A 72,089-nucleotide genomic window follows, 5' to 3' on the forward strand; every position below is an offset into this window, starting at 1 on the left:
TCTGTGGCTCCCATCTGCCTTGTGCCCTCTTTCCAAAATGCATTCAGCCCTCCAGAGACTATATTAAACAAAACTGATGGAGTTACGGGTGGAAGAACCCAGAGCAAATACTGCCATCAAGTGTCCAACAGACCTGTTTGCAGTGCAGATCCTTCCATCTGCATCTGTGCATGGAGATGAGGGTGTTAACACACGGCATCCATTGGTGGTCGATGCTCATACACAACTCTCTCTGGTATGATGTCAAACGGTTAACAAATCTGAATGTACCAGTCAATACAAACCCATCCTCCCGGGAACAACAGAGATGCATTAGAGTCTAAAAAGCACAACCAGAATGGGAAATCATTCTCCCAATGTCTGGGCTTCTGTAGCTGTACAGCTTATTCCATTTCCTGGAACGCCTCAAAATTGAATTTAAATGTTTTCTCTTGGTTCAGTACCTAGGCATACTGACAAGAGCTTCAGGAGAAAGTACACTCAGACACGTGGGATCGTTGCCATTGATGTGGATGTCTCAGTCAATGCACTGACCACACAGCAACAGCACCCTACTACATCCAGAAGGACGTCCCAGCCCTCTGGGCACCCCGAGGGCACCGCCCACCCAAAGGCAGGAACAAGATCCTGGGCCTTATCCCTTCTTCACTCTTGTCTACTTGGGAGCTGACACCACACTGCCTGACCGCCCTCTCACTCACTGGCAACAAACCCTTTTTCCCTCTTTAATTTTTGATCTTACTGCTCAATTTCAACAAAAGTAAACTGAATGTATGTAGTTGCTGAAAATTGGTGAGTTCCAGTGAAAAAGAGAAACCCTAGCTGTATTTTATTCTTATTAATCTTGTGAGATGGCTGATAAAAGTGACAGGATATTAGATGCCTTCTCATTAAAAGTATTTACACTTCAATTTTTCACTGTTTATTTTTTAAGCAGGTAATGTACAAAGAATCCTTTGCAGTCACCAAAAAAAAAGTCTCCTCTGGTCACATTAGTTTTCACTCTCACTATGTGAACAATGTAAATAAAAGTTTTGAAAGAATTGATTTCAAACAACAATAATCAGTACAAAAAGCAGGAGCAGAAAAGTTTTCTGGTTAAACTGTCTTCAGAGAGGCTTGAAGGAGACTGATGGTGTACAGAAATTGTGCAGCTTCTTGAAGTTTAGGAAGCATGAGAGCAGGGTGTGGGAAGTTAAAAAGCAAAGAAAGAGATTAAATAAATGGTGAAATTAAAATTAAATGGTGCATTAGGAAAGCCAACTGAATTTATGAAGAATTTACAATAAATAGAGCTGTAGATTAAAGCAGAAATGGAACAACCAAGGTGAAAACATAGAAGATATTAAATAGAATACACAGCTTCAATCTTACATATGGCATAAAGATGAAGAATAAAAGCCTGAATATGAAATAGGATGATAATCAGGTAACCAATGTTTCTAAATGGAATCCACGACTCTTAACAAGAATATAATTTTATAGGCAGCAGTGGGTTAATTATTCTGTGTGTATTCATTATTAGTGTGATAGTAATTAGTGCTACTGGCTTTAGCCAGTACTGGTTTAGCTTTGGGATTCTTATATTGACAAAGAGAAGAAATCTTTACTCAGGAAGACTAAACAGGAGAGGAGTGATTTAATGTAAGTGTGGAAAAGAGGAAGATTACAGTTAATCCAAGCAGTACAGACACCACAGTAGAACAGAAGGTAGGATTGCCATGTCATCAGAGGATTTAGGCAGGGAGTTGACTGTTGCCGTGTCTCCATGGAGGACTTGCCACCACAGATGACCTCTCCATTTGGGATCTCTCACAAGCAGCAGGGGAATCTAGCACTGCCTTTCAAGTCAAACCTTGCCTCTTGGCAGGAAAACTGATATGAATGTACACTAAAGAATGCACCTGTCAGTATGCTTGGACCAGATATTTCTTTTCCATTATTTAATCAGGGTATACATATGAATGATCACGTACAAGAAATAGGAAGAATAATGCTTGCATTCACTATTCAGACCTGAGAGACGGCTCAAAAGACCAGTGCTTGCTAACATTGTCACTTTAGGATAAACAGAGACTTCCTGCTCTGACAGTCTCTGATGTGTGGCCCATCAGGAGAACACCACACATATATTGTATTTCTGCTACCAACAAATGTTACTCCTCTGCTTAAAATTACATAATTTATTAGAGCTTGTTTCCCCTTTCCAAGAAAGAAAGGGGTCAGGAAGTACAGCTAACCTTTCATGGTTTTACACATCAATCACTATGAGGACTGTAACATGATTCCCACACGGTGTGGTTTGGTGCTGCCTAACAATTAATCTTATATACAGCTGGTGCAAGACAGCTCTGCAAGGCAATTTGCTTCCAGTGGAATTTTCGAATTTACTTTAAAGCACTTAAGTGTAAAGCTTTGTAAAATGAATAATCCATCACATATAGTTAGAGCTGTCCTTAGAGGACTCGGGCTAGTCAGTCAGAAACAGATGTGCTGGGATTATTTTACTGGTTAGGCACGGCCTGAAGAGTAAGTTTTCCTGATAGAGGGTCTGACTTGGATGGTAGTTAGCAACTCCAGAGGGTGTCAATGGACAGTCTATTTAATGTGAAAGTCCACAAAGAAAGGCAAGAATCGAAAAAGAAGTAGCAAGTATTTATTCAGTGGTTAAAGGGAGATGTGATAAGCTATTTGCTTTTTTTTTTCTCCATGTGGCATTTACCATTCAACTGGCAATTGCTAGTTTTCTGCAACACAATACATTTTCTCTCATTATAGTCTACACCCGGTTCCATAATTAACTAGAACATCTTGCCCTCAGGTTGCAATTCCTTCCTGCTTTTAAACTTATTATGTACTTTTTAGTCCAATGGTAAACAAATTATTTGCCTCTTCACTACCTTTAAAGTAGATTTGACTTGTTATACACACTGACTATGCCTGACTCACTCTACTATGTTGTGTTTGGGTACACAGCAAGGGTTTGGAAATGGATCCTGGAAGGGTAGATTTTTACTTTCTTCATAGTACATTCTCACCTACTTCTAAAAAGGATCTCATTTATTCACCAGTTACAAGGATCCCATGGACCTATACAGGATGGAACACTTAGAATTTAAAGACATGTAGAGAAATTGCAACCCGTACAACGTCTGTCAAAATTCAAATGAACTATATGGGGAATAAATTCAAAGGAACTGTATGGGAATAAGAAGATTGAAATAACCAGAATGTTCTATGTAGAAGCTTTGTGCATATGTATCACCAAATTTCAAAAGTTTTTAGTTCAAGCTAGATAAACAAAGAGTAACCAATTTTTCTGCACTAACATTGTTATGCGTCATCGGTCTCTGGATCTAAGTCACATAAATCTGTTAAATCTGTTAGAGAGCATTCTGTTGTTGAGAAAGCTAGAAGAAAAATTACACTGGTGATAGGATAAAGTGAGATCGATCACCCTTTTTTTGTCGGAAGCATAATGAAAAAATGTCTTTAGGTTATGTTGTGTCAATTTTATGAACAGGTTACTCTAACATGTAGCAATATACTTTAAAAAATTCAAAAGGTCATTAGGTCAGGAAATATTTAGTTGAAAGTGTACTAATGAAACAGCATTACATTCAGCCTGCGGTACAGAAACATTATAATAAGCTTTGGATTTTCTTTCTATGCACAGTCAAACGATCTGCAAAAAGGAGACTGCAAATATAAACAGATTAGTTCCACAGGCGAAAGCAGGAACAATTTATGGTACTGTTTGTCCAAATCCACTTCTGCCTTGTTAAGTCCTTTGCCTTGACAGACAAGATGTAGTTTTGTGTCTCTTGGACCTGAAATCAACATCCCAAATTTCTTAGTGAGGAGTGGAAGAAGGCAGCTCCTTGTACTAAACTGTGCTTAGAACACATATTCTTAGGCACAATTCCAGACTGGCTGTGTTGCAAGATGAGTTTGACTGTTTCCCAGACAAACCAAACAGGTGAAATGGTCCTACTGGGAAGACACAGGGCACAAACATCTCCAGACTCCAACAATCAGTAGATTTCAGGTGGAAGAACTGGTCTGGGCAACTCTGCCGTGATGCCGGGGCAACCCAGAGCTCTCTCTATTGTTCCCTAAGCCGGGTCCTCCCTGAAAGCTATGAGGGTGATAACAGCTTTAGCTGTGTTAACAGCGGTATGTTGAGTGCCATTTAGCCACTGTTGACCTCGTCCCTTAACACTTCTCAGCTGTTACTGAAACTTCTAAATACCATTAAAAATTCGAAAGAACATTTTAAATCGTGCTTCTCCCTCCCCTGGAGGCAGCAATTTTGAAAAATGCCCTGAAGTTCAAACCGAGTGCATATGTCGTCCTTGGCTGGTGTAGTATTTCAAAAACCAGGAATCTATTTTTTATTCTGAAGCATATTTTACTTCGACTTTCGCATCTGGTCAATAAATGCAAAATATATACATACAAAAAATATTAAAAGGGTGCTAAATCATATTTAAGTATTTCAACGAAAAAACTTCTTAATATTCAGAGGGTAGGAATCTTTCTTGTAAAAGGTTTTCATGCTTCTATTTCTTTCAAATTGCACTCAGCACTCGAGCGATGACCTTTAATAGAATCATGCTGGGTGTTCCCATTGCATCAAGCAGAGAGATGCTGTATCATCTCTAGTGCACCTAGGGAAACAGTACAAGGGAGAGATTTAGCACAGTAACTTAGAATTCAACATCATTTGTCTTCAAGACTTTTTTCCTTCATACTGGTCTCATTTTGTAAGATTTGTTCTTACTGTAAACCTGTAGCATATTAATTCAAAACCTCAGTGAGTACTTGCCCTGCTTCCAAATCATCTATTCCACCAGAATTTATGTATGCAATTAAAGCAGTATTGTTTAGTGGAAGCATATGGGTAATGTATTTGCCATTCTCTCAGAGGAAGTATCAGCATAACACAAGCAAAAAACCAAAATAAAACTCAATAAAAACAGACAGACAAACGAAAAGTAAAAATTAATGAGTAAGAAATTTGTCCAAGAAGAGCTTATATTTTATAGCATTTATGTCCTTGGATAACCCTTGTTAGCTTCTCATAGATTAAAATTATTTCTAGTACTAGTACACTCAATAAAAGGTACTCAAAGTAACATGCATCCTCCACCTCTAACGGCCTTTTTTTGTGTTCTTAAGGAGCCCCTGACACTAGACATGCAGTAAATTAGAGCATAATCCTTAGCTCTGTTATTCCAAAAGTAGAAGGTTTCTGAACTGCCAGTGTGACCAGGTGATGATTTTTAAAAAGAGAAAGATAGGATCATTTGCTGGCAGTTCTGACAGTCTTGCAGATACTTCATGGTTAAATCTCTCATCAGTGATGTTGCTTTTCAAATCTAAGTAACTGGGACTGTAGGTGAAGGTACAGTTCTTCGTAAAAATGCTCAACCTTACTGCGAAGGCTTTATAAACCGTGCTGGTTGCCGTTATACAGCAGTGAATCTTTGTTGACTGCATAATGAGTGTCTCCACAGGGAGCTACGCTGAGCACAGTATATTCACAGTAAATTACCTTGGATCCCAATAACAATGAGTGATTTATCATTAAATGTAAGGAATGCAAGTACAGAATTTCTTGTGACTTTCTCTTAATTTCCCAGTCAGTGAGGACTCTCATTACTGGTTTAAGCTCCTGCTTATCATCATTCTCTTGCAGTTCCAAGCTCCAGAAACTCTATTAAAGTGCACAAAAGAAAACAATAATCATACAGAAGAATAAGTTTTGTGTTATGAGTTTTGCTTTTCTTATAGACTAACATCTAGACACTTTCAGAACTTTTGCTCAGTTTTTTTAGATTTCTGATCCAACCTCTTTTTAGCCCTTTTGAAATTCTTTATCATAAGGAAAATGTTAATTTTTACTGCTAGATCTTAAAAATCGGTACTATACTTGAGCTTATACTGCACTGGCAGGGTATCTCTATTTACTTATACAAAAAAAAGTTCAAGAAGTAGGTAAGTAGCATTGTTTGGATTGTAATAGCAACAAATAAATACACAACAAGCAGAAGAAAAAAACAAACCACCAGCTTGTCACATTCTCACCTCACTTTTAAACAGGTAGTAATAATTTATGTTAGTTTATACCAGATTGTTTTGTTTTAGGAAGAATTCTCTCTGACCTGGACACACATTCATAGACCAAGTGCTAGTTACAAAAATGATTTCCTGTGATTTTTTGCACTGATGGGGTAATGCTTTCATGGAGAACCAAATTTGTCAAACAGGAGTGTAGTTCACTATGCAGATGGTGCAGGACTCCCCATTGTAAACGTTGCAATGGCATCTTCTCTGGATCAGATCAGACTCCTGAATTGTGTAATTGGGATAAATTTTTACAACTTTAGTGATCCTACTAGATTCTAGTCCTATAAGAAAGTAACTGTCCTAATAAGAGCATAATAAATTGCTATGGGCTAATTTTAAGTATCTACAAAACATATTCTAATTATCTTTGCAGTAGATAAAAGTCTATTCGACCTCACTATTCCTATATATGCTGGAACAGTTTCTAGTTGTTACTCAAATTCTCTTATCTATGCACATTTTGTCCCGGAGGAGCTCCCAGGATTACTCAGTTTCCCTACGCAGGATATCCATTGACACATCTCAATGTGCACGTAACACTTATCAACTTATCTAAGTCTCGTGTGGGGGCTGTCAGCACAACGCCTGGCACCTCTGGGAATCGAGGACTTGGGGAGATCCAGTGCCAACTAGGCAGTTGCTTTGAGACAAAGCAAGCTACTAGCTCAGTGAAGTCACTTGTCACAAAAGAGTCTATTCTCTCATCTGTGCAGAAACAAGCTGGGAAGGTCCCGTGAAGTATTACAGGTACGCCCAGTGGCACACTTTTGTATACACAGTCCTTGCAAATGCCTGCCAGTTACACCACAAGTAGAATTATATCAAGAATTTGAATTTCTTCCTTATGTCACTATTATAAATTGATTTCCCAACGGGGTTGGTCACACCTGCCTTTGCAGGCAGTGCAATAAGTAATGGTACCTGTAATTCACTTTCCCGATCAGAGGTCTAGTTTTCACGACAGGAGTCATTGGCTGTCTTGTTGACTCTCTGTAGCATTTCATCGCACTGAGCAGGAATTTTGCAGAGAGGCAAAATTATTGCAAAGCAAAAATAAACACGTCTCCAGGACTCTTTGTGAACTTTACACAGGTATTTGCCACAAAGTAAAATGCAATAGCCCTCAAAGCCTTTCCTCTGAGAAGTCTTTCCCCACTAATTAATTGTTTTTGCTAAACATGCCCTTCTTTTGTTTCCGTCCTCCGAAGGGGCAAATTTAGTTCAACCGGGAATTATGAAAATGTTTCATTTCTACTGTCACAGAAAAACGAGGAAGTGAACAAAACTAGACAAACAAGGAAGAACAAATTCAAAAAGTCTCAGAGGGAGAGCTGCAAGCCAGAGTAAGAGCTGGAAATTTACTGTGCAGGAGGCTATGACTAGCAAGAACCAAAAACTGAACTCAGATCAGAACCTAGGAGAAATGGAGGCAGCACATGGCCACTCAGCCACCTCATTAACTGTCACTTTGTACAAACACTAATGATTTTTAAATACTGAGATCCAGGGCTTTGTGTCCATATTCAAACCTGGAGCCATTCTGATTTTTTAACTGTTTTTATCTTACTAGGAGCTTTTAACTGTCTGCTTTTTCCTTAAAAATGTAAGAGCCACACCTGAAAATCTGGAGGGGAAATTCCCTTTGAATAAAAATGAGTCCCAGGGTCACAATTTCCAAGAAAAATGTGTGTTGAAGGACAATTTCGCACATATAAAAAATTGTGTTTCTTCCCCCGCTTCTTCCCTTTGCCCTTTATTCTCAAGATGATGTGCAGAGTTATAGTTCATCTTTGACACTGGTATGAAAATATTTCTAGAAACTTAATAAGCCATACTAATAGGTTTGTAAAAACCTAAAAACCATGCAAACATCTGAAACTTGTTATAGACATTAAAAAATACCTTTTCATCCCATGTCTTAAAATATGGACGACAGCTTTTTCACTCAAAGAAGTCAGAAGAGAGATAAGCAGGTCTGGCTACATAAATGTTAGGATATATAGAAAAATACAAAGCAATCTCCTACTTGCCAACCATTTGTCAGTAGTAACCATGGGTTTTTTTCAACTTTCCTCTGAGGTGCAGTTTACTCAGGGCATGTATGAAAAATTGGGATTTGATTATCACAATGCTTTTAAAAATTTTGAGTGATTTGTTCTTGAGATCACAGCTGAGTAATATTAACAAAACTATACATAATGAATAGGATCAGTTAAGAATATAATTTTTTTTTATCTTTTTGGCCCCTTTATAGGTTCTAACTCTGAAGTTGCTTCTCACAGTTCAACAATGAAAAAAACCCAGAATTACTTTACTCTGTTTCAGATACTTTATTCGTTTCTTCATACTCCTGCTCATCTTCTCTATGCACCTAGCAAATTATTAAGAATTACGCTGCTACATATTTGCCTACTGTGTTTACAGTATGCCATGATGTTGGTTAATATTTTCATACTACCCAAGAAAACCTTTCTAGCTTTCATCAGTTGTGTGCCAATTTCAGAGCAAATTTAGCATTGCTGTGCTGTTACTTGAGGAACAAAGAGGTTCTGAATGCTTTACCATGTGACTAGGATTTCATAGCAGAATTATACAGGAGTGAAAAGGTTTCATTTGCTAACAAAATATTTTATTTAATTGACACAGCATTCTGTTTCTTTGCCACTCAGACCTCTGAGCAAAAACCTCAGCTGTAAGCCTCTCCTACTAACAAGATTTCTTGTTTCCTTCATCTGCATTAGGATACAAGGAAAAACTCTCTGAGAATGTGATAACATTCTTCTTCCTTAAAAAATTTCTGGGGAATGACTGAAATCACCTTTCACATGTTTTGAGAAAAGGATTTCAGAAAATACCTGGTTATATTCAAAACTTTTTTAAAAACATTAATTACAAAAGTTTATTCATTTTCTATGTTTTTGTCATATGTATGATGAAATAACAGTAGTTCACTGTGTCAAGTCTACCTAATATTGCAAAAATACCCAATGCATTAATATTAAATTTTTCTTAGTCTGTATATGAAAAGCAGTTTCTGCTTTTCCAGATTGTTGTTTTAATAGAATAAAATGCTTTTCTTCCCTAGTTTCTCAGATTCGTCAACTGAAAAAGCAGCATTCTTTCAATAAATTAATAAACTTCTATCATTAGAAATGGAAGTGAGAAGCACCCAGGAAAATTATTCCTCCAAATGAAAATAAACTTCCTCTATGTATTATTTACACTGGGAAAAATATAAATCTCATTTATATGTGAAATTCAGTGAGACAATTAGGCCTTTTGATTGGTCTTCCTCAAAATAAGACAAAGAGATTCTAGAGTTTATGCAGAAATAGTGTGATGGAACATAAAGTTTCTTACATCCAAGGCATCCAAGCTTATTATCAGTTGAAACCATACAATGCAGTATTCCTCATACACGTAACATGTCTTGGTATAAAACAACATATCTTCAAGTAAGCATTAATCTAACCAGAAACAGGAAAGGTTTGCTGTAAATCAAACATTAAATATAAATCTGACTGATCATGTCAAAGAATATCAGCGAGTTACCTAACTTTCTTGAAAAGCATGGCCATCTGTCCACTGAGAAATGGCAATATTTCATAGGTTTTTTATAGTGAGTTCAGGATCATTCTTGGATGTGCTGGTATTTTTGTTTTAAATATCCTGTGAGTTTTCTAATATAAAATATAATTCAAACGAGAAAACCACATTGAAATTATTGAGTCAATGCTATTCTGAGATTTTTTTAAATGAGAAAAACAGTTTTAAAAATTATCTAATAGGTTGCCCGAAGTTGAGGAATAATAGCAGAAAATACTTGTGTCTTGTAATTGTTAGGAAGGTAGAACTTCCTTCCAATCATGTAAATGCAGATTATAGAGATTACAGATTTTAAGATTGCATGCACTGGATTGAAAATTATTCATTGCCTTGTTTCCTCTACCTTCTTGTAGTAATAGTACATTCAAAATTGGAAGGGAGAGAGAAGCAAGAAAGGAAGGGAAAGCAGCTGAGGTATGCATAAATTAGCAGGCAATTGCATAAAAACCTGTTAAAGATAGTTGCAGTTATTTCTTGCTGAAGATTATTGAGCATAGAGAAGTAATTAGAAAAATTCCTCTACACAGGGTAAATACAATTACCAATAAACAAGTTGATTTCAAAATCTGGGTCACCAAAACTATTCTGAACACTGCAAACCTAAAAATCATTAAAAACCCTGCACTCCTTGGCAAAAAAACCCCAGCTACTCCTCCTTTTTGAGTAATAGTTATAATATTCAGAAAGCCCATATTGCAACAGTATTTATAATACTAGTAAAACAGTTGGAAGATTACTCAGAAAGATGCATCATCTTATTTTTCATGTAATTGTTCATTATTTCAAATAATATATTCAGTCATGCCAATCCATTCGGATCTTATACGTAAAACAGTGCATAGTTTTTTGCTTTTCACAGGGTGAGGCATAACTCATGACATTTTACATCTGCGTGTAAAAAGTTATGAATGTAGGCAGCTAATGAATTCATAAATATACTTTGCTGTATTTCCAAGAAACAGAACACTGTCATTTTTGCTGCTCTTAATGGCAAAATTTACATTCACACAAATCCTGTCTGACATTAGTGCCTGTAATGGTGCTAGTATTTTCAGGACTTATACAGAAGAAGCTGTATATACAAAGTCCATAGCCAACCAAAAACATGGGCAAGAGACCCAACTGATAGTTTTAAGAACATCTATTTTCAATACTGCAAATAGCAAGCCTGAAAAGTACCATAAAAACTCTTCAGCTAAAGGTGAGTAATCTGTGGACATATAACCAAAAGACTCTGTGCCATGAAATACAGATGCCAACTGAAAGTGGCTTAACTAGCACTTGTCAGAGTTTTGAATGTTGCTCACATTCTCGTTTTTTCTCCTGCTAGGTGAAGTCCTCAATTACTATGAAAATGAAGCTACAATAATATCACAAAAATAATTACTTAAGAATACCTGTAAAAAAGGATGAAAAACATGTTGGCCTCTCAAAATCTGGACGTGGAAGATTTTCTCCCACGCAAGTAGGATAGAAGGAAGGACAAAAGGAAGGACAGAAGTCATATAAGTACACACATTTGCCTTCAGGACCACTCAGAGATATAGCGGGTAAATTATGCTTCTTGGCCTGCAGGTATCCTCCATTCCTGTCTCTGCCCCAAGGGGCTGTGCTACTGGAGCGAGAAGGTGGAGCTAAGTGGGAGTAAGAGCAACCTGAGAAGGCCTGTAGCTAACTTGACTCAAGTGATACCCACCCAGTGGATGGATTAATCGGGCTGATTCTGTCCTGTGCTGCAAGTAGCTTCCAACACTTATCAAAATTCCATATCTAGCACATGGAGCTGATGGAGACCAACCGTGATCACCCAGGAGCGCACAATTTGGCCTTCCAGGTAAGTGTGGTTTCCTTTGCTTTCCAGGGAAGAGGAAGGACTTTAAAACATTGCAATATTGAATTCAGATCCCGAACAAAGCAAAAGCATTTTCTACGCTCTGCTTGCAGGTATTTTGCTACATTTTACGTACTGATACCCTGCCAAAGTACACGGCTCTTGTTAAAAGAAGCTGAGCACAATTGACTTATTCAGGAGTATGCTCTACTCAATGGTATACAGATAGCTTTGAAAAGTGCCTTGACTTGGTAGTATTTCATGGGCTGATGGATCTCACAACTCCCATCTGCTGTATGAGTTGCTGGTTTTTCCCGACGATAGGTCATTTACAGTTCTGTCAGAAATGTATAGGTCTGCATTATGCAGCAGATATGTAACTCATCAAAGCAATGTATTTCAAGAATATGAGAAAAGTAATTATATAATAATGTAATCACTGTGGGGCATATCATCCTTCTGTACACAAAGCAAGTGCAATCATCTTCTGCTCTCGAGAAGAGCACAGAGAGGATAAAGAGCCACCCAGAAAGTTCTGCGTTTTCCAGGTATGAATAACAGCCATTTAAACGCGGAAGCACAAAACCCCCCAAACAAACGCCACACACGCACAAACACACAGACACACAAACAAAAAAACGAAAAAAAAAAAAAAAAAAAAAAAGGAAAAAAAACAACCCAAAATACAAAAAAAAAAAAAAAAAAAAAAAAACCAACAGCCCACTTAGTTGCTTTTTCTTAGTGCCCAGCATCCCTGTGCTTTCATTGGAATTGAAGCAAGTACAAACAGAAACTTGCGAACCCGCAGCCAGGCTGGCTAACTGCGCTTGTTTCTGGAATAGGTCGGGGATAGTCAGAGGCTGAAGAAGGCTGTGCTAGCAAAGCAGCTCCTTGCTTCCCTTTGCAGTCTCCTTACGCTGCCCCTGATATCACCTTGCAGGATATGGGTAGCGAACGTGGGTATCTGCCGACATTATCCAAATAACACAGAAAGGTCTTTGTAGATCTAAGTATATGAACTATTACAAAACATCAGCGACATTCAACCCCTCTGTATATTTATTCATTGCGCTATACGGACAGACAAGCCCGTCGGAATATTTAAGGAATGTAGATAAGTGAGATAAGTCAAAACACAATAGCCCAGTGGTTAGGGCTTTCTCCAGGATGATCAGAGCGCCCTCAACGCCTTCTGTGCTTCGGAGCGGATAGATAAGCAATTTGAATTTGAGTCTCCCTCAGTTCAAGTGAGTGAGATAAGAGGTTGCGTCCTGCCTGTGTTTTCACACAAAATATGTGCCAAAGTTAGTTCAATCAGCTTCCCAAATCTGTGTTTACGAACTCAAAAAGGAGTGGAGTCCCTAGCTGCAAAAGCTCGGTGTTGAACTCTTTTGAATGGCATAAGCTGAAAATCAACTTTTCCTCGGAGATCGGTGGAGCACAGTACAGTGACCCGGGTTAACCTGCCTTATGCAGCTAGATTACCCTATTTTTATTTACTTTTATACTGTGTATCTCTGTTTAAATATGTTCACTCCCTAGAGAAAATGACATAGAAGGAAATAGGTAAAATTCTGTATATAAACAAATTACTTCATAGTAAAGCCACTAAAAAGTACACAATCTCATAATTTCCTACTATTTCTTGTGTTTAAAGCCTTTCTTGCACAGAGTGAACACTTTAATTTCTCCAAAATAAATGTGTCTAAATGTATTAAGCAGTGAGTATCTTACCTAAACCCCAAAATATAAAAGTTTCTCGAAAAGGTGTAATTTAAACAATTTTTTGTATCTGTGTAGATAACATTTTAAGTATCCATACCTTCAGATGCACCTTAACCACTAAATTATTAATGTACATAGGGATGAAGTAAGAGAGGGACAAAGTAAATCTGAGTTAGGCAATTTGTTTTGTAAAGTACCTAACTTAGTAAAACAGCTCTCAATGTAATACAAAGCAGCTCAAGGCTAACAAGTGATGGATGAATGATCATATCAGATCTATATTAGTCAAGAATGTGAAGCACTGTGCTTTCTGTTGCAAAGGGATCAAATAGGGTAAGTTGTAATATGGTCTGGTTTTTTTTTTGTCACACAAATGGTTAACGGGAGATAACTATGGGTTCTTCTCAATTTCTCAGTTGCTATTGACATGTAAACACACACATCCATCTGTACTGTGATAGGATTTTCACTGCATCACAGAAGCATTTCACTGCATCACTATTTTCAATGGTACTGTAGTACACCCTCAGTTAACCAATGTTAACATTTGGGTAGCATGTGCATCTGTGTAGCACAAAGTTATATTAATATCATTAATTGCATTTTTAAAAATGCCTGGTTCTGCAAAATATGAGCTACTTTTGTACAGGTCCTGCATTACTGTCTTGTGAAAATATCAGTACCTGGGAGACCCAGAAGAAACTTTGCCCCTTATTAACAGGCCAAAATGTTCTCAAAAGAGAATAGATTATAAAACCCAAATGTAGACCTCTACTGTTTAATGCTCTCCTTTTGATATTAGGAACATCTCAATTACCAAATGCCATTTGGGTGTATTACAATGAGTGAGCTTTTTCTACTGGTCTTAAGATGCATAACTATCTTTACTCATACTGCCAGTCTTTCTTACCATGCTCCTACACTTCAATAATGAAGTATTTAACTTAATAAAATCCAATGCAGTTGTTAAAACTTACATGCTAAAGTTACCTGCTTTGGTTGCTGCCTCATGTCTAGAATCAACAGATTGCTGTGCTGTTTATAATGACACATTCAGGTTGTTAATTTTTTTTTCATCTTAAAAATGTCATGTAATTTAAGGAACTCAAATCGTTATCCTCAATTCAGAAAATTTTCTTTTTAAGTATCTATGTACTAGGATAACATATTGTGTATCTATAGCTACAATAATGTCATACATAATATGTGGAAATGCTACTGTGTCTCTTGTCTTCAAGGTGGTTAACTTCTCATACATGGCACTGGCTGGCTGGAGGACCACTACACTTGCTCACAGTTTTCTGCTCAGAAAACCTGTATCACTAACAATAAACCCAAAACTGAGATTGGATTTACCAAGCTTGTCTTTAGGCCTTATTAAAGAGGCAATTTTATTTATCTAATCAGTTCTGATTATTCAGATCTCTGATAACATTAAACATCAAGTCACACTTACTCCATAAGGAATGATAAAAGCTGCATCTTAAAAGGAATGGTAGGTGGATGAATAAACTGCCCTGCAGTTACAAGCAACACAGAGGCAAACATAAAATGAATATAATGCCAAAGGAAGATAACAGCTAATAAATATTTATTGTTGCCTCCTATTCCTAGTGTTATGATACATTAAAAACTTGTACCTTCTTCTACTCTTAAAACAATTGACTTGGGGAAGAATCCCCTTTAAAACTCTGCCCTTTACTCACAGTGCATGGGGGATTGATATTGCCATAACGCATGCAGTATTTGTACTCCATTTCACTCAAACGAGCTTAAAACATACCCTAAAAAAATGCCATTTCTGTTTATTGCCATTTTCCATAGCTTCCTAGATACTCTTGTCTGTTTGGTTAATTAAGACTATAGATGCTATTAAGAATTTATATTTCATGAGCATCACTGCTATATCTACCCTTGGAAACAAAGGTGGTGTTGCACTGCATTACTTTACCAGATTCAAACAGGAAATTATGCAATCATTTTCCACACTTTCTAAGCTTGTTTTCCAGCTGGGGGGGGGGGGCGGCGGGAGTGGTTAATAAAAAAACCCTACATTTCAGGATACTATACAACTTTCCTACTCTGACAACATCATTTTTTTAAGAAAACAACAATGTGCTCAGAACTGGGGAGTCTTAACTACAGTCCTTTTCAAAAGAGCCCATGAAGATATAGCCTGCTGAATTTAAAACCAGCAGAACCTGTTTCTTATCTCCTGTTTCTACAGCTTGTTTACTGTAGCTTAGTGCATGGATAATAACATTCATCCTTTCTGCCTTGTGGACTGAGTTCTATATGACAGGTATTTATGAGTTCTGTGATTATTAGTTTAAAGAAATTCTTTCTCGATATTTAAAACGCATTTAAACTCCAGAATCATGGCACTGGCTAACAAAAGACAGTACATGAGGGAAAACCTAGATGAATGGTGTTCAGGTGTACTGAATATTTAAAGAAAAGTAAATTCTAAAGGGTAAACTAGACAGCTTCACTTCTGCTGGGCAAATACAATTAGAAATCTAATGAGATGCAACAAAATCCAACATTATAATTTGAATTATTTCCTTTTGAAGCATCCGTTTTTCACTTAAGTTCATTGAGTATCCACATTGTAATCTCCCACATAATGGAAGGACCCAGCCTTAAACCATGAACAGTTTAAGCAGCTACCTGGGTGCTTTGCTGACCAGCCTATTTCCTCCCTAACTATCATGAGTATAACACCATCTACTCCATGGGGGTGTCTGCTATTGTGAAAAGCACAATAGGAGTTATCAAGGAGGAGATGGTAGGGAAGGTCAATGAATGTAATCGCGAAACAGCTTGTCAAGAGGGAACTAAACAAATATTGAAAGAGCATTTCACTTACACTATTGAGACCACAATGTCCTTGTCATTTAATCAAATGTTTTACAAGAGGGGAATTCCAATTAGTTAAAGTAAAGCAGTTTGTGAAAGTAGAAGCACAACTTCGAAACATTTTTCGTACTATAAACTTTCAAAATAGATGGACCAATTCCGAAATTCTTCAACTGTGCACTAAAGCAAAGCGAATTTTCCCATCCAAGCTGCTCTGTGAACTTCCTGCTCTCTCATGTCACCTGGAGGTCCAGTATGTTCGGAAATTACTCTACATATTGTTAGACTGTGCTCATAACAAGACTGTGCTATCTGTAGTTCCCAAGGCTTGAACTCCCATTTTCTCTTGCACTGTTTTGTTCTCCAGATATTTAAGGGGAGCTGGAAAAGAATACTGAGTAAATGAGGTAGAAGTTTTCTGCCTGTGCTGAGTTGCTTACATAGCAATCAGCAACAGTAGGTGATAAGCACAGACTGACATTTTGTTGTGGAATTCCTTCAGCACCTTACACACTAAATAAGTAGAAAAAGGGAATAAGCAGTTTTGTCACTTGAATATTTATCTTCTTATTAGAAATTAAAAATACCTTTTTTTCCTCAAGCAGTTGGGTTAAATAATGTGTTTTCACCAAACAAAACAAACATTGTATAAGGAGGAGAATGAAGAGACAGTGCTTTTAAAATGCTGTGAAATAAGAAAATTACTCAGCTTCATGGTATTGATTCAAAGACTGCTCTAGTCAGCAGAAGTATTTCTAAAATAAACTTGTTAACAAATGTAATTAACCAGCTTCTACTGAATCAGTAATAATCCAGAAATGTGATATGATAAGTTGAAATAATGACTTTTTATGTTCACAGAGAAGGACACAAATCTATCAATCTGCAGTGGGCTACTGAGTTCTATGTGTGATGCTCTTACTGGTTTTGTTACATTACTCATATATTCATATATTTTAATTATGTTATAAATGAAAGTCTTATGTAATTATTGCACTTGAGCAGTGGATTCACCAAAGTGGCTTCTAGAGGTTGCTTCCAACAGAGATTATTCATAGACAGCAGCTTGCGTGTTAATAATTTTTCACACATTTGCTGACAAAAGTTCTAGGAAATCTCTGCTTTTTCTTCCTCAGCAACAAGTATAGAAATTTTCAGACACCATTCTCAGAACTGTGTGGGTGTATGTGTATGTGAATTGCAGAACTATACTGCTTCGACTTCACTATGCTGTCCTGTGTAGTATTTTTAATACATTATATTTCAATGCTACAATAAATGTCTGTTTCTTGTATTCGGTTGTTTGTTTGGGTTTTTTTAATTGTATGGAGTATTCATAGTTGCATAGTTGCATTTGTTGCTGACTGCAGGGGCAGCTACAGCAAACTCCAATGATGGCATGGTTAGGAGGTAAACAAGTGACAAGTATTTGTGAAAGAGAATTGCCTCTCTTAAAGGAAGGAAAAGATAGTTTTTGCTTAGAAGTGAGGAAACTGATGTATCAAGTAAACACCTTGAGTAAACGCTTGAGTAAACACCTTCTTGGGACTCCCTTCTTCTCCAGACACACAAAGTTACAGAAACACTTGACCGAAACCAGTATTTGTGAAGTGTAGAGACGAAGTATTTTTAAGGAAAAATGTTACTGACCATTGTTGTAGTTGCTTCTAAGGTCATGTTTCTGCTAAGAGGCAAAATTCAATTGATTTCTAGAAGTACTGCTTATTCCTGTTTTTATCATAATTTACTATGATTCAGCTTATTTTGCATTGTTCATGTGGAAGTGATTGTTTTTATTGTAAATACTAATTTACTGTATTTATTACCATGTAAATAATGAGATACTTCATGAAATAAAACTCAGTGAAATGACCATACTGTAACCGCTGCCATAAGATACCACTGAAATAAAAAACATTCACAGTAATTGCAGATATAAGTTACCTGAAATTTTGTTTAAGCAGCTTTCTTACAAAAACAAGAACCAGATGTTCTAGGACCATTAAAAAGAGATGACTTACCCTTCAAAACATCAAGAAACAAGAAAACGGAGATTTGGTATTTAATAAAAGAAAAATTAGAAATAGTTGAGCTGGTTATGGCTGATTTAATCTCTGATAAAATATATACCCCAGAGTATCAATGTGGTAAAGCTAACTCCTCTCTTTAAAAATACCCTGATTGCTTTATTCTAAGAGCAGTACAAGTATATGATCACATTTACTCCACGTGTGTAAGGAGCATAAATACTGGAGCAAAGGTACCAACAATTGGGGAAGGCCCCTATAGCCCATTTTGCCCTTGGTGAGGAGTAGGTCTGTTTTTCATAACCATGAACCAAGTCCTGAGACAATGAGCAGCACAATTCCCCATGGGAGACGTGACTTTCGTTGGGAAGACAGCAGATTCACATTAGCTGAGCACCATCTGTGACCAAGGCAGTTCTGTGCAATAGTGCAGGGACTTGAGCAGCCAAGCTTTGTGGGTTTTGGGCTCCCCGTTCCAGTAAAGTAACTCAGAGAATTGTAGAATCATTTAGATAGTAAAAGACCTGTAAGATCATTGAGTCTAACCATTAATCTAGCACCACGGGTGTTCACTGTGTTCACCAATTAACTGTGTCCCCAGAGGGCCCCATCTGCAGGTTTTTGGAACACTTCAGGCATAGTGATTCTATCACTTCCCTGGGAAGCCTGTCACAATGCCTGACCACTCTTTCAGCAAAGATATCTTTCTCAATAGCTAATCTAAACCTCTCATGGTGCAATTTGAGGCCATTTCCTGGCACCCATTCACTTGCTTCCATGGCAGCCCAGGTATCAGATTAGAAATTAGTTTTTACTGTACAAGAGAAAGTTTTTCAGCTTCTGATTTGAACCAATATGATTTCTGATCTTAGAATGACAGTGATGATGGTGTGGATGATACAAATCAGAATGGCCCTGGAGAAGGCCCTGGAGACAATTCACAGAGAATGAAGAATTCACAAAATGAGAAAACAGTGCATACTAATCAGGTATGTTTTTCTCTCTTTTTTTTTTTTTTTCCCCTTCCAAATAACCTAATGAAAATTATGAAACCTCTAAATTAATGCCAGAAAAGTAATAGTATATCCAAAACAGATATTCTAACAAAATCTGAATATAATTTAAAATGTATAAATGGACAGGGAAGTGAGTTCTGTTCTCAAAAATACATTAAAGAAAAAACAAAATTACATGTGTAGGGTTCAGGAAAAATGTATTCCAATGTTATAATGGCTTTATATAAGCTAAGATACAAAAGAGGCATCAGAAATGGTAATCAGAGGGAAGACTGAGGATAAGGAGTTGACTTAGAAGCATTTTCTCATTAGAAGGTGGAAAAAAGAGAATCTGTAATAATTGGTTTTAGAGGTAAAATCTTTCAGTCAGACAAATAATTAATATTACTAAATATCTAATAATAAATTAATATTTAATTATTAAATAAACATCCTAAATAGGGAAAATTTCAAACAAACACAAACTTGAGGCAACAGATCCTGTGTAAAACAGAGAAGAGAGCACAGTTCAGATTATTGTAATAATAAACACATTAATTTTGACTTCTTTTTTTCTGTATGTTGAAGCCCATATAGTGAGTATCCCACTATGAAAACATGAGAGTCAGGTTTAAAAAATCCACAGGTATTTTACCATTGTCAGGTAATAATAATATTTTCACATCCTTACTTCAGAAATAACTTGCTGCCCTAAAAATTTTATTCTCTTGTAATCATATCTACTTGCCAAGTTCAGTAATGGTACTCAAAGCAGCATTTAAGAAATAATTGATGTAGTGGGTACTCATTTCTCTCTTCTATTGTTTTCTTGGATATGATCAGAGCCAGCAAAGGCACACTGCAAAGTGACGTCTCTGCTCTCAAAATTGAATTAATTCCAGATATACAGTGATGGAAAGAATCACTTAGGCTGTTCTGATAAGCACTCCTGAGAACTCGATTGGAATCTGAGATCCTAGGAGAGAAAGGTGATAGATGGTGCCTAAACCTTAGTTTTAAAAAAAGCTGGCAAAAAGGAAATAGTTAAAAAAAAAAAAAACAACCAAAAAGGACTTTAAGGATTGATTGAAGCTGTAGAAAATTGGAGAAAAGTAGTGACATCTATGAAAGCTTGATTTTTATCAGAGAAATCAATTTCCTACTGAAAAGGTTCATCTGAGACCATTCTGCCACTACTTGGTGCAAGAGTATCAGAGATTTTTATATTTGTGCCAACAGTTTCTCAGGCACATGGTGACTGATGCATAAGAATTTATTTTGAAGGTCTTTACAGTGTGAAGACACATTAGCAGTTTCTCCCTTTGCTGGCAGAAGTCCACATGCTCTGCATAGCCCGTAGGTAACTCTCAGCAAGTGCCAACACTCCCCATAAGCCAGACCTGGAACCATGTTTGGCCATAAAAAAAAAATAAAATTAAAAGGCTATGCATCCATTCTCCAATTTCCTTTTGTATCTACACACTTTCACACAAAGTTGTCCTTTGATTACAGATTTTTTCACCTTTTAATATCATTGTAGGAAAGTATTTGAGACAATGAAAAGGTGACATAGTAATATTCTGAACATATTTAAATACACTGTAAGCAATGTGGAAAGATGTAGATTGATGCTTTAGTAATTGAAATACTCAACAGGAAAAATAGGTTATATTCTCAAGACAAACTATATATTTCACAAATTCAGAGAGAGTTCAGGCTGTGGGTGATCTAGGCACAGGGCTATGTGTTGTGGCATGGGAAAAGAGACAGGAGAGTATGGCCTGGCCTAGGCAGTGCATAAAGTGGAGGCAGTGAGAATGATGGTGGGGATGAAAGTAATATCTGTAGGACATGAGCTTCAAGCTGTGACCAGGAGAGTTGACACAGTGCCAAAGGGTGTGTAGCTGCCTGCAAAGGTAAAAGCATGGTGCTTCCACCTGGAGGGCTGAGACTCACCTGATTTGTAATGGAGGTTAAAAGATCTGTGAGAAGCACTGGTATGCAACATATTCCAAATTCAGGCTCAGGAATAAATTATATTTATGTATCATCACCACTTAGTATCCATCAAATAAGAAGCCTACCTTGTACAGCCACTGAGAAGAGTATTGCCAGTTGCCAAAAGTAATAGTAAGCATTTTTCAGGTTTGCTTTATTTCACAGTCAAGACTAACAAGGCAAAGAAATTGAATTTAGTGAAGATGTGGTCATATGTTGCAGTGCAGCTCCACACAGCACCCTGCTCTGAAAATTGCAGCCAAGAGAACCAACAGACTCCTGCTGGTCTTGCACTGAGAGTGCACAGGAGAGTGAACAGCAGCTTCCACTTATATACTCCTCTGGTCCATCCATGTGTTAGTTTTGCCTTTGAGATCATTAAAGTCTGCAGACATTTGACAGGCTGAGAGAGATGTGGCTGCTCAGCTGGGAGAAGAAAAGCCCTGGGGATCCCATTGTGATCTTTTAGCACTTAAAGGGGGATTACAAAAAAACAAGAAAGAGCTAATTTTTATAGGGTCATGCAGTGATAGGACCAGGGGGACTGGCTTTATATGGAAAAGAGGTGGGTTTAGTCAGATATTAGGAAGAAATGTTCTGCTATGAGGGTGATGAGACCCTGGAATAATTTGCCCAGAGAAGTTGTGGATGCCCCAACCCCACAGGTGTTCAAAGCCAAGCTGGACGAGGCTTTGAGAAATCTGGTGTAGTAGGAGGTGTCCCTCTTGTGGCAGGGGGTTAGTTCTCTTTAATGGTCTTTAATGATGTTTAACCCTTCTAACCCAGACAATTCTAAGACTCTGTGGTCCAAGTGTCCCCCTGGCAACTAACTGAGGGCTTTGCAGGGCTTCTGGCAGCACCTGCAGCACGACAGACAGAATGCAGGGGCCAGGGCAAGGTCAGTGGTGGGCCTGGCATTCCAAAGGACACTGGGGAACAGATTTAGCATAAAAGAAAGTGACAAAATAACAAAAGGTAAACTGACCAGGGTAGGGCCTGTCCAGGCAAAGGCTGTGTGTCTTGGCCCTGGTCATGAGACGCTCCAGGCCAGCCAGCTGGTCACAGTGCTCGGTGCTCAGAGGAGAGGCGTGAGGGCCTCATGCAGCAGCACTGCTGCCTTTGAGCACAATGGTCGCCTGCCCCGGGCCTGGCCTCTCGGCAGGCCCCACCAGCATGGAGGTAAGTAGCCGTGGGACAGGCTCCTTCCTTGTGCCCCAGCAGAGTGGGAGGGGGAAGAGGTGCAGTGAGGGCAGGGCAGCCCCCACGGGTGTGCTGACAGCTTCAGGAGCTGTGCCCATCCCGGCTGTGCCCATCCCTCAGACAGGGCGCGGGCCAGCCTCTAGTCCTACCAAAGCTTTAGCAGTGCCATGATTCTGTGTACCCAGGAAACAATTTTTCTTAGGAATAAAATTATTGGCTCAGTTAAATATTTTTAGAACACTGAGCCTTGTCCAGTTTAACCAGTCTCCACATACAAAAGTTCCACCATAATAAAGTTCTGCAAAGAGAGAAGCAACAAAACCAGGGGGTGTCTACAGGAAGTGCAGGGCAAGCTGTCTGATTCACAGCTTGCCCTTTTCAGCAGTGTGCAGTAGTACTATCTAGGAGACCCTGCCCTCTTCAGCTCTGAAGAAACAATATTTTCCCCCCTCTTTACTTCCCTTTTGAATATGGTGTGAATGGCTTGGGAAACTCCTCAGCTGGTTTAAACACTGATCACAGAGCTGGTGGCAGATGGGAGAGCTGGAGCCAAGCAAGCAATGCAGACAGGAAAGTCTAGAGATTGCTTTAACCATCTGCTTTTTTGCACTTGAGGAGCATAAACCTCTCTGACAACCTCAACACTGATCTGCTTTCCAGGGAGATGAATACATCAATATTGAGAGTGATCTGCATGAAAACAAACGTGCCTCTGTAGATGATGAGCAACCACACTTGAAAGGGTAATGTGTTTTTGCATGAGTAAATCTTCCACTCACTTCATCCTGGCCTAAGCAAAAAGCTGCCAGTGTTGATGCTTCTGGAGTGACGGCTCTAAATTTCACTGCCATACCCCTATTCTACATATCCTTTGTATTACCTAGCAATTTTTGTAATACAGAAACACATGTTTAAAATTTTTATACCTTACAAATTACATCTGTGATTGTGGAACAAGGTTTTTAAAGCCTTGCAAATTAAAGAAGCAATATTTTTCCTTTTTGTACAATAACTTTTCTTCCAGTATTTCTAGAACAGTGTTTTAAAAATGGAGGTCCTAAAGAGTGGTCTCTTTCAGGAAGTTGAAGATTCACTAGCCCCTTTCAGTTTGCATAGCCATTTGCTCCAGCAAAAATTAATAGAACAGCTGTGGAAAAAAGCCATTTTAATGGAGCAGAAATTTTACATTGTGTTTGTGCTGTTTCCAAGTGACCACAGAGTGAAAACACACATCCACATTTTAGTTAAGGATTAGGGTTTTTTGTGAAAACTAAGCCCTGTTTAAGGCATTGAAAAAGTTAAGACACAATAATTCAAATGACATTAAATGTTCATATGTGTCATTGATTTCTTTCAACTGATAGGACTGAACAGTCTGTGGTCTAAGACAGCCTTTTTGGAAGTCTGTTGGTAACACAGATTCACTACAAGTACAAGATTTTAACATCCCCTTCTGGAGTACATGCACAAGAAAAATTAATTTCTGTGTTACAAAATGCAAGCAAGAATAGTTTTGACATATAGAAATATTTCACATTAATGTGCTTAATTGAGATCTGTTTTTTCAACATCTTCAGTTACATTCCAAGCCTATAGGAACAGCTTTAAGAAAATAATTTTTCCTTAGTAAATTAACAATATTTCATAAGGAACATATTTTGTCTGCCACCTTTCAGAGCAGAGCTGCATATTTATGATATATGTGCTTAAATATTTAAGATATTCTGATATACCAATGTCATAATAACCTAAATTAATAAAATAAAAAGGAGAGAGAGAGATGTTAGATAAAAGAAGAAATTACAAGAAAGTGTAATCTGAAAGCAACAATTTTAAGTCCCAAAAGACTTACAAGTAGCAGTGACAGATAGTAGGTAGTACTTTTTCCTTTTCTTGGGTGCTGGATGAACCATAAATTTGATAAAGCAACTGCCTTTTTCATTTATTTGTCTCTCATTTCTCCTTTTTATCTCTTCCTGTTGTATCTGATCTTTCTGCTGAGATTGGGTAGATAACCTAATGTTCTCACAAGTTAGAAAAAAAAAGCACGATGATTTGTGAAGCAACAGGAATTCCCAGAACTGAAATTGAAGTATCAAAAGCAATCAAGATTTCTCTGAGAACCTATTACTCTTTGTACTTGCGAAGGCGTGTGCTCCTGCTCTGTTCTTCTGTGTACTGATATAATTTAAATTAATATTTCTTGTTTCTCAGAAATTTATTTTAAATTAATTGATTTTTTTTTTTTTTTTTTTTTTTGAGTGCAGAAAAGAAGGGTATTCGTGCTGGATTTCAGTGTGCATCTAACTCCAGCTGCATTTAGTTTCCAAACAAGTACAGTCTGGATAATTAGCATTTCTAAATATAACATTGCTTTTATGGCCTGGGAATGTGAGAAACTGCTTCAGAGACGTGCCTCTCTAACGCAGTGCCCCTGTGATGACAGAGACATAGCTGTAATTTTTTTCCAGCTTGCACAATATGAAGGTGTTTTTTTAGCCATTGCTTCTGTAATTGATGTACATCCACGTCACCAGCGTATTTAACATCAGAAATCTGTGTCGAATTAATTCCCTTAACTGCGAATAATTTTAACTTCCATGAGACGATTAGATAAAAAGTTAGTGTTGTAACAACCAAATTTTTAAAAGTCCAGAAACATCTATGAACACTGCAATAAGGTTTTAGAGGGGTATTGGCTATTTTGCACACACACAAATGTAGCCTTAGGCCTTCACAGTTACAGCAACACTACTATTCCACACAGTAACACTGGGTTGGCTGTATTAACAGACTTTGTGGGTCTAGTAATGGACACTGAATCTTTTAACTACCTACTCAGTTTGCACTAACCTTGTTGACACATCTTTTCACAGAAGAGCTGTACTTCAGCGGGTAGCAGAACTGGCCTACTGACTTTGACCCATTATGTAGATGACAGGTTGTTCCATTAGATATCTGCCATCTTCTCAACCAGTCCAACATCATCCCAAACAAGTCCGTCTCAAAAGGCAATTTTATTTGGCATTTTAAGATCCAAATTTAATCCTTTTCAAAATCAGTGAACTTTAGTGGAAGACTTTTGACCAATTTAACACAATTTTCTTCTGCAAGAGCTTATGTTTCTATTCTTTGTTAATTTTTTTTCCCTAGGCAATTTGAAAAAAAATATGATGAACTCTGTGAATTTTGCAAGAAACATAAAACAAGAATTTGTTATGTGGTCTATGGAGTTTTAATAACAGGTACAGTATATATTACACCCAAGATTGCTGAAGCCTTATTTATTTACCTGTAAGAGATTATAGGCTGTGCTATGTCTTTGTCTGACATAAAAACTCTTGACTGTCTTTAATGATGTATTTCAAAGTAGTTAAGAATTTAGTCCCGAAGAAAATTTCAGATTGCAAAATCCCCACTCATTCCCAAACATAACAAAAGCACAAATGTTGCTAAACTGCTTCTCCAGCATGTTTAAAGTCTGACTAGTAATTACTCTTGTGATAACAGCATAGTTTAGACTTTGTGTCTACTCCATTACCAGCTGACTACAAAATTACGGTTTCAGTAACTTGTCCAGGACCATGAAATCACTTTAAAAACTGTCAGATACCAAACAGGACTGAACTGAAGTCAACAGGCTGGAAATGAAAGCTTTTGTTCCTGACCCTTATCACTCAATATTCACTGCAAATATTTTTCTAGAGTAAATGTACTTATTTTGCACTTAGTTTGCACTACAAAATCACTCCCATATTATTCTTTCTCCCTTTTCTAATTAGCCAGTAAGTTGATTTGTTTCCTTCTACTTCACCAAGTTTGTTCTTGAGATCTTCCTACTTTGAACACTGGGAACACAGAGACTTGAAATATGCCTATGAGACAGGCATCAGCACACCAGGAGGTGGTTATAAAAGTGTTGCTTACATGATGACTATCCTGCCCTCATAACATCATCTTGTCTTGCTTTGTGATAGTAGAGACATATTCTGGTTCAAGAGACCGAGTGAGTGAGTTCTAAGAATATATCAGGATTTCATACATTAACTCCATAAAAAACAGCTTGCATTACAATAATTAGTAGTTCTTCCTCTTTATGTTCCATAGACAAAATCAAATCATTCTTTACAAGAACTGAAAATTCTTGGGCCAACATTTACCAGCAGTGAACCTGTTAAATAAGTAATTTCATAGCTACTTTATTAAATAATTTACTTTTAAGCTTCACAATTACTTGAGGTCATCAAATTAGTCAATTGACATGTAAGTGTTTATTTCTAGTTTTGGATAGTTTCTGGTTTTGTATAAACTCATCCTCTTTTTAAAAAAGGAATAATGCTCATGCTCTTAATTCATACTTTTTTCACAGAAAAAAAAAGAAGTTCTTGTAGATGTGTTTAATTATTCTGAGTGATTAGCATGTTTCATATGAACTTACTTTGGCAAAAGCATATAATCTGCTTCAACAGAATGAAAGCCACCTTTCATATGAATGAGCATATATCATAAGTAACAAGACAAGCAAAATTTCTCAGTATTTAGGCTGAGAGTCAGAAAAGCACCAAAAAGATAAGCACAGGCCTGACTTTGATAATCTTTTATAAATTTAAAAGTTGATTCTGTTTTTAAAAAGTTCAACCTAACTGACATGTATATTTTTGTTTCTGTGACAGCATACTTTGCAGTACTCATTGCAGCCTGCAGTTTGAATTTTCAGAGAGCTTTGCCACTCTTTGTCTTCACTGTCCTAGCCATCTTCTTCATCTGCTGGGATTTTTTAATAGCTAAATATGAAGACAGAATTGCTGCATTCTTTTCCCCTGGAGATCAATACCTGAAAAAACAGTGGTTTTGGCTGAAATGGTAATATTAACTACTTGTCAAATTATCCCTATGATTTTATATCACATTACTTCCCCATAAGAACAGGGAGATAAGTCAATCATACATATCTGAATAAAATCACAGAATAATTCAGTATTGATCAGATATCAGAAACACATTCAGAATTTCAATGCAGTAGTTAAGGATGAAAAATCTTGGCAGAAAACATAGAAAAATACCACAAATTGAGATGGGAAAAGTTTGTTGTTGAAAGAGAATATGCTCACAAAAGTTCATGTGTGTTGCAACCTTTTGGATTCATTCTCCAAACCAGAAGGCGCTCCACTGTTCATAGAGCTCTTAGGTTCATAAAACACTTAACTCTAACATTTGCAAACTGCTGAAGACGGGAGTGTATTATCTAGGCACTGCTTTTCCACATATCCCCCTAGCAATTTTTACTTGACCTTCAGGAATCAAAACATGCCAGCCAGATTTAATGTCATGGTAAGGTTGTATGACTTTGATTTAGGATGGTAGACATTCACCTGGTAGATAAATGGTAGGTAATTAGACGTGTCAGATATTTATTTTAAGTATTCCTGAGAAGTGATCAGGGATATTGACATTATCCCCAGCAAAATGAGGAGACAAAGGAGCCTTGTAGACCAAAGAAAAAAACAAAGGAAATCTCTTTAAAAAGGAAAATTAAATTGGCCAGCTACTTTCTGTTTCAGCTAGGTCACCTACTAGCTGATAAAGAGTTTTAAGGAGGAGTCATTCTCAGTTTAGGAAAACATCCCAGATTATTCTTAAGATTTAGAAATTGCTAAGAAAGGTGCTGTAAAGGTACAGGAGCCTGCTCAGGAGCCACATTAGAGAGCAATCACATGTAGGCAGCTCCATTAGATGACTTCTGGGAGTAGGCAGCCTCTCTGGGAGAACGAGCCAAAGGAGCAGGAGAGCCCTGACAAGCAGATGGAGCAAGTTGGGGGCAGTAAGTGCTATATTACCTGGGCTGCAATCTTTAAATTGTACATATACCAGATTAGGTGCTCAACTGTTTTCTCCCAAGGGACATAAAATCTTTCAGGTGTAGAAAGCATTGCAATGGGCAAGCCATTTTATGGAGTTTGCATGCAATATTTTTAATTCTCATCTAAAGATGGAATTCAAGTACCACTGAAATCAGTGAAAGCTTACTCTTAGAAAAAACTGACATTAAAGACTTGGGACTGTGTATGTTTCCTCTCTGTATATGGGGTGATTTGTTTTGCTGTCTTCCAGGCTGTTGTTGCAATAATTACTCTCAATAAATAAGCTTAATGTGGTTCTGATAGTGGTGACCATAGAAACAGTGTAACGATATACACACCTCATACCATTGTTTCTGAGATCACTGAAGAGACTACAAATGGTTACAAAGAAATGAGCTGTTTATAGTCACCTCCTCAGAAGAGTGTACTTCATCAGCCCACCAGCTGAACAGCACAATGCATGTCACAATACCACAGCCTCTTTTGCTCAGAACTAAAGATTCAATAAAGGAAGGAAGGGTAGGAAAAGAAGGATGAAGTGGGAAAAAAGGAGGATATCACACCTCATTTAATAGAAATAGCACCCAGACAAGAGGCATTCATGCTTGTTCTGGGTTTCTCCCTATACTCTCTTGGAGGACATTTCTTTCAGATGCCACCAAGGGATGTTGCCCAAGGTGTATCAGCAAAGGCAGGTTCCTTATTGTGTAGAGCTACAGGTTTCAGCACAATACATTGTAAAAGGAGTTTATTCACAAATAAAGATGTAAATGTTTGGGTGTGGGAAGGGAAATAAACATCCCAAATGTCTTTTTCGGGATATCATGATGCTTTTTATTTCCTAGGGTACTGTGTGCAGCTCTTATTATAATGATCATTTGCTGGCTCATCTTTGACACAGCAAAACGAGGATCCCGTCCTCTAATCTCCTTCTGTGGGCTTGTGATGTATGTTCTCCTGATGCTTATCTTTTCCAAATATCCAACCAGAGTGAGTATTTATTCCGTGATGGATCTTTGGGGAATTTTTTAATTCTGTGTCTAAAAAGGTATTCCCAACCCTAGCACCAAGTGTAGTAAGAGTAACAAGATGTGGGAAAGTAAGAATATAGGCTTGCCTGAGACCAAGCACTGTAGATAATTCCTAAGAAAAGTAATTTTACTCTTGGGGACCATGTATGGGGCTGTACCAACATACCAACGCCTGTCTCTCTCTATTTGAGAAGCTGCTGTCCATCTTCTGTTCCAGCCCTGATGTTGCTCAGGCTGAGATACACCTCCTCCGTGCTTTCACATACAGGAGCCTCACCACAGCCCTCAGCACATCACAGTCACTTATCTGAGGACACTCTTATCATGTCAATACAAATTGCCTGGAACCAGAGATATGATAGACTTGTGTAGCTCTTAACCCCTCACAAGTTTGTTTCCCACTGCAAATTCAGCATCCAAGGCTGAGCTTAGTTCAGCCATCACAATTCTTCACAAAATCCTGTTTGCATGCCTCATGTACCTCTGCATGCTTTCATTAATAATTACATCCATTGTCCAGGTCACCAAGTTTTCGCAATACTTTTCATGTCTTCTGTCAGTACTGAGACTTTCTTAACAGGTGAAGTCCTCTCAGCAAGGACTAATGAATTTGCCCTATCCTTTGCAACTGCTGCTGTCTCCAACTGAGATGAAAACTCATACTCCAAGTGCTTTGTGCTCTGCCATGAGCCCTTGTTACATCTAATTGGTTTGTGTTATTCAAATATGATCTGATTAAATTAGAGAATGCCATCTCAGCTTTTTGTTTTGTAAGGGATTTGATTAAATTTTCACAAAACAAAGATGTTTTCTGAGGCAGCAGAACAGGAATCATTAGTGTAGTGAAGAGGAGCTCATCATAGGCAGACACAGTTTCTCCTATGACTGCCTTTACATGATGAATCACAATATAAAACTGAGTAGTTCTCAAGTATCAAAAGTCTTTAAATCTAGGGGACAGAAACAGAGTTGAAATTCACAAGGACAAACCCTGTAGCAAAATCTCCTTATTCTGTGTCCAGATATGTGAAGATCTAAGACCCCTACAACCTGTTTTGGCAGTTGCTCCCATCCTGCAGTATAGTCAGACAATCCCCTCACATTATTTAAACAAACATCCAAAGTAAACTATTATTCATTTAAATAATGAGCAGTTTCTTTATTTTTCTATCTAGGTTGCTTGGAGACCAGTATTTTCAGGAATAGGAATGCAGTTTATTCTTGGGCTTCTTATTCTGAGGACCAAAGTGGGTTTTGATGTATTTAACTTGCTAGGCATTCAGATCCAGGTAAGTTATTGAGCAAAATCCTTGCTTGTTTAATATAATTGTCTGTCCTGAGAGTCTTACATTATATAAGCAGGATGTTCAAGGATCCATTTGCCCCTTGATTTTTTCTTCTCTTGAGAAAAACTGGATTCTCAGAAAGGTAATCAACTTCCTGAGTTCAACCTTCCCATTTATTTTTTTGTTCAGTTCATACAATGGCCAGAGTAATCCCATTTATTATTGGCTTTACTATCATTGGGCTGAAGTTATAAATTGGCATTCTTGAAAAACAAATTACTGTTGTGCCAGGGCATTCATAGGAACTCTTAGAAATGGCTCATCATCCTTGCAATAAACACAATATGCTGAAAAGCCTTGGGATTAAGGGAACAGGCCTATCTTCAGAGCAGCATATTCCTAGCATCAAGGACATTTCATAGTCCTCATGACATATAAGAAAATTAATTCAGCTACATACAGGTAGCCAGATCTGCATGATGTAAGGAATCTCTAGAAAGTGGACGGGATCTATCCACAGGTATCCTTGCAGACACAAAGTTGTTTAAAAAAAGTCTGTTACTTTTTTCATTACAGTAAAGTAATGAATAAGCAATATCCAAAATATAGATCAGAGACTATCCTCTAAAGGACATTCAGTCTTTTCACCTCAGGGATACTATTCTCACCTTCACAGGTAATTAAGCACAGGTAAAACTAGACAGTGCAGAATGTACTCTCTGTGCAGGAGCAAGGGCACAGATCTGTTGTTTTACTAATCTGCAGACACTGGGAGTCATCTGGGTTTTCTCACCAGGCTCTCAGTCTCTAACTGAAGCAGGTCTGGTGCCCCCTTTTGTTAGCTTTATATTTTCATGTCTTACAGTCTCTCCTGTCAGAACTAATTACTGTATCTCTTGTAAACTGCATCTTAACTCTATTTTAAACTGTAACAGTAATGCATATATTTGCATCAAAAGTATAAAAATGCACTGGATCAAAATTTAAAAGTAGAAGATTCCCTCAGGCTAGCTTTTAACTACACCTTTCGAAACTCATTATTTCAGCCATCAAATCTTCATTTTAAGCTGCATAATTCATTGTACTTATTTGCATCAGATGGAGCATGGAAATGCACCACAGCATTGGGATTAAAAAGTAAATGTGTTTTTCATTGTTGCTGGAACTCCTCTATTGTGTTGGATACTCAGCAGAGCACAATAAAGACCCTCTGTTCAGCCAAATAGTCAGCAAGGCTTGGACCCCTACAAATTAGAACCCAAGCTTCTTGGACCTCACAATATCTCTGCAAGACAACTAGCAATATTTTATTCAGTTTTGGCAAATACCCAGAGCTTATAGCTAATTTACTTTGCTTTCTGTCCCTAGACTTTTCTGGAGTACTCTGATGCAGGTGCCAAGTTTGTGTTTGGTGACAAATACACAGAACATTTCTTTGCTTTTAAGGTAAGATGGTTGTATATGGTGTATGTGGCAGATAGACACAGTAAGAGGAACAGTATAGCTGGGAAATTGATTGTGTGTCATACTCATGTAGTCACCACAGAAATTAACAGGTAAACTACTTCTTATTATGTGATATTCTGAATAGAAAATTTGGTAATATTTTCATTCACTGCCATACACTTAGTTAGATTGCACTTATTTAGTCTACTTATAAAAACATACTGCATGTAGAACTTTGGAATATCTACAAGGAATAGATTAAAAGGCTTGTATCTGGCTACTGACAGAAATATTATCTCCTGCCAATCTTCCCTATCTCTCTAGGAGTAAAAGTGCTCTGTCATGCTATCCTGTTTACCCTTAAGCACTGTACATACCACTGCTTCACATAGTTTCCCCTGAAGAAATGGAAAGCCTAGATGTGTATTTATTCATGCCTGGGAGAAGAGCTAGAAGCTGCATAAGCAGGAAAATTATAGGAAATTGCATTACTTTTGCATTGGTAAGATCACAGGGAGATTTCCCATCTGTCTTTTAAGAGACCTTTTTGGGAAACAGCTGGAATACAGTTTATCTGCACTGTACTCTCTAGTCTTCACCAGCATCCTCCTGGGTTTTGCTTTGAGATGTATCTCACGCCACAGTGCATGCTTAGGCTGGAATCAAGAACATACAAAGCAAAAGAAACCCCAAACCAACCAAAATAACCAAATAAATATAAGAAATGTATCATGACTTACTCAGAGACCATTCTTTTGTTATTTCAGATATCTGACCTTGGGCTTACATGCCTTTTATCTTCCTTTTTGTTGAGGTGATATTCCAAACTACATGTTCTGCAAACTTAGTTCTTTCATTGCTTGAGAAGAAAAGGTTCTGTCTGTAAATAGGCTTCTACTAAGAACAATCAGAATGTTTTAGAAAGGAAATAAAATTTAGGCATATCATCAATAAATATTAGTTACATTTTGAGAGCATTCCTTTTGCACATTTTGTTTCACTTTCCAGGCTCCTCCTACTCTAATGAGCACTCAAATAACAATTTTGATTCCCAACTACATGTTTTAGGGATTAAATTATTTAACCCTCACTTCCCCCTCCCCTTCCCCCACCCTATGCAATTTTTGGTGTGGTTTTTCATAATGCTTTATGAATATGATTCTTTCACGGTGATTTTGAGTCCTCACTGATGGTGCAAAACACTTTTCTTACTAAAGCCATATCTAGGGACTAGATAGCCAAAAGCTTGCCTTTGTGTTGGCAAACATCCATCAGTCTTATGGCCAGAAAAACCATGGAATTTCTAGAAGATGATAACAGGAACATGTAGATTATTCTCACACTGAAAAACAAGAAAACAAGTTAGTTTTCAAAGCTGCATATATATAGGAATATATACATACATATATATATATGGTAAACAGAGTGACAGACAAGTGTACAGCAATATCAAAATGTGCTCCATCTGCTCCTCCTATACACAGAGAATGCCCTCTTCCAACAACAGTGAATGACAGCCAGCCTGTTCTCTCTTGAAATACTTTTCATTTATTTAGACATTAAGTTGGTCCAAAGTGCTTTTTGTTTTCTTTCAGATATTTTATCAGGTTTGCATGTTGTGATGACCTTTCCAAATTTTGCCCCAAGATGTTTTAAAGTATCATCCAAAAGACAATGCTTAGCTCCTGAGAGATTAGACAAGAGACAGAATATATTTGCAGAAAACAATCAGAGTCTTGTTGTATCCATACTGCATTCCTAGCAGTATGCAGGGACACATCAGTTTTCTGCCAGGTGAAGTGGACATGTTGCCAGAGCAAACATATCCTGTATGCTCATATGCACACTCGGATATGGTCTGACCAGTTCTACCAGTCTCCCAGTGCCTTTGAGCATATGGTTCTGAAAGCGCTAATTAGTCTAAAACACACACATGTCCATCTATAAACCAGATTATTTTAAATGTGTATTTATGCAGGCAAATGCAGAGGTTCAGAGTTCTGAAAAAACACACTTGCCCACATAAACAAGCACTTCCAAGTACTTACATAGATGAAAAAGTCTTTTCAGTATTGAGTCTTCTATATTATGAAAGATGATGTTTGCTTTGAACAAGGAATAAATTAGGCTTCTGCTAAATCTGTAGCTTTTTTTTTACACCAGGAGAATTATGGTTCCCTCAGAAAGGCTCTGCTTTGAAGGTCAATCTTTAGGAGCGTATGAAAAAGCAGGATGTTTCTTAAACCTCAACAGCAACTTCTTAAAAGAAAATAAGGACAAAGTTAAACATCAAGCCATAAATAGGAGGGAAATTGAGAGCAGCCAAGAATTTTAACTACCTGCTCTGTATGGTAATAACAGAAGAAAAGACAGGAGAGAAAAATATTAATTTTACTGAACTAAACTGTCTGCCGTAACTGCATGGCAAACTGTCCCTACAGAATTGCAAAAAGGATCAAGGAACCAATCTGGAGAAAGCAACATTATATTAACTTGTTGAACAGCACAAAAATATTGGTTAATTGCACTCTGTCCTTTCATTGAAAGGTTCTGATCATCAAAATTGAATTTCTAAATGTTTATCAAAATTGTTGATAGTACCAACTCTCCTCTGGAAAGGCATAGTCTATGTACTGAAAAGATCTGAACTAACAAAGTGGTTTGTTGTTTTTCATTCTGTTCCTTGATTTTATTTATAATGCATTATGTCATTAGTGAATACATATGAAAGCTTCCTGGTTTCAGTGGGTGTGGGAAAATGACTGCTGACCCTGTGGACTGGTAACTGGGGATACACTTAGAGGAAACTGAGGGGTTATAGTTGCATTTGAATGGGAGTTATAATACAGGGTAGATCATAGTGAATGTTTTCTGTATGGAATATGGCTGGTACATGACTTGAAACCTCTTCCATGAAGATTTCCCATCAACTGTTAAGAGCATGGTATGGAGGGTAGAGTGGAGTGGAGGCACCACGGCCTGGCCCTGTGGAAAAGTCCTTGCAGGGAAGGGAACATGGTGGTACTTTGTGGCTGATAAACCACATATCAACTCAACCTAGGGAAAGAGGGGAAGATATCCCACTGGTGACCCAGCAACTGTGGCAAAATCCCTCTCCTTAGACAAGCTTGCTTTATTAAAGCCTAATAATAATATTAATGTACACCTCCATGTCAAAGATACCTGCTCCCAATCCTCAGTGTACAACCAACCCTCACTGGAATGTACTCTACATTCTTTTTGAATGTATTTTTAAAAGCAAAGGGAGAGAATTTTCCACTAATTAGTAAGAAAGGTATGTATGACTAGAGTCCCTCAAACTCACATGTAAGCTGAGAGAGGTGGGAATGTTAGGGAAGACTTCATTTTAACAGCTGGGATCAGTCAACGGGCTCACCCTGTCTTCTTTCCCATAGGTATGCCCATTGGGTAAGAACCAGGCTCTATGCACCCTGAATATTCTTATTGGCTACTAGAACTTGTCTGTGTATTCCTTCAAATATATTTTTGCAGTCAGATAAAATCAGCAGCAATCTGAGCCTTAACCTGTCACAATTTTATATTAATAAGAGTGCAATTCCTTAAATTATTCATATGAACCCTTTTGTATGCTGACAGTTAGCCAGTGGGTAACACACTCCAGTAAAAAGGGCAAGACCTGCTGAGAGGTCTCCCTTATGCTGGTGGTGTGTTTCCCTAAGACAGGCAAACCATCTGCCAATCCAGCAGGACTGCTTACTTAAGGACTCTCACCCTGGAGGGGTGCTGACAGACTGGCCAGGTACAAGGGTCTTGGCTTTCCTGGGGACACTGACAGACAAATTAAACACTAAGGGCAAAATAAATCTCTCCACATTAAGGGTCAAAGAAGTCCATTTTCACATGACAGTGCTACTGTTTTAGCTGTAACTATTCTGTCTGATTAATTTTAGACCTTTTCAGGGGTGGGGGAATTTCTTTCTGTTGTATATTAGCATAGAAGTGGGGCTGTACTGTTTATTTCACTTACTTGAAAATCAAGTTATATTAGTTTTATTCAGGATGAAAACCCAATCAGAGAGTGGTTTTAATAGCCCATGAGAGTGAGTTAGGCATTCATGCAATTCTTTTAAATTATATTGAATGAAAGTATTTTTCAGTCTCCACAGTAAGAGATCTATTCACTTCTTGTATTTAGTAAGTATATACCTTTAAATTGATTCTTTTAAAAGGATGCAAATGTTCGAATTTACTTAAACATAGCTATAAATTAATGTATGTTATGCTAAGCTAAAGAGTTTCTAGTTCCAAACAATTGCAATTGTGTTAGAAAACAAGGTAGACAAATGAAAATTATTTAATTACAACACAAGCAGGAAAGTCAACAATTTTATAGCACAAGTGTAAACTTAATGATAAGTTTTCAATACCAGTAAGTACAACACCAAAAACATGACTCTATTTTTCAAAGAATAAATAGCCTAAAGGACAGGAAACCACTGTAGAGGTTTTAATTAACTTGTCTCTTCCAATCAGGTACTGCCAATTGTGATTTTCTTCAGTACGGTTATGTCTATGCTTTACCACGTTGGATTTATGCAGTGGCTTATTGGAAAGGTAAGCATTTTTGCCAATTAGGTGCTCATTTGGCTAGTGTGAGAAATGTTTTCAGCAAGTGCAGAGGAACCATAGCCTGGAAATAGTTTCAAATGTTGCCATCGCAAAATCTTAATTGGAATCACATAACACGCTTTCTCTCTCTCAGTCTGGTTTCATTGCTTATGTCATATTAATTCTTAGATTTGTCTGGCTAGCTTTAGCATTCCTCAGATGCCATACTTGCTTAAATCTTACTTTTTGCTTGCCATTCTCCCAGCTCTCAAAATGGTGATGGAGATTAAATCACAGACAATGGATTTCTGTTAAGCATTTCAGTAGCGATTGTATGTATCTTCCCATCATAGATACCCAGATAAGACCAAATCAGATTCCTCACCTCACTCTCTGAGTGTTCATTTCTGTCAGCATCTATGTGTAGTGCTACTGTCTAACAAGATAAGATCAAGTCCACTTTTTGTCCTATTTGTCAAAAAAAACCTATTATATGAGGGAAAAGGTCTTCCTCTACGGTGGTAGTTAAACCTAATTTAAAGATATTCTTAAATTAAAAGTGCTTTGCCCTTTACATTCACAGGATTGTTATACAGCCTAGCTGACATTGTGTGCTAAAGTCGCAATGAGGCATTTTTAGCCTTAATCTAAATTTCACACTTTTTCCCTTCTTATGATCCAAGTCTTTTTGGGCAAGAAGATAAGTAATAAGAATACATAGAAATATCTGTTTTGTTTAATTTAGTTTAACGGTTTTATGCCCAGAAGGAGCCTGGAGTACTTTCAGTTCTGTTAAGTTACTCTTCCTCTGTCTTATTTTAGCATGTAACAATTACACGAATCTGCTATTCCTTTAAACTGAAATCAGTAACTCAGGAAGTATTGTAACATGTTTCTGAACTCTTAGATTGATATTATTAACTCAAGAAAGGCATGGAACGGGCAGAACAAATTTTTGTTTCTTTTTAAAAAATCATTTTAGGTTGGTTGGATAATGCACGTCTTCATGAGGACAACTCCCGTTGAGTCTCTGGTAGCTGCAGGTAACATATTTGTGGGACAGGTGAGTTGGAGCCCGGAAAAACACGCTAACATGTAGCAATATTACAGAATATAGGGAAATAATGTTGCTCATGGGCATTTGTGTAATAAAAAAATAATCTCATAAAGCTAGGATTCCACTACAGCAAGTGTGATGATTGATTTCCAAAATTGCGGTATGTTCATATGTTGGCAGTGATACACAGTGGAAAGGATTTGGGAAGTGATATGTTTTCCCAACAGAAGGTCAAGCAAAAATGTAGATAGATAATAGATCTCTCTGATAGATTAGTCCAAGGCAGTGAAGAAATAACAATTTCAGGGTTCTTTTTCAGTTGAACAGGCAAGTGGAATGAAGGCAAGGGCAGGAGAGAGAGACAGTGAAGAAAACAGATCCAGGGCTAACAGTATAAAGCCTTATTCACAAAAAGAGTGGACAGCATCTAGCAGACCACTTTAATGGGATATGCATTAAACCCACAACCCGAAATGTCTGTCCCAAGCTTAAAAGCAGCGTAGAAAGATCGACAATTAACAATCAAGCCCAAATGCACTATTTGCATGGCATTTAGCAGTGGTGCATCACCATATCACACTGCTTCAAGATTTAGAGTCGTACATTTGCATAACACTGCCCCCAGGATGTGCTTCACACACATGCCAGAGGGACATGTTTCACTTGACTAACAGTCTTATCTGTGGCTCAGACCTGTGGCTGTCCCTGTCTTGGCAGTTTCATTGTGCCTTTCTGGGAGACAGCAAATCAGCCAGAATTGTCGGTTTCCTGGGATAAAAAAGCCCCAATCTATTGAAATCTGAGCACTCGTTAGCACTAGGATTAACTAGTCAAAGATACCTCAGAAAGCATGATGCAGACACTCATTTTTCTGCCCTTAATAAAAGAAATCTTTGGGCTTTTATTAGGAATTTCTGAATTTGGTGCTTGTTTTTCGCTTTCAGACAGAGTCTCCTCTCCTGGTACGGCCTTACTTACCATATATCACCAAATCTGAACTCCATGCAGTCATGACAGCAGGATTTGCAACTATTGCTGGAAGTGTCTTAGGAGCATATATTTCTTTTGGGGTAAGACAATGGAAGAGAACTATAAAATCTATGGTTTATTTGAAATCATTTAAGTATTTAGCGCAGTTATAATTCTTTAGAGGTGTTCCTCTAGCATTTCCACTGTTTCGGGTTTTTTTTTTTTGTCTCTGAAGGAACTATTCACAAAATTCCCTGGTCTTCTGACAGCTCATTCTCTTCTTATGAGCAATATGTACTTTTAATGACCTCCTGTCATCCAAACAACTAAAAAATTTAATTGCATTCCTACATGTTTGTGCATAATATGGTTATAATGGAGTATTTTCTGTTACTTGAAATTCTAGGTTTCCTCCTCCCATCTACTGACGGCTTCCGTCATGTCAGCACCAGCATCATTAGCTGTCTCCAAATTATTCTGGCCTGAAACTGAAAAGCCTCTGATAACTCTGAGGAGTGGCATACAATTGGCAAAAAGGTAAGCTGATTGTAGGTACTAGTTAATACTACTGGAAAAATGAAATCTGAAAAAAAATTCTGCACACATAAACTTTTAGGGGATTATGTTGTAGGTGTGCAAGCAGTAATTACAGACTAAATACTGCAAAAGGTTGATTTATGAATTGAGGTGAGTGTGCCCCATTACAATCTAACATATGCCAAAGAACTGGGCCAAACTGTAAACTCTCCAAAGAAAGAGGGAAATGCCTACCTGAGGTGACCTGCCAGGAGGTTTTCCCATGTAGTGTTGCTGTCTTTTTTATGTAATGAATCTTCAAATACAAACATATAAAAAACAAAGGTAAAGTAATCATTTCAACAACAGCAGCAAATTCGTTGCCCTTCTGCAGGGAGACTTCTCCTAATAATGACAGGTAAAGCAGAAAGGCTTGGAAGGACCTGTTCCTGAATGACCCAGGCTTTTCTGCAAGGGCTGGGTGGTAGAAGAGCAGTGACCATGGCCTAATCCTAGCAGAGCTACAGTTTTGAGATCTGATCCATATCCTGCCCAACCCTGAACATACCAGAATCCTCAGGCCACTACAAGAATACTCTTCAAGTGTCTGCCATGAGGACTGACAGGAAAAGCCTACTTTACCTCATCATTCCTCTTCACTATTTTCTCTATGACCATAGAGATAGCTTCAGTACTAAAAATCTAATGAAGTGCACATACTTTTTAGTTCTGTTATTTGTTCATGAATTTAAAGATGTTCACATTCTGGCTTTCTCTTCATTGGCAAAGTGAATCAAAGAACCTGCTTCAAGCAGCCAGTGAGGGTGCCTCTACCTCCATCGGGCTGGTAGCAAACATCGCCGTGAATGTGATCTCCTTCCTTGCCCTGCTGAGCTTCCTTGACTCAGCCCTTTCTTGGGTGGGCAATTTGTTTGACTATCCACAGCTGAGCTTTGAGGTATGATCTCCAGGTTCTTCCAGCTGACATACATGCATAATTTGTCTTTCTCAAATTTAAGTGCTTGTGTGGTTTGTAGTTGGGGTTTTTTTGTTCTCATTTTTAGTTTTAACATGATCTAAACCCACATCTTATTTGCATGTTCTGAAAAATTTTTTAACAGTTAAAGTAAAAAATTTTTGCCATGTAAGTACCTCTATACCTATTAGTTGGCATATAGTTTCCCTCTGCAGTGTTCTTGCCAGCCCTCAAGGTATGTTTATACAGAGTAGGCTAGCACATTCCTTCTCTGACTTTGCAGTGCTGCCCAGCTGCTAGTTACATATTTGCCAAGCCATTAACATCTCCTTCAGCTAAATATAAAAGTGGCTTTAGCTTCAGAAGGTTCCATCAAATCCTTGATGCTCACTAGGATAAACCTAGGGACACTGGGGAAAGGCTGGACTTGCCTGAAACCCGACTTAGTTCTCAATACAATTAAAATGTAGAACTACCCAAATGTCTCAAATGTAAATGCACCCAAATGTCTCAACAGAGCTGATGGGTTTCAAACAGGACTTCTGTTTGAACCTAGGTCTATATGTAATTTTTGACCCTATGCAATCACCCAGTTTCAGTGGCTTTGGCCTTTTTGTTTTGCAAGAGCCTAATAAAAGCCCTGTGAGAAACATGGATATAACTTGTGTTAAAGGTACTGCAGAGGTGAATAGCCACTCATAACAGATATGCTTCAGCAATACTAAGTTATTACCCTTCCAAGCTTTCACAGATATCTTGCTGTGCCCTGGACACCCACAGATGAGGAAAGGCATAAGTATGCATGCCTCAGGCATACTCATCAGGACCTCATATTTTCATAATTGCTGGGTGGTGTAAGATTGGACAAGTAACAAGTCTACAAGGCACTGAGACGCTCAGACATTGATGCATGCAGCCAATCTTCCCTTAGGAGAGACACTAGTGTATAACCTTTTGTGGGCAGAGAAATCAGCCACAAATAGTAACTGCCTGAAGACCTCTCTTGCATCCCCTAAGGACAATCTGACCGAACCCTTTCACAGCTGGAGCTATTTTCTGTCATATGGAAATAAGCTATACGGTGATATGGGATTTCTTTTTCAATTTGCATAAATCTTATAATGTCAGGAAAAAATAGATACAGCTTTAATTGTGTCAGATGCACAGATTTTATGCAGAGACAAGTCTTTTGTTTATACCAGTTGGAGTCCAATAACCTGATAATTAAGCATGTTCATTAACACATTTGATTCAATCAGCAGAAGAATTAGAATCCTCACTTCTCTTATCAGCTCTTTTAGTTCAATCTTCCTTCTTTTCATCAAACACCATGCTTAATTTGAAGCCATTATTGAGGGAAAAGAAGGCACAAAAAACATTGCTCTATTTTCGACATAAAATTAGTGGCATATAATAATATTTTGTTATATCTAGAATCTGGATTAATGTTTTAAAGTTACTCGAGCATGTCTGACAATTAAAAACTCTCCCAGAGTTCGTGGCAGGAAAAGGTCAAGGCCAATTTTCCAATTTGCTAAAATAAAACCATCCTTATTTTTAAGTTGAAAGAACTTACTGCCTGCTGTTGTTCTTTGACCATGTCTTTTGACCTTCTTATACATTTTGCAGAACATTTGTGCTTATGTCTTCATGCCATTCTCTTTCATGATGGGAGTAGACTGGGAAGACAGTTTTATTGTTGGTGGACTACTAGGTTACAAAACTTTCTTCAATGAATTTTTGGCTTATGAGCGCCTTTCAAAGCTGATTCAAAACCGAAAAAAGGGTGGAAGCATGTACATTAATGGTGTGAAACAGTTTATGACAGTAAGTACTATTTTCTGTTCTACAGATTTATTTGATAAAGTACTCCAATTTGAAACTCAATTTATTTTTTCATACTGGCATAAAATGGTTGCATATTATTCTAAGATGTGTTTTTGAACAACAGAGTTCAAGTATGAAAGTGTGAAATTGCTCTGTGCAGTTGCTGTGACTGTTATTGCCCTGCCTTGAACAAGCATACAAACAGAAGGGGGTGGGTTGGGAAACATGCAGTGTCCTCCAGGACACTACACTAAAGACAGAGATTGTCATCAAGGCAAATTTCTTCTTACCTGATTCTCAGCACTTCTCTATGACCTACTCTCCCAAAGAAACCCTGCAGAAGAACTTGAAGATCCTCCTGCCCTTAGAGGTTTGTCCAAGCATTAAACTTGGAAGAGAGGCATGCAGGAAGCTCTAGCAGGTGGCATTACTGGCACACCTTTGCTGTAGGCTATGGTTCTCTCCACAGAGGGCAGTAATAAATGACATGGCATACACACCTCCCTTGCCACACTGAGTCCAACTAGTGTGTCTCAATCAATCTCAGCCTTGTCCCACCTCTCATTCACAGTTTACCCAACAGACATAAGTTGTTGGGCAAGCAGTAGATCCTACTACAGTGCTCTGAGGAAGGCAATGCTAAAAGCATCTTGCATGTGTGCATGGGGCCAAAGGTCATGCAAAGTGACCAAAACTGACCTTTGCAGACGTGACAGCTCCACTATCTGGCATTCACAAACACAGCACATGCTGTACATCCTGAGCACAGACAACAAAAACCACGGTATCCAACTTTGCATCTCTACTGATCCTTCTTTCTCAAATCAAGACAGATTGTCACTGTGGAGAAGCCCTGAATTAGAAAGTATTTTGTACAGCTCTTACTTGCTTCTTGGAATCAGATGGAACGGTGTGGATATCTCTTATATTAAAAACCAGAAACAAGTTCCTGACCACTTGCATTCCTGATTAGCAGAATATATTTCACGTGTGGAGGTAGAAAGCCAGATGGCCTGAAATATTCACATCCTTGCCTGAGTATCCATTACCAGTGTTCCTGAAATTCCTGGCTATAGATCCCTGGGCTAGAATGATCTTTGATGTGTTTTGCTATTGCTGTGTCTCCTTCTACTGTGTGAATATGACACTGTATTCCTGCATAAGTGAATAAGAGTTTTTAAGTATGAAATGCAGCCTTAAAACACAGATCCTAGGAACTTTATTTCACTTTTTCTTCACCATAAGATGTCATATAGAACTTCCACATTCATTTCTAGTACCTCTGAAGAGTTGTATTACCCTCCATGGCAAAAAAGCTCTGAGAAATAGAAACAATTTTGATTAATAACACTGGTAAAAATTGGCTAGTACCTGTTATAATTACAGCAGGGTTCAGGTGAGGGTGTGCTTGGCTTCCATTTTTAATTTCTCTTCAGCTGCAGAGATCTCTAATTCATCCACACAGATATTCACTCAGACTGAGCAAACAAGTGTCTTCACCTGAGTCATTAATTACATGGCTTCCTGTTTTCGGAGCTAGGAAAGTGCAAATGAAAGCAGGGAGATCAGAGTACACAGAGCTTTTTCTAGGAAAAGCTGGTAGAGTGTGTACTTGAAAAACATTTTCCTGCATTTGTACAGATTGATTGAAAGTAGCTCCAAATTGATGTTCATAAAAGAGGAATTAAACCAGAGAAACTCCTAATAAACAGGAAACCTGCTAGAACACTTGCTCATTTTCAGCTTGAACCTAAACCACAGTAAATAGGGGAACAAAAATCCATTTGCTGAGATATGTTGCCTCCTTTCTCAAAATGTTTGAACTATGTTTGTTTGAAGGCTTGCAAGGTTTGTAGCCTGATTTTATGTGAAGTCATTTGGTGTCCTGTGAGGGGTCCCTCTGTGGAGGCAAAGGCAATTGCCTTGTCTCTGCTCTGAGGTCCAGGCTTAGTGGATATTCCGCAAGGGGAGAAAGGTGGCAGAAGTCAATATAGAAATAAGCTGTTGATGGGGATTCCAAAATCATAATGTCCCTTCCTGCCTGTCAGCACGTCAATGTATCCACTTTCTAGAAGACCAATTTGCCTTCTTTGCACAGGGTGGAACGTGCACAAAACAGCTTTGTATATAGAGTCCTCTGCTTCTTCAGGGACAAAGAAGTCAAGAATGCATGCCAAAACTTGAGATTTCAAAAGAGTTTTATAGAAGCATCCAGCTGTGAAAAACAAGTTGAGTTATAGCTCTCTGACTCATACTTTCAGAAAACAACAACTAAATTGCCACTAGTAAGATAAGGGTGGGGTTTTTTTCTTTAATTACTAGTACTCACTTCAAAAAGGCACAACAGTATACGTGAAAGATAAAATCATCATATGGTTTTGTGAGTCCTCACATGGGCAGTGGGTGTAAAAGCCTGTGACTTTCAACAAGGTAACAAGTCTACCTTTATGAAAGCCACATTTTGGGCACCAACCAAGCAAGACAGTTATTTTTGTACTCAGAGCCACAATGCCATGTTTTCAGACCTTTAAATCACAATGAGCTGTTTAAAACCACTCAGAGGGCATGTCTTTGCTTTTCAGGTTCGCTCTGAAGTCATCGCCACCTATGCTCTCTGTGGCTTTGCCAACTTCGGCTCCTTGGGACTGGTAATAGGAGGCCTGAGTAAGAACCACTCTCACAGTTGTTTGTCGAGCAAATCACAAAAAAAATCACCCAAAGGAACAGGCTGGGAGTGAAGCTAACATTAGGGTCTGAGCAGCTGCTCTGCCAAGGCCTAGCACTCAACTGTGAATGGAAGGGCACCCAGAGGGGCACAGGTTTTGGTGTGGAGGTACTGAAAGAGGTGCTGAAGGCACGGAGAAGGAACCAAGCCCTTCTGATAGCCTTCCCTGTTTAGTCATCAAACATGAGTCTGAGCTAGTACTACCCATGAGATTCAGGAAAAGCAGATCAGCTCCATAACATGCTGGTTTGAAAGATGAATTTGGCCATTTCTTGTAAACATAACACATACATGAAGTAGGTGTATAGGGAAAGAATTGAAAAAAAGAGGTTTTCAGATCTCAATGGAAAAAGAAAAATTGAGAAGCCACCTGAGTTCCTCATCAGGTAGCTAGAATTGCTGGCAGTCCTCTTTAGCCTAAAGCCACAGTGGGCTCTGCAGTGCCAGCAGTGGGGCAGCATAGAGGAGCAAGACCCAGCCATGGGGCCAGACTCTTCTCAAGGGCACAATCCAGCACAGATATGCAAATTGCCAAAGCAAACAAATGTTAGCATTTTATATATAAGCCACCCTCTTAACAGAGAGAGTCAACACTTAGGCTTCAAATAATCCGCTAAAAAATGTGACATTTTTCCTCTATGCTTCCCATAGTTTAAAATACAGGGTGGTAAATAACTCCAAAAAAAGCTGTCAGATTCACCTTCCTTATATGTATTTGTTTGACATACATTTTGTTTTTCTTCGCAGCAAGCATTGCTCCCTCAAAAAAGAAGGAAATAGCCGACAGTGCTTTCAGAGCAATGATTGCAGGAACTGTGGCATGTTTCATGACGGCCTGTGTCGCAGGTACAGTGCTCGGGTTTGGTGTCCCCTACAGTCAGTGACCACCACAAGGCACTGCACCAGCACCATACTATATCCTGCCCCTGTCACTCAAGCACATGTACTTTTGTGCTTGGCAGGATTAAAAGTTGATATGAGACAGAAGGTTCTTGAAAACTAGAACATGAAAACATGTAAAGATTTTAGTTCTTCCATTATGCCTGTATTTTTGGGAGGGTGGTATGATGTTTTAATGAAGGAGTTTTTTGCTGGAGCTTTTTTAATTAGTTAGTTTGTCTGCATAGAATACATGACTCATAAACAAAGCATGTTATAGATGAATTACAATCCCTCCTCCACCACTAGATACGGGAATAGAGAACTAATTTTGGAAAAGAAAAAGTGTAATGAAAGAGTGTAAAAAAGAAAGAGTAAGGGAGAGCCTGAAGAATTCTTTGTCATAATGTTAAACCAATATTTTGATTGGGTATTATTTCCACACAGCACTTAGGTTCGTGAAATAGTCCTAAAATGGGACTCCACAGCTGATCCATATTTTCAAAATTTCAGCTTCAATCTGAGCAAACAATCACAATCCAACAGTCATTTTAGGGAGTAAATTAAAAAGAACAAATTAATTATTCAAAAGATTAATTAATTTATATGTTTCAGTAGGCAAAATTTATTCTCAGTATTTCATAATCTCTTTTCCAGTTCTCTTTCCTGAGCATGTAATATACAAAATTGTATCATGGAGGTTAAAGCACTCATATTTCAACAGCAAAGAAAGATCTTGGTAGTTTATGTAGCTAAAACTACAATGTCTCTTTCTACCACAACATCTCTACACCTTTGTGTTCATGGTAGCAGCAGAAACATATCCACATTTTAAAGATAAGCCCACACTGTTTTCTGAAGGCTACAGAACAGCACACTTAAAATAACATTAGTTTCACAGCCAATCCATAATATTTTAATACATGACACTACTCTGCATAACTGAGGAACCAGGAAGCCCTACTAAAATGTGTCATTTCACATTACTGATCTTAAGAATAATATTGTGAACAGCCACTGAGAAAATCCCTCCAAGATAATAGAATATGCTTTGGAAAGAAAATTGCATTCCACCCACTCCTGCCATGGCAAATGCTTTCCTTCTGCTCAGGAGAAAGTAGAAAAGTCAAGCAACTTCTATTACCCCAGTTAGGATAAGAATATATTAAAAATGTGCCCAAGTTCCATAACATTACATTTAGAAGGACCTATTACTTTCATACTTTTGTGTCTCCACTACTCCAGTGAATGATGACATTAGTGTTTATAGTATTTATAGGAAATTTTAGAGAATATCTATCAAAGCAAGCTCAGTTTAAAGCAAAAGAGAGGTTCTGTATTTATTTTCACTTCTATAAATGCAGCATAGCTTCATTTTGGTTGATGAAAACACACTGACCCAGCAGTGGGGAAGAAAACCAAAACTATCCAAGTGTAACAGGTTGCTGTAGTTTCATTTCTACATATAAAAAGTAAATAAATTGTTGTGGTTGCTCCTTAGTTCAGTTCTTTAAAATTATTCAGATTAGAAGTCCCACAGTTCAAGGGTTTTGGCCTTGTGCCTTTACACAATCTCCTTAAATGGTGATTTTGCATCAGCCAGGATGGTTCATTTGATCAAGACCCCATGACTAAGTCTCAAGTTTTATCTTCCTCTTCCATTACTCATTAAGAAAATTGTAACATTTCACAGGAATGCTGACTGTCCCTGGTATGGAAGTTCCTTGCCATATTTTATTAGGAAATGCTTCCAACTTCACAGATTTCCCTCCCAACAGCACAGAGCTGGTTGAATGCTGCCAGCATCTCTTCACCAGGTATTGTGAGCACTTTATCCTCTGAGAAAAATTTAGGCAGCTCATATCTTCTCTGAAAACCTATTTTTTTCTTTTTTTGTATTTAGCCTTTTTTCTTAGGCATCTGTTTTCAGTGAACTAGCATCTTTTAGGGGAATGGCTATTTTTGTGCTGTTGAATCATTTTCCTCTTCTTGGGAATTTTTCTGTTGCATGACAAACACCTACAAAACCAACAGACAATTCAAAATATCTTTGTTGAAATCTCCTCATGAGAGAAAGGTCAAGCACTGGTATCTCCTCTGTGCTGACCATTGACAGGACCTGAGGCTATGGCCTGAAGTTGTAAATACCTAAGGGAGGTTTAGGGTAGGTATCAGAAAGAGGTTCTCCCCCCAGAGGGTGTTTGGACACTGGAACAGGCTCCCCAGGGCAGTGGTCACAGCCCCAGCCTGACAGAGTTCAAGAAGCATTTGACAGTGCTCTCAGGTACAAGGTGTGACTCTTGGGGATGGTGCTGTGCAGGACCAGGAAATGGACTCAATGATTTTTGTTTTATCTCAAATACTAACAAAAAATAAATCAAATATTTGAACTAATATAATGTTAATATAGTGTTTGAGCAAGAACTGAAAAACAGTCAGGAGCCTTTGCTCCCTTCCCTCTTCTATCTGTAATGTGACTGAAGATAATAGTAGTCAGGCCTATTTACACTGAAAAATTTACATGCATTTAAAGTAGAAAAATATTTAAAGATAAATTGTATTTCACAGCTCTCTATCCGGTACCCAAGGCAGAGAAGAAAGAAATACTGATACTAAATAAGGAATATATTCAGATATTAACACTATCTCACAAAGAACCAAAGGTCTATATATTTAGGTTATGACAAGAACCTTTCAAATTTATCCTAATGTGCTGCTTTTTGGTTTTGGTTTGGTTTTTTGTCTGTGGGTGTTCTTTTTTGTTTGTCTGTTTTGGGTTTTGGGTTTTTTTTGTTTGTTTGGTTGGTTGATTTGGTTTGGTTTTGTTGTTGTTGGGTTGGATTTTTTTTTTCTTTTTTCCCCTATTTTCACAACTTATTACTTTAGAAATAAATGCTCTTAATTCACCCTTTCCCCTTGATATTAAAAACAGAACTTAGACAGAAAAAATCATCTCTGGGTACAATCAATCATTTTTATTTCTTCATTACTCCAACTTTTGCTCATCACAATAATTTCAACTCTATCAGGTTGGTATGAAGACAAGAACCTGCTCTATTTTCAGCAGAACAAATGTTAAGCAGATGTTTTGAAAATAAAAAAGATATTGAATACAGAAGTGAAACCCTCAAACATTTCAGTTATCTAGGGAGATATACCAGAGGCATGAGGGCTTCATACAGAAAAACAGAAATTTTGCTGATAAAAAAGGGAGAACATCTGCACTTGGTTTGTGCTTGGAAAGTCTTCTCTCTGTTTTGATTCTCATGAAAATTTTAACATATCTAGAATTAATTTGGAGAAAGTGTGTGTTCCCATGTGCATGTGTGTGTGTATATATACATATACTGCAGAGAGAAGTTCCCATGATGAAATTCTGTGATTCTCTGAAAAGGAATTTTGTCTGATTTCTGCTTTACTTCCTTCCCCAGTGCAAATCATTCGGAGGTGATCTTCCCTGGAGGGACCTACAGTCTGAATTCCTGGAATATGTGTTGCCAAATACTGGGTCAACCTGCTTTTCATTGCACTTAGGTTAAGTTCTAATATTTTTGACAGGTTGGATCATAAATAAGAACTGTGTTCCTTGGAAAAAAGGAAATAAATTTCCTTCACTACAAAGAGAGTGTGAATTTCCCCCATGCAGTCTTTATTTTTCATCTCTTACCAGCCCAATTCCTCTAAGAAGACTTGCTTGTAATTATTTATAAATTGAACTGGGATAAATGCAAGACAGCTCTTGCTGCAGAGTTCTCTCCCTACAAATCAGAATAGAAGAACATTTCTAAGCCTGATTATCCTGTTTTTATTTCTACCCTGAAACTGAGTAATTTGCCAGATTAAACTGCTGTAGGCATGAAGTAAATCAGATTCAGAAGATTTGGTTGCTGCTTACAGAAATCTGTGAACTAGGAATATTATTCAGAGTTGCCATCAACTTCTAATAGTATTTCTGTCCTTTTTGATGGCAAAGAAGTCTTTACTGCATGAAGAAAAATTGCTCTTCTCAGAAATCTGCATTTTCTGGCAAGATAACAATGTATACACACACACACACACACACACACACACATATATATATATATATATATATATATATATATATATATATATTCCTACCTGTACTTACGTAGCTATAGCTGCACATGAACTGAGCTGCAAACCTGTTCTACCTCATCAGCTTGGCCACTCAAGCACCCAAACTGGAGGGTAGCCATTGTGTGCCACAGTCCTCCTTCTTCTGCCTGCAGGAGAGTGCAGGAAGTTGGTCCCTGTTTAGAGTTAACTCATCTGAATGAAAATGTACAGACTCCAAGTAAAGCTTCCTGTATTAATTCTTCTATATCTATGTTTTTAACCATTGTGAAAATTGATCCTGGAGTCACCAATCAGGAACTTTTATACACATTTGACTATTATCAAATGCAGGAAAAATCAGGTCCCTTTCAAGCAAGCTTAATGTAGGAGACCTTTACAGGATGCCCTTGAAGAAGAAAGTGAGTTATGATTTTAAGCATCAGAACTTTCGTAGACTTGAAAACTGGTAAGTTCTGTGCAGAGATAGGGGGGAGAGAGAGGGAGAGCAATTACTATCCTATGACATTGTTAATGCTAAAGGCTTGAGGAAAAAGGTCAGAATTAAAGTACAGGAACATTGGAAAATTCTGACACATTCTGCAAATAAAAATTCTGCAGATGGTCTATTCAGGTAAAGCAATTATTAACTTTTCAATCTTCCATTAATTACTGCGGAATCTTTTCCAGGAAATCCAAGTTCATTAACTTAGACAGCTGCTAGTACTGCTATTTCCAGGGGGTGTTTATTTGAACTTACTGTGAAAGTGCTAGCTTCCTGTAAAGTTCAGTTTATTAACTTAATCCCCAGAAAAGTTATAAATGTCAGTATTGCTACTACTTGTGATTTTTTTATCTCTGGTCATGTATTGTTAGGTGTTTTTCTTTAGCCTCACCCCCCTAGGTTTAGGAGACTCTATGCCATGCTCAATTTTCAGTTGTTTTAAAGAATGTTGATAATCCTGATTAGGACAGATATATGCTCATATATTTAATGTGAACCCATCCTAAAGAAAATGTATGGATTTGTTCCACAATTTTTATCCAGCTTTATGGATATAGCAGGGTTTAGATTTCAAGTAAGTTTAGAATCTGCAACATTATTTCAAGTAAAATTAATCAGGAACATTAGTTCTTGCTGTCAAGAAGTGCACACCCCATGTCCTCTGTTTACAAATCATCAGTGGCACTCTCTCTCTTTGCTACTCCCTACCATGCTCAATTTAAGAACAGTCTTTTGAAATTGTTTCTCTTTCCATTTCACAATTGTATGCTGGGTAAAAGGGCTACTTGTACTAGTAGCCATAAACTGTTTGAAAAACCTTTCATATAGCTAAAGGTAGCAGCCTTCCTCCTGCAGAAGAGAAGCTGTGTGTTTCTCTTCCTTTTTAAGACTTCTCTCTAGCTGAATTAGGTGGAAGGAAATTTTTGCAGAGTATATATGATATTTCTCTATACCTGCTCAAAGAGATTGCCCACCTGGTTTGATGATTGCTTAATCAAAAGACAATATATGTGGGACATTACATCTTAAGTGTAGCAGAAAGAGCAGTGAAAGCAGGAGAGGATTGCTACCAAGTACCATAATGTATCATCATATTTTTCCTCTGTTCTTGTGATGGTGCTAGGAGTCGTGGGTAGAACTCTTTGTGTTTTTCTCAACATGAAAATGGAATAGTGCATTTCACCAGCTTGGAGTTACTCTGGCAGCTTGGACCCTGAACTATCAATGCCCAGGAACTCATTTCTCACAATACAGTGGCAATAAATCTGCATCACAGACCTCAAAAGAAACATTTGATTTAATAAATGTTTGCTAGCATGTGATGGGTTGACGTCATGGTGAGATGGATGTCAGGTGCCACCAAAGTTGCTCTATCCTTCTCCTCCTCTGCTATACAGGCAAGAGAAGTTTCAATGAAAGGTTTATGGCTTGAGACAAGGATGGGGAGAGATTACTGACCAAGTACTGTCATAGGCAAAACTGGCTTAATTGGGGGAAGATTAATTTAATTTTATGCTCTGATCAATTCAGAGTAGGATACAGAGGAAAAAACCCAAATCATAAAAATACTCCCTCTGTACCCTGTAATTAGTTTTACCTGTGATTTTCTCTATCTCCATCCCTACAATTTAGCAGCCCAGAGTGATGAGGAGTTTGAGGTTGTGGTCAGTTTATCACAGGTTTTCTCTACCCTTCTTTCCATCTCAGGAATAGAATCCCCACAGTCCTCCTTTGTTCCGTTGTGGGATTGTAGTAGATGGTTCCCCACAAACTTATCCAATGTGGGTCCTTTGAGTCCTTCCATGGGCTGCAGTTTTCCATGAACTGCTCCAACATGTGTCCCTTCCATGGGGTGAAGTCCTTCAGAAGCAGACTGTTTCAGTGCTAATCCCCACCGGGGTCAAAGGTCCTGCCAGCACATCTGCTCCAGTGTGGACTCCTCTCTCCACAGGCCCACCAGGACCCTGCTCCACCACCAACTCCTCTTTCCATAGAGTCATAGGTCTTGCTGGAGCCTGTTCCAAAGTGGGCTTCCCACAAGGTCGCAGCTTCCTTTGAGCATCCACCTGGTCTTGGGTGGGTCTTTTCTGCATGCTGCAGGTGGATCTCTGCATGCCCATGGACCTCCCCACATGGACTTTCTCTCATATGTTCTTACCCTTCTCTTTCGGCTGCTTCTTCTGCAGCAAGTTTTTTCCAGTTTCTTAAGAAGTTATCACAGAGGCACTACCACTGTCATTTGTGGGCTCAGCTTGGGTCAGTGGCAAGTCCATCATTGAGTCAGCTGGCAATTGCTCCATTGGACATGGAGGAAGCTTCCAGTAGCTTCTCAAAGAAGACTCTCAGTTGCATACTTACCTCACCCCCTTCACTACCAAAACCTGACCACGTAAACCCAGTACACATCCTACACCTATAGACTCCAAGATGTAAGTGAACATTTTGTCAATTCATGAATAACAGTTGAAGTCTGTGTGGAGGCAGCTGTCTCAAAGGTCTTGCAAAAAAGAGTTTAACTTTCCTTAAAGTTATCAGAATGACAGTGCACAATAGGTTAGAACTAATGAAGGTGACAAGTGAATGAAGCATTAGTGGCATGACTCAATTTCTCACCCTCACAAGCTGCCCACTGGATGTCAGCACATATCTAATAGCTTTGTGCTGTACCTTTCTCAGAGTGTTAGTCACTAAAAGTCACTGGCAATAATTCCAGGAAAACTTTTACGCAGTTTTGTGTGCAGCAGTTCCAGGAAATCTACTGTATAGCCTTTATGATGCTCAGAACATGTACAATCAATGAAAATTACCCTTTAAGTAAGGCAAAGTTCTCTCTCAACCCAATTTAGAAAAGAACTGAAATATGTTAATTAGGGATGTCTGGCAGGTAACAGGAATATTTCTGTTTTAATTGGCTGAGATGAGTGGCAGCTGGAAAAAACAAGGACATTTTAGAAACAAACTTTTTCGAATTCTATATATCACAGCACCCATTAAAACCTATACACCTTTGTGAACAAGTGAGTAGTTGACTGTATATTGTGATTGAACTGGCAGGCAGCTAAACACCAGCCAGTCACTTGCTCACTCCCTGCTGCTACCTGGGACGGGGAAGAAAATTCTAAGCAAAAAAAAGTAAAATATTTGGCTAGGTAAATATAGTTTGAGGCAATAATAGTAGTAGAAATACTAATACTACTACTAATAATAGCAGCAATAAAATATGCGGAAAAAGCGATACATAAGGCAATTGTTTTCTATCCATGGACTAGTGCCCATTCAGTCCCTAGGCTGCCATCCCTAGCCAGCCTTCCCTCCAGTTTATAAACTGAGCGTGACACCATATGGCATGGAATATTATTTTGAAGAGTTTGAGTCAGTTGTTCTGGCTCTGTGTGTGTTGTGGTTCGCAGTGCTCTCTCTCAGACCCTACAAACCACACTGCAAATTGCTCCCTTCTCCTCCTGCTCTCCCTTCTCCCTGTGAGTGGCTGGAGAGGAGAATTGGAGGCTCAAACGGTGAAGATCACAAATTAAGATAAGAACAACTTAATGGAAACAGCAATGAGATAAGAAAGCAAACAACAGCAGCAATATGAAGAGCAAAACTGTACAAAAGAGGGAAAAAGTGATTCGCATTTAAAAATGCTGCTCCCACAGAGCTTGACCTGACTGCAGCTGCACCACCCCAACTGTTCTGTCAGTACCAGAACCAGAACCACCCAACTTTTCCCTCTGTGTGTAATCATCATTACCCTACCCCCCTCACTTACTCCCATGCTTACCCAACCCGAAGGAGCCCCTTCATCTCAGTAGAGACCACCTTCCTCTGTCCCTCAGCAGTGACATGAGGTGGTCCAGAAGAGTAAATTGGTAAATCCTGGCCACACCCTCTCCTGCCTACAACAAAAATGAACCCTCTCTTGTCGGGAATCAGGACGGTTTACTCCCAAATTCCTGTGCTCCCCCAGCCTATTCACTTTTGGAGTGGTATGAGAAGCTAAAGTCCTTGACTTAAGGTAAACACTACTTAATTGCAACTAAAACATCAGTTATCAACATAATTTTCATCCTAAATCCTAAACACAGCACTTTAACACCTACTAAGAAGAGAAATAACCTTATCCCAGCCAAAATGGTCAAAGAGGCATGTCATACACAGCAAGTTATGGAGCCAAGTCAGTACTCCAAACTAGGTACCACCTGTTTCTTACAAAAGGCATGGATTGAGAAAGGCAAGATGCCAAGGATACAGAATATTAATCCAAATTCTTTTACAGACTGAAACTGTTTTTAATATACAGTGTTCAGTCTACTTCTCGATATGCAATGCCATAAATTCGTTGTTCCCAAAAGTTGTGAGTCTGTGGATCAATGACAGACTTCCAAATTTCAACTGGAAACAGCTTGCATTACATGTTTAGCAGTGCCATATAGGTGTGAAGGTGCCTCTGAACCTAAGCCCCACGAGTTTTTATAGAAGATAAGTGTCTGTCGAGTGCACTGGGGAAGGTCTCTGTCCTTGTGAGGTGCATGGCACAGGGAGCACAGCCTTGCTTGGCAGTCTCCAGCACAACTAGATTTGCCCTGGGATCAGCTGGTGTGAAGCCTTAAGTGTGACAACTGTGACAGTTCATCCATGTGGGACCATCTCAATTCTGTGAGCTGACCAACAAATAATTAGGTCTGCTGCAATCCTGGGCTGCTCTCTGGTATCAACATAAAAACAAGGGTCAGGTCACAAAACTTTCATATTTGAGAGGCCGAATCAAATTCCCATTTGTATCAGTCTAAACTTGGCGAATCTTCACTGAAACTGGAGTTATACACTTACAACAATGTAAATCAGACAGGAGTTGTATCCTCAGGTTTGATTTTGACTTCAAGCTGATTTTAAAGTCTACCAGTGTACAGAAACCAATAAAAGTACTTAATTTAATAAAATATTGTTATTATATGTGTACAGCTGTGCACATGTTTCTGTTTTGACTTGTGAAACTATGAATCTGAAATAAGAGAATACAAAACTGGAAAACTGACTGGTGAAAACCACTTCACTCTTTAGGTCTTGATGGTTTTATAGAGGGGGGAAAAAATCAAAGCATTTTCTTGTTGCTATGGTATTCTGCAGCATAGGGATTCACTTTAGCAACCAGTGCATTACGACATAAGGCATTGATCAGAATGCATATGTTGCCATGGTTGCCACCGAATATTTTATTTTTGCCATATTGATTGATGCCTTTGATGTCAGGTGGCTAGAAATATGAGGGAGATGGGAGCACCCTACACGATATTCTGCTTGTTCTCTGATGACAAACATAGATGACATCTAAGGATCACGTTTGTCTAGAAGAAAATTTTGAATTTTTATATGCAAAATTTTGCTTGTTACCAGAATTAAATATAGGTGTGAAGTATCAAATTTGAGTTTTCTTGTTTTCTTATTTTCCACCTGCTAGGGAAGTGTTCCTACCTCAGCACCAATTGCATTACAATGTTTGGAGTCCCCATGCTGAGGAGAATAGCCCCACACCTATTATAATAAATCTGGATTTGTGTCCATTTGTGAGTTTTTTACCCCATGTTCACTTGAGAAATTTTCTCATCTCTGTTCCTGATCTGTAGAATGAAGCAGTAACCTGCATGTGTTACAACCAAAGTGGTTAATAGAAATGAGAGAGCAGAACTTGCAGATGTAGGGTTATACATCCATGAAATCCATCTGTCTCATTCTGTGCAGGAAAGCAAGGAGAAATTATACATTACATGCCAAGTTTCTGTCTCTTATACATGAATTGAAACAGATATAACTTCATCAGCATGGTACTTTATCTGAGATAACAGCTCTAGTTTCTGGTTCAGAAACAAGACTATGGATAGGTTTATATCAGTGTTATTTCCTCTTCCTGAAGAACAACTCTCACTGTGCTGCAGCATTTTAGCTAAAGCAATGTAGGGACACAAATTCGGTGTCCATACTAAAAAATTACTGTTTCATCACAAAATCCCACCTATCTCTCACAGTTGTTCCTAAATAATCCAAGTTTCATTAACTGCTGACTGAAACAGTCCCACAAAACTCTCATCTGACTAGCTGGCTATGTGACCATATTACAACAATTATTATGTAGGAAAAGTCTCTGAAGTATCTTGACTCTTTATTTGGAATACTTTCTTTGTCACAGGTTCTTCCCCAAGGAGCCCACTGAAAAAAATATTCTGTTTTCAGTTCAGGAATACCACATAGAAGACATCCATCCTCCACAGCTTTTTGAATAGTCATGCTCAGGCATTTCAAAAACAGAACAGATCCTTGCATCTATGTGTTATTCTTGCAGGCAGCTCAGCTGAAGTCAGTTAAGGCACCCTCTGTACTATACATATTTTCCATTCAAGTGATCATGGGACCTGGTTTCACCTGAAACCAGATGTAGGAAAAAATAAGAGATCTCCCTATAGCTATCACTTTGCCCCATATGCTTCTTAACTGCCATCATAAAACCACAGCAGAGCCCAGACTGAGAGTTCATGTCAGGCTTCATTTCCCAGATTACTGTTGAATTCCCAAGCATCTTACTTCTGTCTCTTCCTTTTATCCTTTGATCATTCCATGACTTTACAGAAGCACTCTTCCCATCTTGCTTTCTGCACTTGCTAATTTTTATCACCTTTATTTTGATTTTACTCACCGGCACGGGGTGCTGGAATTTTTCCTTTGTTGGATCACTAGGTGGCAGAAGAGACTCAGCAAAATCTCTTCCCCCAAAAATAGGGATGCAGGTATCTAGCCTTTTTATTTATATGGCCCATTTAGGGTTTTTGTTCATCAAAATTTTGTGTTAAATACTTTTTTTGCCCTGTTTTCACTATTTTTTTTTCTTATTAAAAATATTATATGCTTTGGCTAAGGTAATTTGCTTTTAATAGGCCACTCTGGGCTCCTTAGAGCTCAACTTCCTTGAGTGCCACATAGGCATTCCTGAAGATCATCTTTTCCTAAAATGATGTCTGCTGGTTCCCCTACATTTCTTATCAGCATTGTAGGTTGTGGTGAAGGGTGTTAACTCATATATGTAGTAATCTTAAAGAAAGTAGTAGAATTAATTATGGAATATATAAAATTTAGATGCTGAAAAAACTCAGTAGATGGAGGTGTGAAGAGGGTAGTTGTGTAAACTGGTAGAAAATTCTCATTCTTTTTACCTGCAGGTTATATGGGGCCTAAAGGTTTCTAAAAACTATGTATGACCTAAAGTAGCAATCGCAATAATAGTACCAAAGTCTATTTTATTACAATCCCCACCATCAGTCCAGCTCTCAGTTTGTCCTCTACCTTCAGGATTGCTGGACACAATAAGGCTTTTTGCAAGCTGATATTGATGCCTAAAAATTTTTGCGTTTTGTGTGTATCTGTGAAGTTTCTGACTCTTTGTCACTTTAGTATAGTAGTTGCACTTTCCTAAATATTATGCTGTCTTCTTGGAATTCTGCTTAGTCTTGCTTTCTAGGCTAACAAGGACACTTTGTTTTCCACTAGAAATTAAAAACATAACAACAAAGCCTCCTGAATAACTCCACTGGGGCAGAACACAGGGGGAAATTACCTAACCAACTCTTCTTCTAACTGGACAATATTTGATGGGTATGCTAATCAGCTGCCCTCATAACAATTGCAGAAGAACTCTATCATGTGTGCATATCACCATATTGTGCATCTTGGAAGTCTTTCAATTATCGATTTCTTATATATTATAATTTGAATGCTGTTTGGGAAATATATGTGTTTTATTCCAGGCAACAATATAGTTTTCCTTAGTTGCCTTGTAGAGGTAAGGGGGAACAGGAAGGATCATCTGACTGTGGGAGAGAGGGTTGAGACAAACATGCTAATAATAACACAACCTTGAGTAGAAGTCCTAGAAAACAGTACCCTTGGAAAGGAGAGGGGAACCCATTGTGGAAAACATCCTTATGGGATGTACTCATTTACTCAAGTAAATGGTTTGTTTCTGGAGTATTGATTGCCTCACTGTCTGGCAAACTCTTTATTTACAAGGAAGAGGGAAAAACAGTGAGCCTTCCTTGCCTTCCAGAGGTACTAGAGCCACTATTCAAGAGCTTAAATGCTTACTTCTAAATACAGCAAAGTAATCCACTTTGCAGAGCAGTTACCTGCTCACAGTGAGTAGCAAGACCTTCAACAAGTCAAAAGGCTCCTTAAAGTGGTTGGATTGCTGTAGCACTCTCACTACCTAAATGAAAAGGTACTTTCACTCCAACTGAGAAAAGTTTCATCCAGCAACATGAGACAGCAGCTACTTAAGGCTGTTCTTCATCTGTCAGATCTATGACTGTATTAACGGGAACTTCAGGAAAGGCATACAAAAGATAAGAGCACTACCTCTCAGGAACCATCCACAAAATACTGTCAAAAAAATTGAAGGGCTAAAAGCCCTTCAACAACAATATAATGTTGAGAGCTTAGATAGATATGGCTTTCTTGCATTAGCTTTTTTTTTAATATTTCTTAATGTAATTCTATAAAGCCTGCTGTGTATGTTTGACAACAGAATGAACTGAAGCCCTTGGGAGCACTAAAGGATAGGTAGTGTATTTGCTCTTACTAGCAACACCCAGCTTTGAAAATGCTCCCTCTTCTGGAAAGTTGTTCATAAAAACATTTTCACTTGAACATGAATGAGAGTAGTATTCTCCAAAGATAATTTCAGCTGGTTTCAAAAAGTGTATTTCTGCCCTGGACACCTCAACTTGACTGCTTCTGCAGAAGACTTTGACTAATAATGGTCAAAAGGAAAAAACTAAAATGTCAGTCTTATCCACGATGTATTTTCTCTATTTTCTTACACAGGGAAATGTTAGACTTAAAATAGAAGTAGCTTTAATTTCCATAAAACTTCCTCCCTAAAGTTCCTTCAAAGTATTCATGCCAAATTGTTTCTGGGTTAGAAGTTACCTTCACCCTCTTCTTGCTCTTTAAATAATCACTAAAATAGTAATAGGTGCTTTCAGCTGCATCTAGATTTATTTTTCCTCTGAGACAAGGTTTTTGGTCTGTGTAAAAATCTCACAAAATCCCACAACACAGACGTCAAGCAAAAATGGCTCCTGCACTAGGCTCATTTGCCTGTGCTTAGGCAAAAAAAGTATTTTTCAATGTCTTTGACTCCCAACTAAAACTGCATGAGGGGGCCATAGTTAGTGAACTGCATTCTCTTCACTCTTTATGCTTTCTCAGATATGTTTGTTATATTCTACACAAATCCAGTCAGGGAATTTACTCATTAGCCATCAAAGAGAGAGCTAGCCTAATACCTGAGAACTATTTGACTTAGTTACACTAGTAATTAAGATAAAAACCAAACAACAAGCACATTATCTGGCAAGCAAGAATCTACCAAAGAAAGCTCCATTGAACGAAACTTGATTATGCTGTCCAGAGCATAAGAGAATGATAATTCTCCTCCTGGTTTATTTTGGTAGGAGAGATGGAAGAAACTACTTTTCAAAATACAAGAAATTTTCTACTTGCAGATTATTTTTGCAAATATAGACATTTCAGAGAGAGGAGATTGAACCCTAACGTGCCGATACAAATGACTGAGGAACTATTAGGGTGACATTGGGAATCCTTACTGTTGTCTTTGTAAAAGTGATCTCATTTAGAATTCTTGGAAAACCCTCTTATGCTTACATGCCTGGTTTCATCTAGGATACAACTTACTGCTTCTCAGCAGCTGTTACAATGCTGTGTTTTGAATTCAAAATGAGAATGGTGTAGATAACACACTGATGTTTTGGGTTTCGCTAAGTCATGCTTATACTGAGCCAAAGATGTCTTTTTTCTTGTCTCAGTCTCTGACAGTTAGGATATACATAAAAGAAACTGGGAGGGAGCACAGCTGGGACAAGTGGCCTGAATTCACCAAAGGGATGTTCCACACCACAGAACATCATGGCCAGTATATAAACTGGGGGAGTTTCCCAGAAGGGCACCTGGTCTGGGTATGGGAACAGGGTCTGGCACCATCAATAGGTGGTGAGTGATTGTATTGCGCATCCCTTGTTTTCCTTCTTTTTCATTATTATTATTATTTACCATTATGATTGTATTTCACTTTATTTGCAATTATTAAGCTGTTGTTATCTCAGCCTACAGCTGTACTTTGATTGTGCTCCTCATTCCAGGATGGCAGGGGGAGAGATTAGGAGTTGAGCAAGCAATCAGCTCTGTCATGCTTAATTTCCATCTGGGCTTAAACTACAACAATACCACAGGAAAACAGGGAGAAAAAAATCAAAGCACCAAAACACCTGCTACTAGGTACCTTTTTCCTGATTGTGACAAAATAAGACTATGTTGATGGTATCTGTTCTGTCTGATGGCACTGTTTCTGGCTAAAACATGTTCTAAAACAGTAGGTATGGTTCTGAGTATATTACTTTATTAGGAACAATGAACAGACAATAACCTCCTTTTTAGTCTACATTATAGAAAAAAACATACCAAACTACAGAGAGCTTTTGACCCAATTTTTATAGAGGAAACAAGAGCATGTGTAGAGATTAAGGCAACAACAGACACTGGTGCATGCAATAGTAATCATAGCAGTGCTACCATAAAGGCAGTATAAATTAAGTAACCATTAATGATACAATATAAATCACAATACAAATATGACCAGACCTCTTTTCCTAATCAAGAATATGTGTTACACTTGTATATAATTTGTGCAGTGTAGTCCTCAAAAATCATATGCTGTAATCAGATAATCTCCTGCTTTGGACAACATTTAGTGGCCCACAGCTAGGTCTGTATTGGTCAGTTCCATTTCTGGCAATGGATAAGAGACAAAGGTCTATTTTATTATCAGAGATGGGCCCATGGGGCTTTGTTTGCACCACAGAAAAGCACTGCTTCTTGGTGGATTGATACTTGAGTTTTATATACATAAGTCTTCTGAAGAGACTCTTATTGCTCTAGAATTAGTGAGATTTTTCAGGTGAGTATTTTGTTTTAACCAGTTTTAGCCCTGGTCTCCTCACCACAAGTCTAGGTAGACCAGGACTGAGCATATATGTCTCTTGCTGTGCTGCTGGCAACACCTGCAGGGTTGAAAAACTGTAAACTTTTCATAAGTGTTTGTAAAGGGAGCGGATGGGAGGCAATTTCATTTGGAGGTTTTGTTTGCTTGTAACTAGTTTTGTTTGCTTATAACTAGTCAGCTTGATAATGATCAAAAGTAAATAATATCTTGAATTTGCACTATCTTGCTCAGCTGTGTGCTATGTTGGGTCTAGGACTGGCCCATGAGCTGTGGATGGCTCCGTGCTAGATCTCCACTGTAAACTAACATAGGTGCTGCCATTAGAGCTCTTCTGAAAACAATGTCAGAAGTTGTGAAGCTCCTCTTGCTGGAGCACTTCAGCACACAAACACCCAGAAAGCTGTATATTGCTTTTATGTGGAAAGGTTAGTGTAGCTGTTTTTAGGGTTGGGTGCTTTCCAACTCCGGGGTCTGCAGCCCTGAGTCCAGACACCTCTGAACCTCGGGTACAGAACCCTCAGCTACTCACTAGCGAACAACAAAGGCTTGAGACCGTGCAGTAAAAGTTCCAAGGATAACTCTGTTGTCCTCGAAGGGAAATGCTAACGGTCTAATTACATCAGATAACAAAGCACTTTATAGGTTTCCAAAGGATTGAGTTTCTAACCAATAAAAACTACAACTTACAAACTAACCAATTAACTTAAAACTCTAAGTAAGAAAAGAACCAATTAACTTGTGACTTTAAGAGCCAATAGAGACCCTAAGAGATAACAGTGTTTTTGATAAGGGAGGGGGGGTTGCGTTTGAAGGAATTTCTTTGTTTCATGGGACGGCATCCCAGGGGTATGCTTTAGGGAGTGTACAGGTTAGGGTAGTGGGGAAATGCATCTTTGACCTCTGTGGGAAAAGACAAGGGCTGTCCCCATGTCAGACACAGCAAGCTCGAAAATGGACCCACCACTGAAGTCCACATATTGTATATATGAAAATACCTCCACAGACTGTCTGTGTGCAGCTATGGAAAACATCCAGATTATGAAGTTGGTCTGAATGACCCAGAAGTCTGGACATGGAAAGGAAACAAATTCCAAGTGTTGTCTATTAATAAAGAGTTATGAAAAAAAATTACTAATTTAAATATTACTATTTATACTAGTCCTCTCTCTCTCATTGGAAGTCAGTTTAATGATATTATTTAACAAAAAAGGGGCTACACAAACCAATCTGACCCTTCTAATTAGTTGTGATCATGATCCATCTATTTTTTCTCATATAAATTCTAAAAGTCTTTAAGGATAAAGTTAATGTTTTTTCATTTTAGGTACTTAAGTTGCAATGTGTTCTTGAATAGCTAAAACCTGTTAAAGTCTAAAGAAGGAAAAGGACATCTCCAGAGGCAGGCTTTCTTTCTATTCATGTACACATTTCTACAGAGCTCAGAGAATCACAGAATTGTTAGGATTGCAAGGCACCTGTGAAGATCACCCACTCCATCACTCCTGCCTAGACATTTCAACCACACTGGCTCCAGGGCTGCCCTGTGGTTCCACCCCCAAGAAGTCTGGATGCAACAACAACAGAAGTGACCGAGCTCAGAGCTGCTATGCTGCTGTGAACGTGTTAGAAGAGCTGGGTTTGGGGACAGTTTTTCAAGCATGTCTCATTTACAGGCTCATCACCAAGCACTTTGCATCCTGGCACATGTGGCCAGAATGGTCAGAGAGGTCAGAACTGAGTCTTGCACATCTGAAATGAGATTTGTACCCCTTCCAAACTGGCTATGTACCAACATTCTTCTCTGGTTAAGCTTGTCAGAAGAAGACTTTCCATGTAGTTCAGGTTTGTGAGCTGTGGTGGTCTCTGCCATCAGTCAAAGGTTTTTTTCAAATGTATCTTCCTCATCAGATTTTTCTACTTAAAAATGGCTTTAAGGTTGCTTCAGTCTGCCAGAGCACTGAAATCCTATGATTCTTTCACAGACACATGTCAGGAAAGAAAATAACTTTAGAGAACAGCAAGCAACCAGCAGTGCTGTTATGGGGCATGCAGGATTGAATGAGAAACATTCCCCGGGGTTGAGAGGTCGGTGTGACAGCTTTGTACATCTCATCCATCAGTAATAAAGTATTCCAAAGTATCCTGAAATATGCCTACTACTCTAGGCAGACAGAACTGCCTATTCCTCTGGATTTCAGCTCTAGTTAAGCACAAAGCAGCAATTCACAGGATTTCTGGAGGGAATGTGAAGCATTATGCCATGGAATTTATTGTAATGATATACTCTCAAGAGATGAATGCTACAATTGAAAAGAAGTTTGAAATCTCCAGACTGAAGGATCCTAACCCATCATATGTACAGTTTTAAGCTGTTTCTAGTCATCATTTGCTATTAAGATCTGAAAAATCCCCTCCATGCTGTTTGCACAGTGAGATTGCAATGATCCATATGGCACTGGTGACACACTGACATATGTTGCAGCATATGTTGTGAAAATTTTTGAGGCTCAGTCTTCCCCTGAGGAGTAAGAAGGTGGAGAGACAGGGAAGAATGTGCATCTTCAGGCACGATGGATGCCTACTCCTACTTTAGCCTTCGTGGTTTTGGTAGATATTCCTTTAAGTCTGTGGCATCTTTTTAAGATTTTCAAATGTCTTTTCTGTCCCTCTGGGGGTTAAGAAGGAGGGCAAAGGGGTGCCACAAGGAGGAAGGAGGGCAAGGAGCTGTGGGGCACAGTGTGGGATGGGATGGGATGGGATGGGATGGGATGGGATGGGATGGGATGGGATGGGATGGGATGGGATGGGATGGGATGGGATGGGATGGGATGGGATGGGATGGGATGGGATGGGATGGGATGGGATGGGATGGGATGGGATGGGATGGGATGGGATGGGATGGGATGGGAATAAGGGCTTTGACCACATGTGGAACACCATGCTGTCTTTGCAAAACAAGAGCTTAAACACTGTTCATGAGCTGAGGACTGTCATACCCCAACAGGATTGTCAGTACAATGTCCTCTGGGAATATGCAGAAATATCTGAAATTTCTCTCCAGCTCAAAGGCAAAAGATGACAACAGTTAAGAAAGCCTGGAAAGTAGACTTGAAATACAAAATTCAAAACAGTGGGAAATTAAAACTCTTTACATTTACCATGCAACTCTTATTTTCTGAGACAGATTTTTCAGAACACGCTTTGTTTTTCCATTTGATGGCTGAGATCATAACACATTTATTTTAGCTTCTGTGTTTGGACTTCCCAACTTGCCAAAATTATTATGTGTTACACAACTGACATATGATAGGTTAATTGCTGCTAATCAACCAATTTGTTTAAACCTACATTTTTCCTGACACAGAAGGTGGCAAAGGCTTAAATTAAAAATTAGCTTTCAGACATTTTAACAAATGTCCAGTAAAATGTGTAATAACTCCCATCAGTGTTGAAAATTTGACTCCCCCATCTCTCATTGTGAATCTCTCATAGATGTATATATTTAATTTTGTTGTCTGATATTTTCCCCAGTTCTTGTGTTACTTGTTTTCCAAAAAATAATTAAAAATTTTAAATAATTAAAGACAGAGGGATGACTGGAAATGTTTTTCAGAGTAGGAATCAATTTTTACTTTGCCAACTTCTTTACTTCCTGGATGGTTGTTTGTCTGTTTGTTTGTTTTGTCTACCACAACATCTCTTCACACAGCTAGAATATACTTACTGTGATGAGAAACACTCTAGAAAGAAAGGCTTGAAACTGGTTTGTATCCATGGGCCAAACACTTTGTGGGAATGACTCCTCTCACTTTGAGCTTCCGTTATTTAATTGTAAGTTTTCCAAGCTCAGGTTTGCAAAGCATCAGAGAAGTGACAAGCACAACATTTGAGAGAAGATGATAGAATAGTAAGTGCACTCAGTTTTCATCAAGTGAGCTTTCTGCAGAAATCATTCTTGAGCCCAAAGAGTCCTATTACTTAAAACACCCATCTCTGGAAAACTCTAAGCTTCAATGAAAAAATGAAATATTCCAACACTCCAGATTTTGTGTAGACTTTCACAGAGGCACTTTTGCTCTTTTGTCACCTCATCATCTCTGGCTGATTGAAAACTTATTTCTAACCTCTTCATTCTCTGAGCATAATGGGAATTTCATCTACTTTATAAACTTCTGACACCTCTAAAATTTCCACTTTTTTAAACTATTGGTTCTTTGCTCCTCTTCCTTGGTTTTAAGCTAACTTTGTTCCACTCATGTCCTACTGACTCATCTGTGTGCTGTTTCTGTTGTTCCCCACTTTTAAAAATGCTTTTCTGAGCCCATCAGCTACATTGCATTCTATTTTCTAGTCTCTTCTCACAAACCTGTCAAAACAGTTCAGCCTTTCTGACAATTAGGCACATTAGGACCATCCAGTCACAGTCAAGCCTGGGTTCTTGACTTCCCTTGGCTGAATTTCATCCTTGTCCTGTTTTTCTAGTCTATTTTTGAATAGGGAACTGCTGTAAATATATGTAATTAAATGTCCATGTAATTAATATCTGACCATATAAGGAGGAGAAGGCCATGCCAAGCATTAGGAAGTTTTTCTTGTACTGTTCTGTGAGAAAGTCACAACAATGTAGGGTCTGTTTCAAATGCAAGCAGAGTCAGAGGAAGTCACAATAATTTCAGAGGACTTTTGAGTTTGATAGTAGCTGGGGTGTGATGTGTTATTGTAAAATAACAAACTAATAGACCTGTATATGTAAAACTGATTCAGTTACCTCCCATTTTATGATTGCAATTACATGAATGAAAAAAATATAATGTATGTGAGTTCTTGAGATGCCACTGTCAGGGAAAACTGATGGAAAGGAGACTGCATGTAACAGATACTGTGTAGGCTTAGACATTTGACACAGTCTTTCCAAGGTCACTCTGAAGTGAGATTGAAAATATCTGCAGTAAATACGTGTTTATACAGGTCTAAGCAACTAACATATTCTCTTATTTGATTTACATTTGAATTAATGAATAAAACTTTTGGGTTTTGCCTCTTTTTCCCTGAAGAAATTCAAAGAATAATATCAATATCTGGATAATGAAGCTTTTAAAGCTTAAAGGATTTTCAAATGCAAATTTTTTTAGTTATTTATTGAAGGAGGAAAATCATTACTGGGAGCTGTAGTAATGTAATTTTTTTTTTATTGAGGAGTTGATGATATGCAATCATAAGTGACTCTCAAGCAGCTTACCACACTGGAGCCCTGAGGGGCTGAATGCTTGGTACTACCTCAGCCACAGTGCAGTTCACAGATTTATGGGTTTTGTCATCTTTTAAAAATAAATGCTTTTCTCTTTTGGTTCCAGCTGGCATAGAGTTAATTTCTTCTCAGCAGTGGTTACAGGGCTGTGTTTTGTATTCAGAATGAGAATGGTGTAGAAAACACAATGATGTTTTGATTTTCTACTAAGTTGTGTTCATCCTGAGTAAAGGACTTGCTCAGTGTCTCATGCTCTGACAGTGAGCAGGAGCACAAAAGAAACTGGGAGGGAGCAGAGCTAGCACAAGTGACTTAAGCTGGCCAAAGGGATATTCCACACCAGAGAACATTATGTTCAGTGTATACACTGAGGGGAGTTACCTGGAAGTGCAGCTGATCTAGGTGTGGGAACAGGGTCTGCCATTCCTCTGTGGGCAGTAAGCATTGTGCATCACTTGCTTTTTTCCTTTTTGCTACTTTTATTATTATTTGCATTATTACTGTATTTTATTTTGAATTTATTGAATTTCTTTTCTAGTATTAAATTGTTCTAAAAGCTTTAATTCTTTATTTATTTCAAGTTATTTGCTTTCATCATGAACTTGAATAGACCTTGCTTTAATATTGTCGCTTTATTTTTTAAGTGTACATTCCAGATATCCTTGTTACCTGTTTTCTATTTTCCAGTGCTGCTCTCTTAAATGCTGATGTTTAGCATATCCTACATTAGGACTGGAGATAATTTTTTCTGTAAAAGCTGTAAAATGGAAGATTTATTTCTCCATCACAATAATGTGTCCTTGGGTTTTATATTTCAGAAACCACAATTTGAGATGGATCAATAATTATTGTCATTTCTATAATAACCTGCATTTCAGGAACTTAAAGCACTTAAAAATCTCTGTGACCAGAGGGTGTCTCAGACCAGAGGCCTGAGAATGCCCTGAAAATGTTAGTAATACTGTGGTGTGTTATTTTCTCTCACATGCAGGGCTACATGAACATACTTTCAAACTGAAAGCAGAGCAAGCAACTCATGACACCTGGGCTGCAGCAGTAGGACTAGAACAGAAAATGCAGAGGTGGTTACCCACAGTCCATGCACAGCACCTAAGAAGAAGACTCAAGAGGTTAATTTGTGGGATTTAAGGGAAGAAGGGATTTACCTGGGTCAGACAGGAAGCTGAGGATTTTGGATCAGGGTTATTATACACCAGTAGCAGAGTAAGGAAAAGCAGTTGTAGGGGTAAAAAGGCTTGTTATTTGTTTGAACAATATTATTTCAACAAAAATCCTTTAATTAGACCTTTCTCATTATGTTTCTGGTACACCAATGCAGTATGCATAATATTTTCTGATGCTTGCTTCCTTTCACTATTTTTTTAGATGCAACTTCAAGTTACTTGGCATTTCTACTTATTCAAGCTCCAAAAGTTTCATTGGAAGCTTTCAAATGAAAACTGACCAAAAATAGAAAAAGGGAAAAAAAAGCTGAAAAATCCCCAAAAACAAAAACAAAAATGAAAGGTGGAGGGAGGAGAAAAGTTTTCCTTTTTTATCAGTTTAAATCTTTGATTTGGAAACAGCTGCTGAAATATGAGTACCTAGGTCCAGAGATTCCAAAAACAAAAGTCCTTTATTGAAGTCTGAGAAACTTGGAAGATCCGGCTTAAATAATTTAGTTCATGGTCATATTTCTTTACTTTGAATGATTTAGCATATCTGGAATAGAAAGCAGTTGATGAGCAATGCCAGCCCCAGATACAGCAAATGAAAGAAATGAGAATGTTTGCCAAATGGAACTTGGTGATTATGTTCAGGAAAGTCACACTTTTGCATTCAGATATATTTGGTTCACCCTAATACAAACTATCCTTTAATATCTGTTGCTGATGTTTCTAGGGCAATAATTTCTGCAGCTCTTATTCTGGACAGAGTTTTCCGTGGTGAATTTACTTGCTTTTGGTACCTGTGCTCCTGCAAATTTGCTGCAGAATGTAAATCACACAGAACAAAGATCAAATCTCCAACAATTTCCTGAGTGTCCAGTGTTTATACACTCACTGATTTTCTTCTCTTTCAAATACAACTCTAAGCTGCATCCAGTATTAATACTAACATTCTTCATTCCCTATTATGAGAGCTGTAAGTAAGACTGAAAGGTTATCCTTTATGTATTTGTTTATTTGTCAAACAGGGGCATAATTCTCTCTGAAATATAAGTATTTTGTAACAATCATGGTGCAGGTGAAGCTCTATTTAGTGAACTTGCAAACTTTTACTATTACTAAACAAATAGCACCTTGCAAAAATAAAAGAAATAAAAAATACTCCACTTCCCAGGAAAATTCCAGCTTTTAATGATTCTTTGTGCAGTAAATCCCATTTACTTAGCTGAGCAAGACTCTCTGCATGCTGTGGCTGTCTATTCCAAATGGCTGAGTGCCAGCAGTTTTTCTGAGAGTGGGAGCCATCTGATATTAGAGCACAGAGAAGAGAGCAAGTGCATCAGCAGGACACAGGGCATCAGAGAACCAAATGGCATTCAGAGCACAGCCTGTGCTTTCTGTGCAGCTTGAGAGACAGCACAAGTTGAACAAAAGCATGATTTTGCTGGCAACCATCTTTTATCCAATGGGTTATTTTTAAACTCTGAAAATGTAAAAGATGTGTTTATTAGTTACAGCTTGTTAAATAAGGGCTTGAACAGCTCTAGTTTCAGTCTAGTTGTCCCTCAACACAGGAGTGAAGGAAGAAGATAGAATCACAGAATTAACTAGGCTGAAAAAGATATCTGGGGTCTGCATCCAACCTATGGCCCAACATCACCTAGTCACCTAGACCATGGCACTGAGTGCCACATCCAGTCCTTCCCTTAAACACCTCCAGGAATGGTGACTCCACCTCTTTCCTGGGCTGCCCATTCCAATGCCCAGTCAACCTCTCTGTGAAGAGTCTTTCCATAATGTCCAGCCTAAAATTCTCCTGATGCAGTTTGAGATGTGTCCTCTTGTCAGAGGTTCCCTGAGAGAACAGACTGATCTCCACCTGACTGCACCCTCCTTTCAGGCAGCTGTAGAGAGACTTTACACCCCCTTCTGATGACGGCCCATGACATGCGGGAATATCCTGATCTGTGTATTAGCCCCATTCTGTACTTTCCTCAGAGCCAGACTTCAGCACAATATGCTCACAGCACTTCACATTTTCTGACCTGGGTGTACTTTCCAAGTCCACTTCTCTGTCTGAACAGTAGCAAAACTTCCCACCAGTTAGAGTAGTGCATATATATATTTACAATAGAGTTAAATTGACATGAATGGGTGACATAAATCTTCCTCTTCACCAGCTAAAACCTTGCTGACCCTCACAGTGATCCTCTAGATGTGCTAGCTTGCACTCTAGACCAGATATTAAACCCTGGGCTCAGCTTTTTAAGTCTTCCATGCTGCAGGGAGGCTGCAGCTGATGTCAGTCAGCTGTGGGCAGGCATATCACATCCAAGGAAGAAGCACTCTCTATTACAAGTCAGCATGGAGGAATCACAAAACATCTGAGTTTATTAAAGCATCAAAACATCTGATTTACAAATGCCAGTGGCCACCAACACTGGCACAGGCTTGCTCCTCACACATGTGAAAGGGTGACCTGCCTGGTCAGCTGAATTTGAAAATGCTCTTCCTTGACTCTGCAGTGAGGACACTCCACTTGACATTACAGTCTGTCAGGTTAGGACTCTCTACACAGCTCTGTGCACCATTAATGAGACCTCAGTTTTATCCATTACCAGAGAAAATATCTTCAGAAGCAGTGTGGAGAAAGCACTTTGACTTTTCTGCAGACATTATTTTAAAATTATTGTAATAAAGATAATTAAAGTCTTTGAAACAACAACTTTCATATACTTCACATTGCAAGTACTTATAAGAAAAAAGGGATAATTTATATATAATTTACAGGGGGAAAAAGCAGAATTGAATTACATTACTCAATGTGAGTAGGATTGGTTTAACATTTTTATTTCTCATAACTCCTGCTGTTAGTAGTGAACTCTACCCAGTGATAACAGAAGCTCCAGCCCTTCAAACATTAATTGCCACCACCTGAATTAATCCTGGTAGGCAGCAAAAATATCAGACAGCTGTTTTCTCATTTTGCCCCCTCCTCCAATAGAAGGGATGAGCAAAGGAAGTGTATTGGCAAAAAGCCTTTCAGATCCAGCTAAAAATTGTTCAGTAAATGAAGGAAGAGTGGAAGAAGAAGAGATGCAAAGCCACTTAGCACCTCTCAGAGGCAGACTGAAGCAAAACATGGCCAGCTTCTCTAATCCCCCTCTTTGTTCCATTGCTGCCTGTGGCATGACATGATGTGGAGTATCTCCTGAGTAACTCAGCTCATCTGCCTTGCTGTGTCTCCTCTAGACATCCTGCCCACCCCCAGCCCCCTCGCTGGAATGACAGAGGCAGAAGCAGAGAAACCCTGGGTGCTGGGAAAACACTTTTCAGCAGCACAGCTGTGTTATCAGTATTGCATTGGCCACAAATCCAGAACACAGCACTGTACAAGCTGCTACACGAGAATTAACTGAATCCCAACCAGACTCAGTACTCTTAGGTTTTTTTTATTATCCCAACGGCAAATTTCCTTGACTGATTTTCCATCTGGAAAGGAAGACACCATCATGTTTTCCCTAACTAAGGGTATTGCAGTACAAAACTGCTTTGGTCCCTCCAGAAATATGGCAGAAGTCCTGCAATAGCCACAAGACCAAGCCCATGAACAGTAAAATCCATATCATAATTAGAGTTGCTAACAGTTCCACAAAGAGTGAGGGATTGGAGTGAAGTGAATGAACTCTCAGCTGGTCATTAGCTAAAAAAAAATTGAACTGCAATGTGTTTTCTGCTGATAATAGTTCCTCCAGATTCAGAAAGCACCATGTTATTTGCTGGAGGAGGTGGGGTCTGACATAAGGCAGACATTGCTGAACAGTTTCTAACAGGCAGTAAGCACATCTACTTTCTGTTTAACAGAGTGTATTTCCTGAGATGACCCCAGCTGCCATGTCTGCACTCTTTACTGCTGTCATTCTCACGGCTGTTTGCCAAAAAGACAAAACCCAGAAGAGAGCATGGCTGCTGGCTGGAGAGCCTGCACATTCATGGTGCAAACGTGTTTGAGCATGAGCTGTTCCCCTGAGGACCAATGTGTAAACATCATTGCAAGAGTCCAGCAACAGGGACCACTGAGGTCTGGTGTAAGACCATGCAAGGACACAAAACTTTGTGCCAAAGTACTACGCTATATCCTCACTACTATTCATCTAATTTGGTTTTCTTCTATCTATTTGGTAGGAATTTGAATTAATTTTAATGGGACATGATTATTTAGGGAGGTTTTGGAATGAAAGCTGAAATTACATATGATGAGGTGGTAGTAGTACATGAAAGCTGACCCATAACTGAAGCAAGACAATGCCCTCAGGTAACAAATACAAACACTAATAATAATTACAGTTCAAGAACTTTTGACCACATACATTCTAAGTTTTATTTATGTGTCTGTGTGAGTTAATAGGACATAAATCAGTAGGAAAGTGGCATAATTTTCTCTTCTAATTATTAAATTTGTGTACATATGTTGTGCTGAAAGAGATAGAGA

At 38.4% G+C, this 72,089-nt stretch overlaps 1 protein-coding gene across 1 annotated transcript; it reads left to right on the forward strand.

Annotated features, from left to right (window-relative positions):
• The first annotated feature begins 11,444 nt into the window (after positions 1-11,444).
• SLC28A3 (solute carrier family 28 member 3) lies at positions 11,445-49,157 on the forward strand. The gene is made up of 18 exons (XM_079331103.1): positions 11,445-11,572; positions 19,053-19,169; positions 23,034-23,116; positions 25,527-25,618; positions 27,047-27,236; positions 29,080-29,224; positions 30,441-30,554; positions 31,920-31,997; positions 36,513-36,593; positions 37,570-37,650; positions 38,589-38,714; positions 39,020-39,150; positions 39,919-40,087; positions 41,735-41,932; positions 44,515-44,596; positions 45,405-45,503; positions 47,230-47,353; positions 48,968-49,157. The coding sequence occupies exons 1-18, from the start codon at positions 11,516-11,518 to the stop codon at positions 49,068-49,070; spliced, it is 2,070 nt and encodes a 689-aa protein (XP_079187229.1). The 5' UTR covers positions 11,445-11,515; the 3' UTR covers positions 49,071-49,157.
• Positions 49,158-72,089: the final 22,932 nt, after the last annotated feature.

This window comes from Erithacus rubecula (genome assembly GCF_903797595.1).
Source record: "Erithacus rubecula genome assembly, contig: SUPER_Z_unloc_2, whole genome shotgun sequence".
Lineage (NCBI taxonomy): Eukaryota > Metazoa > Chordata > Aves > Passeriformes > Muscicapidae > Erithacus > Erithacus rubecula.

Coding starts and splice junctions, on each gene's coding strand:
- SLC28A3 (XM_079331103.1), top strand. CDS start 11,516: ATGGAGCTGATGGAGACCAACCGTGATCACCCAGGAGCGCACAATTTG. Junction 27,237..29,079: donor CAGTGGTTTTGGCTGAAATG/GTAATATTAACT, acceptor TTTATTTCCTAG/GGTACTGTGTGCAGCTCTTA. Junction 39,151..39,918: donor GGCATACAATTGGCAAAAAG/GTAAGCTGATTG, acceptor TCATTGGCAAAG/TGAATCAAAGAACCTGCTTC.